Source organism: Miscanthus floridulus, chromosome 5 (genome assembly GCF_019320115.1).
Source record: "Miscanthus floridulus cultivar M001 chromosome 5, ASM1932011v1, whole genome shotgun sequence".
NCBI lineage: Eukaryota > Viridiplantae > Streptophyta > Magnoliopsida > Poales > Poaceae > Miscanthus > Miscanthus floridulus.
This window is the reverse complement of record NC_089584.1, coordinates 97,885,687-97,957,775: the sequence shown is the minus strand read 5'-3', so window position 1 is coordinate 97,957,775 and position 72,089 is coordinate 97,885,687. Positions and strand designations below refer to the sequence as shown.

At 45.4% G+C, this 72,089-nt stretch overlaps 1 protein-coding gene and 2 pseudogenes across 1 annotated transcript; all 3 read right to left on the bottom strand.

Annotated features, from left to right (window-relative positions):
• Window positions 1-22,126: 22,126 nt before the first annotated feature.
• On the bottom strand, window positions 22,127-23,005 carry LOC136452718 (uncharacterized). The gene has a single exon (XM_066453314.1). The coding sequence runs from the start codon at window positions 22,901-22,903 to the stop codon at window positions 22,394-22,396; it is 510 nt and encodes a 169-aa protein (XP_066309411.1). The 5' UTR covers window positions 22,904-23,005; the 3' UTR covers window positions 22,127-22,393.
• A 1,301-nt stretch (window positions 23,006-24,306) lies between these two features.
• On the bottom strand, window positions 24,307-25,995 carry LOC136450298 (uncharacterized; annotated as a pseudogene).
• Window positions 25,996-26,688: 693 nt separating this feature from the next.
• LOC136450297 (glutamate synthase 1 [NADH], chloroplastic-like) lies at window positions 26,689-38,729 on the bottom strand (annotated as a pseudogene).
• Window positions 38,730-72,089: the final 33,360 nt, after the last annotated feature.

Below are 72,089 nucleotides of genomic sequence, written 5' to 3'. Positions count from 1 at the left end.
ATTAAAGCGCTATTTAAGTATGTTCCACTATATAATTTACCAAAGATAGCACTTTAAACTTAAATCGTTTGTTTGCCGCCTTAACCGTAAAGAGTGTATTTAATTTTAATTTGATTTCTGAGCTTCCCAAAAATACTAACTGATATTATTATTCTCCAAGATTTAAAATTGCATGCCCAGCTACGTAACTTGCCTTCAAATCTTTATTTCCACACTATACTCCAGTTATAATTAGTTGTTGTTCCTAGAAATTGTTTTCATGCCAACAATTAACATAACTCATTCTATTCTTTTTGTTATGAGTTTTCATCACTACCTCTTTACGCTAAGTAAACGAACTCACTATATTATTAGATCTATCTCTTAGGCCATAATCTCAGTGCTTAGCGAGCTCGTAACACCAGAGGTGTTACAACAACTCGCTGATTATATCCTGCCAAACCTGTCCAAAACCGAGCTGCTGCAAGATCTCGAGTAGGAATGGTCAAGACACCGAATCAAAGCCTTTGAAATGTCCAATTTGAGTATAATTCTAGGCTATTTTGATGGAGAAACCTTATTATATGCTGCACTAACATGAAGTTATCCTATATAAAAAAACCCCTTAATGAAGACACTTTGGTTGGGAGAGACAATTTGCTGTAGCCTAGGGGCCAGACAATTAGCAAGCATCTTTGCAACTTGTTTGGCAAAGCTATGGACCAAGCTTATGAGCCTGAAATCCCTAGGTTGTTCAGCACCTTCCTTTTTTGGAAGGAGGGTGATATATGCCGAGTTGAGAGTTCCAAAATTTACCATTTTCTTGCTCCATACTGCTGAAATACCCATCATGATATCTTCCTTTATAATAGGCCAGCAAGACTTGTAGAAAAGACACGTGTAACCATCTGGCCCTGGGGCCTTATCTGAAGGTAGCTGCCGAATCATCCTCCAAACCTCATCTTCAGTGAAGGGAAGGTCAAGATCTAATAAGTCCTGTGTAGTAATTCACAAATCAGCCAAATTGATAGTGTGCTCCTGAACTGTACATGTTCCCAGCAAATTTTCATAAAAGTCATCAATGGCTACAGCCTTGTCCTCATGGCTAGTGCAGATCTATTCCCCTTCAACAATTTTACCAATAAAATTCTTCCTTTTTCGGTGCCGGGCATGCATATGAAAGAGCCTTGTGTTAGCATCATCGTCTTTGAGCCAACTGATGCAGTGATGCTTGAGCGTAAATGAACCATTGTGCGCTTGAGAGATGTGAGAGCCAAGCTATGCTACTTCAGATTGTTCTTAAGCCAAACTTCTCCCTAGGAAAGCTGACGATTATCCTGAGCAATCTCAAATTGATGGAGAATTTCCCTTGCAAGGCAAGCTGCAAACTAACCTGGCTAATCGTTTTGTCGCTCCAACTCTATAGGCCCTTGGTAACAGCTTTGAATTTCTTGTTCAGAGATAAAAAAAAAAGAGTACAGTCGTACAGACCAGCAGAGGTTGGCGCCCAGGTTGAAGAGACAACTTCCTGGAAACCATCGAGTTTAGGCCAGAATGATTCGAAGTGAAATCTGGGGCGACCTAGCTTACTGTCCTGGAGGCCAAGCACGAGAGGACAGTGATCAGAATCATCTGAAGCCATACTCTGAAGCAAACAGTTGGAAATTTTTTCCTCCTAGTCAACTGAACATAACACTGTATAGAATTTCATGAAAGTAGGAGAGACTTGCTGGTTTGACCACGTGTATTTGCGACCATGTAGGGGTATTTCTTTAAGAGAGAGATTATTTATGAACCTCCTGAACCGACCCATATTACCCTATTGTAATTATAATTATTCTTGTCATCATCTTTGTAAACTTTTGTATTTTCTTTACGACACTTCTATTCATAAAATCGGTATGTGATACCTCTCTGTTTGCCTCATGCAGTTAATTGTCTTGGGTAAACTCTCAGAATTTAGGAGAGGAGTTCTCTGGCTTTCAAAAAATCTGTCAGTTGATGTTGATGCTCAGATTAATCTTTTTGAGGTAATGCTATATGATTCTTTACAGTGGTACACACAAGATTTCGAGAGTCAAATCAGCTCTGCCTTTTTTCATTGTTTTTTTGGCTATTCAGTGTAACATGGAATTTTCCTTTCCCCTAAGCAATTTTTCTCTGTGTGTAGCTTGCAGAGAGTGAAGCTTATTGGTTGATCATGGACGCTGTAAAAAAAGATTTAGTTGACTCTTTTTTCCTTTGAGATTTTTATGTACCTTTATTTTGTTTTTTATTCAATGTGTTCGAAATATTCACTTGACTTCACTTATCTGGAAGCTAAGTTCATTTGTAGGTTCCAAGGCTCAAGACCTCTTATGACTATGCCATAAAGAAGTTGGGTATTGCAGAGAAAATGGGTTTGATTCCCTCCAGCCCCACACAGGTATGCAAATTTTAACACCAATCATGTCAGATGATTATTGTTCATGATGAAGATTAGACACGCCCATGGGTTCTAACATAATCTGTACAACCTTCTATTTTATGTCAGATTACATAATTAATGTACCTTCTATTTTATATGTTCCCTCCAGCTAATTTTTAAGGCACAACATCTGACTCGATTTAGTGAAAAATTTGCTGATCTATGTTCCATAACCTTTCTTATAAAGGTGCTTAATCGGCTCAACTATGCTTATACACTATCGCATCTCCGGAGCCTGAACTCTCCAATTGGATGCGAAGGTGGACATCCCAGATTTTCTCCCATCTAATACTTCTCCATGAAAGTGATTATAAAATTTTGTTCTAATGTAGCCAATAGGAAAATTGGCAAGACCCCGCCACCTCTTTTCCAGTGACTTTGCTACTTGGTTCACTTCATACTTCAATTTGTGCTCAGTACGATGGTACAGATTTCAAATTCAGTTTAATAGTGCTCTAATGATGATGAAAAAATTGACTACACCAAGGTATATGAACATGAACGCAGCTTCCTATTTTTTCCATGTTACTATCTGGTTTGCATTTCAGCATAATGGTCAATGGCTGGATATGCATCATAGATCCTTAGTTCTCAGCATGGACAAATCCCAACTGCACAGATGTTACACCAATATAAATGCATGCAATATTTATCTGTGCAATACCTATCTGTTATTTCCTATTAATGTGCCATTGCTTGTGTTCTACATTTCCCGTATGCTAAATTGCTAACTACTAACATATTATTTTTCCAAGATTCCAAGGATGTCATTTGATCTTCTAATCATGTCTGGTGAAATTGTAGGTTCAAAGGTGGATACCAAGGATCGCTACATAGCGCAAGGTGCTGCATTTGTCAGATAGGACAATGTCATATCTGTTACATGAATTCCTTTTGTTGAACGGATCCTGTGGTATTCAATGGTCTCACCTGCCGAATTTTATGCCAAAATATTTCATAGATTCTAATGTTGTTTAGTATGTCTGCCTCTCAAGTTCACATAATTGGATTGAAGCTATATGAAACCTCGACAACTTGATAATAGATTATACTTCTACAATTCTGACCTCTTGCTAGAGAGACAAACTTTTAAATTTGCAGTGTGTAGTTACTTAGTTACTGCTCTATTTTCGGAGGTTTGCTTCACCGCTTTCATTTCTAGATATATGAGTTCACATATACAGAACTTGCAATGTTCATTTCACAGCTTGCAGCGCCAGTTGCTATTCCTAAAAAAACCCGGCCATGAGCGATTGCTGCAGTACTCAGTTACTCATAGCTTTCTAGCTTCTCTCTTAATCTGTCTTCAATATATAATAATGAATGGGCATGGTGCATACTTCCTTAATTTCTGCTCTGTTTTCAGAGGTTTCTTTCACTGCTTCCGTTTCTAGATATATGAGTTTGCATACATAGAACTTTTTCTGATATAATAATTGTATACATAGAACTTGCAGTATCATTTTATAGCTTCCAGCTTCAATCATCGTTGCTATAAAAAAACCAGCAGCTTTGTATTCCAACCCGTCAAGTCCCAGGGTTCAGTAACAAGATGGCAACCAAAGCAGCTTCCCCAATTCTCTAGGATGTGCAAAAAAAAAGAGCACCTTCCCAGTTAACTACAACACACTGCATACTACAGACTTGGTTTATAGCTTTTTATTGGTCATGTTATATTGGCAGTTCCATCAGAATTTTCGCTTTCGAAGACATGTACACATATTGGCAAAAAATTCTAAGGGCCCGTTGTCCACTAAATGACCAAACCCTGTGCATTTGTCATTCCTGCTATATGGACATCACAGATTTTATTGAATTTTATTATTTCATATAACTACAAAGATGTGCTAGCATCAAGATTGCATATGCCTGCATAAGACTTTCTCCATGTCTAAAATTTTCCATGTGCCTGCATATGCGCGTGACAATAGAGCGTACTGAGTCTTGTCCGGAAGTAGAATTTAAACCCGTAACGTTCCAAATTAAAATCTTTGCAGGATCCATTAAACAACAGGTTTTAAGATCGACCAACCCCATAGCAGATGGTTAACCCAACGGTTCACCATCATCCCCTTGGCCAAAGACATCAGGCATGGACCAATTGAGTAGAGTAGCCAACACCTGAAGATGAGAATCAGATAGAGGATGCCTGAACAGCTTCGCGTAGTCATCTTGAGCCTGCTGGTTGATACCTTCGCCTTTGCCGTGGATGTCCAGAGCACGCATAGCCTTCTTCTGAGACTTGCAGCTTCGCTTCATACGCCGGGCGAGCCTGCCGAGAAAGGCGGCTGTGGCCTCCGAAAGTGAGGGAGACCCATCCCGGGGCGGAGTCACCAAGGGGACTGTTGACGTCGGAAGTGGTCCGAATCAAACACCAATAGGGCCTTGGACGCCCGGGCCGCTACGGACCAAAGAACGCAGCGAGGATGTCACTCTTTCGTGGTGAAGAACGGAGAGGTTTACAAGCAAACCACCAAAGGATAACCAACGTGCTTACGTGACGAAGAACCGGCTAGTTTTCAGGCAAACTAGCAAAGAAACCATCGAAGCTCTCACCCGGGAGGGACCCCGTCAGGGCAAGGACGTCGTTGGATTGCCCTAGGTCAGTCGGCAAGCCTAGGGCGCCATCCTTGGTCATCGGATCAAAGGATGAACAGCATGGGGGTTGGAGAAGAGGATAAAAGGGTTGGAGTAGAGATAGTAGATTGATTTGTTTGATGATTGGATAGATGGGTACTCAATCGGCCATGATCCTCTCATATATATAAAGGGGGGTGGTCTTATCCCAGTAGGAAACCTCTCCAAGCCTTATTTTCCAAGTTTCCCACGAGTTTGGAACAATTTGGATCAGAATCCAAAAGGCCAGATCCGAACAGGATTTTCTGTCAGGTATGTCGAAAGTCCAGTCGGAAGTCCCGACTTGGGTCGGAACTTTCGACTTTTGTCGGAACTCCCGACGTAGGGATAACCCCAGACACCCAAGCAGATTTCTTCAGGCTTCCCGGAAGTCCCGACACACGTCGGAACTTCCGACAGTCGGAAGTCCCGACTTGGGTCGGAACTCCCGACAACGAGGCATTTTTCTGAGGGCATAACTTCTTCATCCGAACTCCGAATTAGACATTCCATATATGTTTCTTGACCGTCTCGACAAGAGGAACGCAATGGTGAAGTCCGTTTCACATTTTGACAACTTCACAAAATGAACATTTTTTGTTGTCAACATATGCCCCCCTGTTTTTAGGTGAATGATGCATAAACCTGAAAACACTTAATCAAATAAATTAAAACCAAACAGCGACGATTCCCATCTCATCGGCTGCTGAGCGGCTAAAGGCGATGTATACATCGGCCATTTTTTCTAAGGGCGATACATGTATCGGCCATTGTTTGATGAGCACTTAGGCTTCTTGCCAAACACTTGGAAAGTACCTTTTTAAGTACCTCCCGTTGATTGCTCTCGTGAGACGTTCACCTTGCAATGTCTCTAGCACATATGAATTTCTGAATATAACTTTGACCACTTTGTAAGGACCTTCCCAATTCGGTGACCACTTGCCAAACTGATTGCTCTTCGATCCAATTGGTAGTATGGTTTTCCACACCAATTCTCCCACTTGGAAGGATTTGCTCCTGACTTTCTTGTTGTATACTTTGGTAACTCGAGCTTTATCTTTCTTTATTTCCTTGAGAGCTTTTAATCTCACATCAGTCACCTCATCGATATTATCTATCATCAAATCATGATACACAACAGCTAATAAATCATTTTGTTTAGCAAGCCTGTATGCATTCAAAATCACTTCGACAGGCAACACGGCCTCTTGGCCATATACTAACTCAAAAGGAGTAACCTTTGTAGCACCATGCCTTGAAATGCGATGTGCCCATAGAGCCTCAGACAAAACTTCATGCCATCTCCTTGGATTCTCCTTAATTTTCTTTTTGATGAGCTTGATCAAAGTCTTATTACTAGACTCAGCTTGGCCATTGGCTTGAGCATAGTATGGAGATGAATTGAGTAACTTGATCTTATATAATTCGGCAAATTCCCTCACCTCTTTAGACACAAACGATGTCCCTTGATCTATAGTTAATGTTTGAGGGATGCTGAATCTATGAATAATATGCTCAGTAATGAACTTAATTACTTCCTTGTGTGTCATATTCTTCAAAAGAACTCCCTCGGTCCAATTAGTAAAGTAATCTATAGCAACTAACACAAATTGGTGTCCCTTCGAAGATGAGGGATATATTTGGCCAATGAAGTCTAACCCCCAACCACGAAAAGGCCATGGTTTGATGATAGGATGAAGCACAGCAGCAGGCACAAGCTGAATATTTCCAAACTTCTGGCACTCTTCGCAACCTTTATAGTAGCGAAAACAATCGGCCATCATAGTAGGCCAATAGAAACTGGCTCTACACAATAACCACTTCATCTTTGGGGCCAATTGATGCGTACCACAGATGCCTTCATGGACTTCTCTCATAGCCACTCTTGTCTGATCTGATCCCAAGCACTTAAGCAGCAAATCTTCGACGGTTCTTCGATAGAGCTCATCATTATGCAATACATATTTGAAAGCGCTCCGCCGAATACTTTTATCAATTTTGGCACTTGGATCACATAGATATCTCAACAAGGGAGTCCTCCAATCTTCTAAATCGGCCCCAACATCACTGGAAGTTATATCGGGCCGATTTGATAGCTTCTCAAGCGAATTGACCGGGTTGGTCACAGGGGAGTCGACTGAACCAACTGGGCCGGTAGGCTTAGCCGATTTAGAGGTGTCGGCTTGGCCAACTAGGGCAGTCGGCTTAGTCGACTTGGCCACAGCAGAAGAGTAGTCGGCTGAGCCAACTTGGTCAGTTGGCTGAGCCGACTGGTTTGTACCTACATAGAAAAAATTGAAATCTTCATGCATCGGCTGTTCTTGAATATGGAAATTATGTCCACTGACATCATAGCCAGATGCTTGCTGAGCTAACATGTTGGCCTTTTGATTTTCATGCCTCGGAATATGCTGAATTTGAAATTCGGCAAAATAATCAATAACATCAAGGCAAGCATCAAGACAAGCTCTTAGTGATCCTTCTAAACATTAAAATTCACCAGCAACTTGTTGTACTACCAGCAAAGAATCACCATAAGCTTCAACATGTTTTACCCCATGGATTGCAATATGGCCAAGCCGAATAAGAAAACTTCAGATTTGGCTCAAATGTTGATGCAGATATAATTTTAATCGGCTTGATGTCTCCAATAGCACCATTGTGAGAAATAATGATTATGCCAACACCTTGGCCTTATTTGCAAGCCGACTAATCATATTGTCACATCCATGAAGTAAATCAAAATGCATATATCATGCCCTCCGGGCCTTAAGGCCATCAAAGTAAATTATATGGGGGCTTTCTAATAGCACGATGGTCGTAAGCATTCATCGGCTATATTTTTACACTAAGGGCGATATCAAAATATCGGCCATATGAATTCATCCACATAAATATGCATAGCCAAAACAAAATATTTCGGCTCTTGATCATTGGTAAGTAAAATAATTTGGCAACCCCCATAACATAAAGATCCACACCAAGGATCAAAATAAGGAGTTGAGGGATAACCATGCATACCAAGGGATGAATTCCACATATGCAAAGGCAGAGAATACATATGATGCCATGACCAATGATTTTGATGATTTGGTGCAAACCTCCAACTTGGCAATTGTTTCTTGAATCTCCTCTCCTTTATTTTTGTTGCACCACTTGCTTGAACATCATCCTTTTGGGCTTGAATACTTCCTTTAGGAACCCATGCCAAGCCTTTTCCCTTCAGCTTCTCTGCACTAAGCTTCTGTAACTTCTTCTCTTGCCACTTTGGTAAACTGACTGAGCATATCGATTTTATTTCTGTTTTAGAGGCGGCAAATCTTTCTTGATTTTGGGCACTCCCACCTTCTTTTGTTTAGATTTGGCACCTACAATATTAATAGATGATTTCCCCACTTCTTTGCCATCAATAGCCGAATTTTTCAGCAATGTAATCGGCTTTTCAATAGTTGAATTCAGATCTGAACTCTTCTTCTTTTGGCCATCATACTTCACGCGGTAAACTTGCTTTATCGCTTTCTTCTTTGGTTGAGCTCCAGACCGATTTTGAGCAAAACGGTCTTTACAAGATGATGATCTCTCTAAATGTCTAGAAGCTACATACTCTATATATTTGGGCCTCAAATATGGTGGAACATGTGCCTCTTCATCAAACCAGCCCCAAGATGAATAAGGATAAAAATATGTGGGTTGTGGTCCATACGACATGGTAATTGGCTGCTCAAAAGGAGAATATGTTGCTGCTGCGTGAGATCTATCTCCTTGCCAATTCCACTCTTGAGACTTGTGCTTTGGAGGCAATTTTGATAATTGGATTTTCTTTGGCCTATTGGTGACATTTATTTTTGCTATCTTCTCATATTTAGCTAGAAGTTCCTTGAAGCTAAGCTTCGGCCTTCTACTTCTTTGTTTGTCACGGCCTTTACCTCCATTAGCTTTATGAGCATCCTCCTTCTCCCCATCTTGATAGACATGCTCCAAAGGAGGATCCTTAGCCGATTCCCCTTGCTCAACGAGATCAATCGGCTTTTGCTTTGGTTGGAGAGATTTCAACTGCCCCTCAGTGTCTTCTGGAACTGTGATAACTTTGATGTCCTCTAGAATATCTTCTATTCGCAATTTATCAACAACAACCTTGCCTTCACTTGAGGGCTCCACATCTCTCTCTTAGGCCTTCAAGCTTTGAGCTTTGAGTGAATCAGCTAATACAAGCCGATTCAAAACCTTTTTGCCATCAAGACCAATTGAATCCAATTGGTCTATGTGTTGAGCTTCAAAAAATCTCAACCGTCCTTTATCAATGGCCGATTGGATCACTCGACGAAACATATTGCAACTAGAGGTATTATGATTAGAAGAATTGTGCCCTTTGCAATATGTAAGCTCTTCTAAATTTTTAACAGATGGCAAAGCATTGTGATCAATGATTCTAATAAAATTATTCTTGAGCAAGATATCAAAGACATGATCACAAAAAGTAAAGTCAAAGGTGCACTTTGATTTCTTTAGCCGATTCTTTTGTGGAGTCGGCTTTAAAGCTAGGCAAACGAATGGATCGGATTTATTATCAATCCATTCGGCCACACCTTTGCAATTGCTTACAAGAAGCTTTAGCTTTGACAAATTACCACTATCGGCCTTGCCATATGGAACAATGTCTTGGCCGATAGAATCTAAATTTATTTTATCAACAACAAATAAATTGTTATTCTCAATCGGTCTATTACAATAATTAGCAAGGATATCTCTAATAGATGTAGAAATTGAAATAGTATGACCGGATTGGAATTTGAGCAAAATATTTATGTTTTCTACCTTGTTGATCATGTTGGAAAAGTGCACATCCTTGATTTGCATGATGTTGCTCTTCATCTCCAGAGAATGATCAACAATAGATGCTGAATCATCCAAAGATGCATCGACAGCTGCCGAGACTGAGAAAGTCGGCTTAGCCGACTGGAAGCCGGCTAGGCCGACTTGGGCACTAGCAGGGGCAGTCGGCTTGGTCGACTAGGAAGTCAGCCTAGCCGACTCAGGGAAGGCGATAGAGGTAGTCGGCCTAGCTGACTCAGGGCAGGCGGCAATCGGCTCAACTGACTTTGAAGTCAGCTCAGTCGATTCTGAGTAAGCAGACAGGCCTCCTTTGTTGCTTGTAGGGGCTTGATCTCCATCAATGATGTGGTAATTACTAGATAAGTGTACAACCCCTTTAGCTCCTAAAAAATCAAGTCTAGCTGGTTTTTGGCGTTTTCCATGCTTTTCTATAGCAAGACTTGTTTTTTGAGATGTGATTGATTCGAAAAAGATATTGTATTGTTCGGCTTTTGTAGCCGAACCTTTGCTTACATCCGAATCAATTATTTCTTTCATGCCCACTAGCAATCCTCTTTTAGCCGATGACTCAACTGTGATCGGCCTTTTCTCTTTAGTCTTTCCAAAATATTCATAGAATTGCTCCTCTAATTGAGACCATGAACCAATATTACATTGTGGCAAAGATGTAAACCATACAAAAGCAATACCGGTGAGAGATAAAGGAAAATTTCGCACTCTCTTATAGTCTTCTTTACCGGCAAAACCCAGCTGTGAGAGATATATACTAATATGTTCCATAGTGGTTTTATCATCCTCACCACTAAATTCATAAAAATCATGTACCCACCAACCATTAGGAGTTTTCAAGTAATCATAGCATAATGGGTACGGTCTATGATAAGTGGGCATCTTCCATTTAGAGGAACCATATGGATTCCTAGCATGAGCTAAATCTTCATCGATTCGGCTTGATTTGAGAGCAACAAATGAAGCCGAATCATGATTGTTTGCAAGTGCACACATTGCTGAATTTTCATTGATTCGGCTACAATTATTAGCAATATGTGGAGCCGAATCACGAGTTTTTACACCCGAATGCCTTGCTGAAATTTCACTAATTCGGCTATGGTCATGAGCGAAATACAAAGCCGAATTGTGGGCATTGATCTTTGCATAAGGTGCTGAATTTTCATTGATTCGGCTATGGTTACTAGTAACACATGAAGCCGAATCATAAGTATTAGCACTTAAGCACCTTGCTGAATTTTCATTAATTTGGCTCGAGTTGGGAGTAACATATGGAGCCGAATTATGAATAGGAGCATTGGCATATGGTGCTGAATTTTCAAAGCAATTGGCTAAATAATTAGCATTGTTATAGTCAATTCTCTCATTCATCAGCATGTCTTGTGGTGGAACCACATATTGTGAACTTATAGCTGATGAATAACAATTTATGTGTTGTATGTTGCTAGTAGCATCAAAACTCGAAGAATTTACAACATGCATCGGCTCTTGACCATAATATTCATAATTATGATGTGTATGATGAGGGGCATTAACAAAAGTATTAGCCGATGTAACATATCTAGTATCATAACAGCTAGCAACACCAACATGAGAGCGCATAGAACTTGCAAAATAACTATTAGGATCATAAGATGCATTTGCAAGTTATACCTCAGGGTGATTGTAGTAATATTGTGATGCAACACCTTGGTACTTCATGATTTATAACTTGATCGCCTTGCTAAATTTTCCGATAAGCAGCGCAACTTGTTGCAAAATCACAAACGATTGGCCTTTTGGGCCAGATGCAATGGTAATGGCGAGCTCAAGAAGATATATTAACGAGGAGTAAGGCTAGGTCAGAGAGATCGGCTATAAGAGATAGTCGAACCAATCGTCCCCAGCGGAGTCGCCAAAAAGTGTGTTGACGTCGGAAGTGGTCCGAATCAAACACCAATAGGGCCTTGGACGCCCGGGCCGCTATGGACCAAAGAACGCAGCGAGGATGTCACTCTTTCGTGGTGAAGAACGGAGAGGTTTACAAGCAAACCACCAAAGGATAATCAACGTGCTTACGTGACGAAGAACCGGCTAGTTTTCAGGCAAACTAGCAAAGAAACCGTCGAAGCTCTCGCCCGTGAGGAACCCCGTCAGGGCAAGGACGTTGTCGGATTGCCCTAGGTCAGCCGGCAAGCCTAGGGCGCCATCCTTGGTCGTCGGATCAAAGGATGAATAGCATGGGGGTTGGAGAAGATGATAAAAGGGTTGGAGTATAGGTAGTAGATTGATTTGTTTGACGATTGGATAGATGGGTACTCAATCGGTCATGATCCTCTCATATATATAGAGGGGGTGGTCTTATCCCAGTAGGAAACCTCTCCAAGCCTTATTTTCCAAGTTTCCCACGAGTTTGGAACAATTCGGATCGGAATCCAAAAGGCCAGATCCGAACAGGATTTTCTGTCAGGTATGTCGGAAGTCCCGACTTGGGTCGAAACTCCCGACAGTCGGAACTTCCGACTTTTGTCGGAACTCCCGACGTAGGGATAACCCCAGACACCCGAGCAGATTTCTTCAGGCTTCCCGGAAGTTCCGACACACGTCGAAACTTCCGACAGTCGGAAGTCCCGACTTGGGTCGGAACTCCCGACAACGAGGCATCTTTCCGAGGGCATAACTTCTTCATCCCGACTCTGAATTAGACATTCCATATGTTTCGTGACCGTCTCGACAAGAGGAACGCAATGGTGAAGTCCGTTTCACATTTTGACAACTTCACAAAATGAACATTTTTTGTTGTCAACAGGGACTACGACGCCCGGGACAAGGGTGTGGTGCAGAGGGCCGTCCAGACCTGAGCCCATGGGAGCCGGAGGGGCGGAGACGCAGGCGGCTGCGCATCCAAGGGGAGTGAGACAACAGTCAAAGGCGCACCCAATAGGGAGACAAACACCGAGGTTGGAGCTGCAGCAGCAGGTTTTATATTGATATTTTTTTAGATATTTTGATTATGATATTTTGACTAGAGAAGATATCCAACCCCTTGTAGATACGGGTTTGAAGAAAATTGCAGGCTGGAGAGGGAAGCTCCTGTCATTAGCAGCTAGGGCTATGCTCATTAAATCTTGTGTAGCAAGTATTCCAGTATATCTTCTCTCCTTTATCAAGTTTCCAAAATGGGCCATTAAGTTGATTAGCACTCAGATGGCCAATTATCTCTGGAATGACTCAGTGGAAAGGCATAGATACAATTTAGCAAATTGGGAAGTTGTAGCCATGTGTAAAGAGTATGGGGGTTTAGGTATCCCAAATTTAAGGGATCTTAATATTAGCCTTCTAGCTTCTTGGTTGAAAAGGTACAATAGTGATAGGGAGAAGCTCTGGAAAGAGCTTTTAGATTTCAAATATGATACTAAATGTCCAAATGTCCTTTTATCTAGCCCTGTAGGTGCATCAGAATTTTTTAAAGGGTTTATGTGGGCCTCTCAGGCTGCTAGGATGGGTTACAAGTGGAAAGTAGGTAATGGTAGAAAAGTTAGGCTTTGGGAGGATAATTGGCTAGGGTCATCAAGTTTAGCTATCCAATTTTGGCCCATCTACAAATTGTGAATGAGAAGGGTAAAACTATAGCTGATCTTTGGGATGGGGAGTTTTTGAAATGTACCTTTAGAAGGAACATGTCTGAGGACTTATATTAATCCTGGCTAGAGATTGTAGAACTGGTGGACACCATCCATTTACTTGATGAGGAGGATGAGATGATTTGGCAGTTTACTACCTTGGGGGTCTATTCATCCCAGTCTCTTTATAAGATTATTAATTTTAGAGGGATAAAACATGTCCATGTTTCAGCAGTCTGGGGTCTGAAAAAAGCTACAGAGCTGTACAGGGGCTAAAACAGGGAACAGAGCTAAGGGAGATCAAAATTACAAAGCATCTAGCCAAAGACTAACTAGAACTCTATCTGAGTCACTTATACGGTGGGACTGGAGAGCAGCTTCCTCCTTGAAGTTTGATCTGTTGAAGTGAGCTTGAACACCATCAAATACAAATCTGTTTCTGATCTTCCAGAGCTCCCATGCAGCAATAAGGAAGATCTCCATGAAGAAAGGAATACCGGCCAGCTGTCTGCTACAGTCAATCCTTCTGTGGATGTCATCATCATTCACCCAAGCTATCCCAAGCTTGTCCCAGCATTTCTTAGCAAAATGACACTCAAAGAAAAGATGATCAATGGTCTCTTCGACACCATCATCACAAAGCACACAAAAACAATCAGGCTGGACATTAAAATTTCTTCTTGCAAGCATACTCTTCGTATTTAATCTATCCAGCAGAATTAGCCAGGCAAAGAACTTGACTCTGGGAGTCACCTTGGATTTCCAAACCAAACGAAAGGCAGCCGGTGTCTGAACATTGAGGAAGGCCAGCTTGTATAGCTTAGCGGCGGTGTACATGACATTGCCCCAACAGAAGATTCTTTGGTCAGGTTCACCCGTCAGCACAAATTCTTGGATTAACACTCTCAAATCATCAAGCTCTACGGCAGCAGCTTCAGAGATGGGAATGTCAAAAAGTTCATCAAGACTGCTGGCTTCACTTGCTTCTTTTACAGACATGTCAGGGTATTTAGCAAAATGAGCAATGTTAGGCAGTAATTCATCAAGGCATTCACCTGCCCAATTATCCTTCCAAAATAAAACCGAGGACCCATCCCCAAGCTGACAGGTAGTGATGAAACCATAGAGATCCTTCAGTCTGAAGATATCCTTCCACCAGAAGGAGCCGACTTCTCTTTGAATATGAGGCACTCTGTTGCTGTAATGCTTAAACCATACTTGCTGCACCCAAGGGATATCAACTTTGGAATAGAACTTATGAAGTTGCTTTAGAAGCAAAGCATCATTCTGCAAACACTAATTTTTGATACCAATGCCACCTTTGTTTTTTGGCCTCTGGGCTAGAGGCCAGGCAACCAAGTTTCCACCCCTCTTTTTTTCTGAGTTTCCCCTCCATAGACATTGCTTTCTAATCCTGTCCACACTATGAATCACGCCTTTATGGAGCTTGATGGTGCACATAGCATATGTGGCCGTGGGAGTGAGCACAGAATTGATATACTCAACCCTGCCTGAATAAGAAAGGAGGGTTGAGCAAGCAGACAACTTTCTTTCCACTCTATCCAGAAGAGGAGCAAAATCTTCAATCCTCGGATTATCAGTTCGAGAAATTTTACAGTGTTTGGAAAAAAAAATGAGAGACATTCATCCAGCGAGATCTAATGGTAAAAAATAATGTCAAAACCGAACTGTCAAATTCTGCTATTTCTGTTCCTGCTTATATTCATATATGAAATGGCAAATGGGACTGCCTTGGAAATTAATGGGTAATCACCTTATGTAGATATCATTGGCCCTCAAATACTCTGTCGAGCACTTGTCATTAATTTTTGCCAATTATGTTCCAGTTTAATATTCATTTGAAGTGACAAATGCGATGGCCTCTGGAAATTAATGTGGAGTCAGCTTATTGTAGTAGATATCATTAGCTCTCCAATAGTCCAATACTCTGACGAACACTTAGTTGTCTCTTTCTGCCAATTCTGTTCCATTTTGATATTCATTTGAAGTGGCATATGGGATTGGCTTGGAAATTAATGGGCAATCAGCTTATGAGAGGTCCATAGTTCCGTACATGCCAAGTGTAGTGTGCAACAATGATAATGCTCATTCAAACGCACACTATCAGCACACTGTGTCAGTCGTCATGCTTCATTCTGTTTTCTTTAGACCACTTGTAAATCTCTTTGACTTGTATTGTGGTAACATGTCCATATCCTACTTGGCTGTTTGAGCACAATTCACTGGATTCCTGTTCCTTTAGCACAGTTCACTGGAATTCTGTTCCTTCCTTTTTCCATATGAACTCACAGAAGGGTCTGGGTTTTTGTTTGATTTTTTTTCTTGCTTTTATTAAATAATTAAGACAAATAAGGGTCTGGGTTTTTGTTCGATCATTGTTTTCCTTCTCTGTATGAACTCAAAGTATATATCAAAATGCTTTTTGATGTCCTGATCTCAATGATGTTTCTCACATTGCTAACCTCTTCGGTTTTGTTGATGCCTTATAGGTGCTTGGTCTGGAGAAGCTAAAAATAGAGCTGCAATCTCGCGGATTAAAATGTGGTGGAACTTTACAGGAGCGAGCTGCTCGACTCTTCCTTCTGAAGACAACTCCATTGGATAAGTTACCAAAGAAGCTGCTCGCAAAGGCCACTACTGGGGCGAAGTGAGAAGCTGTAGCAACATATAAACAAGTACTAAAGGTGCAATGCTTAAGTTTTTCTTTGGCAATATATGGAAATCTGTTGTGGTGAAGGGCTTCCCTTGGCTTGGCATTGACAATTAATGAGATGTCTGTATGTACGTATATGTAAAGCGTTACTTGGAAGGCCTAAGTTTGGACTAGGATCTGTGATGCCTTAAACTTTTCCTTAAAAAAAGGGGGTGAGGGAAAATGAATGAAGTTTGCCATTCCGTTGCCTGGTATAAACAATTGCACCTGTTGACCCCTAGGATTGGTTAGCAATTCAGATTGTCCATGATTTAGGTAGGATTTTAGAACTGCCTTGAAGAATATAACAAGTGTTCTGTTCTGAAGAGGCATATATGCTTGAGTGCAATGCACACTAAGCTCTTGTATGGTGTCTCATAGAACAGGGCTTAGAAATTAGCAGTGGAGCCACTACAGGCTAACTGAATTACATCTTAAAAATGAAAGAAAAAGATTCACTCGGATTAGCAGTGTTTGGACCACTTTGGATTATTATAATATGGATTGTGAATTATGATCATATATATAGTAATCTAGATTGTGGATTATAACAATCTAATTTGTTTGGAACCTTGGATTTTAGGTGTTGGATTATTGCTTGGACTATAATCTCCTATTAGTAAGCTGGAGGTGGATTATAGATTACTACGATCCGCTGGTTGGATTTTTATAATCTATATCTCATAATTAGAGTGTTTATATTAGTTAGAGATTGTTTTTAGTAGTTACCATAATCCAAGGTGATCCAAACATATCCGACAATGGAAATCTCCAGTTTCGCTCTATTTTCTCAAACTTGTTTGAAAAAGGGTCTTACATTGGATATAAGGGTCACGTTGTCCTCTTAATTTGGTCAAGCTAAGTTTGGACCGATCGATTCACGGAGGCGCTACTTATTTCAGCTGTCGAACATGTCAAGTAGTTAAAGCATGCTCATTTGCTCTGGTATTTTCACAATCATAACAACAACTTTGATTTGTTTGGTTCAAGTAAACCCAATCTGTTTTGTCTTAACTTTGTGTTGGGATCCACATTCATCACTTTCTCTCGAATGGTGGCCTCATGTGCCATGGTTGCTGTCATTTTTTTCGACATTCTTAGTCACACCCTTCAAGATCACCTTGACTTCATTTAACATGTCCAAAAGTTTGATCACTTGATACATCCTATTCCCCTTCTAGCCTCTATCTTTTTGCAACAACATACGCAACATCAAATTAGTTTCATTAACTCCACAAGGAAGTATGTCTTAATAGTGTATCTTTTTTGTGCAAAGTTAGAGAAGTTTGACTTAAGACAACTAAAATCGTCTATATATTTGGTATTATTTTTTATGTGTATTAAACACATAATTTTTATCTTTACAGTAGCTAGATATTGACTGGAGCTGTGACAAACGGATCTAGTGCTACAAATTCTGTTACTATTGCGGCGTGGACGTCAGGAATCTCCACGTTTCACTTTTACTATTTCGCTGTCAGTTGTCACTCTCTGTTCTACCTTGTCTGAAACGGTCTAGGTCCCAAGGATAAGGTCGCGTTGCCCTCTTAATTGATCACGATAAAACTTTTGAACCGGTCAGAATTGTGGTGACGGCCTCATTAGTGGCTTCAACGAGGGACTACTAATTTGAAGTTACTACCAATTATTCTCGCCATACATGAGCTATTTTGAGTGTGTTCGTTGCTCCTGCTCCTGCCGTTCACAGTTCCGAAAACAGGCCGACAAAGTGGATTATCCAAAAAAGAAAAGGACTGGATTACGTGCTGGGAACGGGCGCCCCTACATGTGTAGAGCGCCGGCTAGTAATCACTGCTGTTATTTTTGAACCTCCATCAATTTGGCCGTGGTAATTATTGTAAGCTTACACCATGGATAGACAGGCTCAGGTAACACCGTAATATGTAGCCTGTTTAAGAAAGCTAAAGGTTGTATTGTAGTATTAGAAGCCAAACACAGGTACGATTGAACTTTTGTTGGCTTACGTACATAGAATGCTAATCCCAGAGGTATAGTTATATACGTATGTTCAATCTATTTAAATAAAAAAGAGCTCTTTTACAGTGGTTAGGGTCCTTCTGGGTTCCTAAGCAATTAATTAATGCTAACTAATTTTATGAGTGGAAGGTTAATATGGTAATTGCAGCTCCCCCTCCCCCCGCCACCCCTCCCCTACCCGCACGCCTCGCCCACGCGCACCCGAAGGATGCGAAGCTTCCCTGCCCTCGGCCCTAGCCGCGGCCGCCTCGCCCTCACCATCGCCATCGCGCGGCGCCACCGCCGCCGGCCTGCCCTCGCCACCACCCGTCGCTCCTCCCTCCTCCCCGCCGCCCCTGCCTGACACGAGTGGCCCCTGCAGAGAGTTCCCGCCGCCAACATCCTCTCCTCGCTGCTCATCGGCCTCGTCCTGCACGCGCTGCACAAGGCCGAGGACAACGCCGACGCCGAGGTCAACCGCTGGTACGCGCAGGTGTCACAGCAGCTGTCGCACTAGGTGTCAGATACTTTCTCTCCCTGATTGTCACAGTTACTACTAGTGCTTCATGCTGTGTTCCTATCAGTCGTCATGCTGTTGCCCATTGTGAATTCCCCAAAGTAATGATTGATAAGTAGCTGTGTTTCGAACATGGATGTTTGCTAATAAAGAAGATATAGGTCTTATCTGCTTAGAGCTACACTAAGATTATGTATAGTTAATGGCAAAATGGGTATTCTTTGTTAAGATTCAACTGACCAATTTTTGCTTGGCATTGAGAATTTTCTGATTGACTTGTTGTTTTGGTGGTTACTACAGTCCAATATAATAGTTCTCTCTTGACAGTACTCATTGCAATTTTCTTATTTTATCATTTGAACGCTGTGTGCCTTAGAGTGATCCTGAATCATGATGCGAAAAATGTGACTTGCTGCTGAAAATCTCTTGACAGTTCTCAATGCTGCATATATCTTTTTAGTGAATGCATACATTTTCGTAAATAAGGTTCAAACTTTATTCAGGAGGTTTACAAGATGGCTAGATTCTGACGCATCATTTCTTTGGTGGATTCCTTCTCTCCTGTGATGCAACTTTGGATGCGCAATCCTGATTGTAATACTTTCCAACACTTGTGCCACTGGATCATGATTTTAGTGAGCCCCAACTTCTACAGAACTAGTATTTTGTTGAGACAAATTAATTAAACATATGTTTGTGTCCAATAAATTTGTTCACCATGAATCATTGTTGTTAGTCTTGTTTGAGTTTGCGTTTGCATTTGCATTTGCTTACAGTTACCAGCAGCGAAATGGTTGTCCGATAAGTTTGTTCTTGTGTAAGATAATTGCTTCAGCTACTTTCGGCTGCCGCCGCAGCCTCAAAACTGCAGACTTCTGTAGCACAGCCAGCTGTATTTTTTTATTTACCGAGGGAAGAATGGAAGATCCTTTTCTCAAGATAAGAGGGAAAGTATGTGGAGAATGGTTAGCACCGCCCCTAGTTATTTCTAGAAATCTGAAAACTTTCCTGCACAAAACTTGCTCCACTCAGTACATGAACATCACAACTCAAAATATATAATGCTCTCATTCCCTATCTAGAAGCTCTTTCTAAACCTATGCACTATACAACAGCATAATGGTTGGAACTGCAGATAGCACTGGGTAGCAAAAAAAAATTTCACGTCGCAAATTCTAAATTTTCGCAGCAAGCTGCCATCATGCTCCCAGGAATCAAGAGTCACATTTCTGTATTCACCCTACCTAAATTAGCTCTGCAAGTGCTACTCGGCTACAGCAGCTCCTGAAACCCCGAGACAATATGTGGCCTTCACATCCAAATCACGAACTCGGTCATAGCAGCCGAGCTCAATCCCGAAGAAAAGAAATTCGAAACGGCGTGACGGAGTCGGAGCTCACCTAAATCAAACGGATCAGGGCAGGACCGGACAAATGGAGGCGCCGCCCTTGACCTTGGCCTCCTGCGCCTGGCGGATCTTCTGCATCTTGAGCATCCGCTCCACGACGAGCTCGTACCCGCACTTCTCCTAGGCGTGGCGCTCGGGCTCGCACTTCCAGGGGAGGTAGAACTCGGCGACGCGGCACTTGTTGAGCGGGATGAGAAGGTGCGCGCACTGGTCGCGGTAGGCGAGCGGCACCCGGGCCTCCGCCATCTCCGATGCGGAAAGGGAGTGACTTGCGGTAGGTGTAGTAGGGGAGGTCGTTCAGGTCCTCCTCCACCTTGCCCACGGTGTCGTTGACGGACTGCGCGCAAGTGCGAAGAGCACGGCGTTGGCTGCCTAGAGGGAGGGGCGGACGCGCCCGCGGCGGCGGAGGGAGTGGAGGAGTTGTGCGGCGAGGTGGGGGAGGCGGAGGCGGGAGAAGGTGGAGAGCGCGGCGTCGACGAGCGCACTCGTCGGGAGGCTGGCGAGGAGGTGGCGGTGGAGGTGGCGCAGCGGGTCGAGCGGGATGAAGTCGAGGAGAAGCGGCACGCGGAGCGGGAGCCGGGGACGGCGAGGCCGCCGCCAGCTTCGCCACCTCGGACCTGGATCTCATCTCGTCCACCGCCATCGCCGGATCTACGCCGTGCTGCCATTGGCCGGGGACTGGTGAGGAGCCCTGGCCGCCGCAGCCCTGCCCTCGCCCTCGCCCTCGCCCTCGCAGCCGCCGCCACCTCCCTCGTCCTCGACCTCGCCGTCGCCCATCACCGTAGCACGAGCAAAGCGACTGAGAGAGGGACGGGCCAGTGTCGTTGGACGGAGAATTATACGTGACACACTGTACAACTTCAATAGTCTGTATACTATCCAAAAAAATTATTTTTCTATTATACATTTATCATTCTATCCTCAATTACATAAAAAAATTCGAAAATAGAAATTTTTCTTTTTGTCGGGTGCTTATGCCACCAATTTTAGTATGCACTCGATACGTATGGTTCTACCATTTAGTACGTATTTAGTTACTCCTGATGTCTCTCAAATTGATTCCTCTTGGTTCTTCTGCTTTTTTAGTCATCGGATCCGTCGGATCGGTCCTCGTGAGCCGTCCATTTTCTAGCGACCATTATCAAAATTCCAGCTTCTGCAATCGGCCCACAGAATGAAGGTGGCTTGTGAAAAGCAGAAGCTCGAGTAAACTGACCCTTAGACGCTTGCTAATCAAACATCTCACCTTGACAGCCGTCTTGAGGATGAAATGAAAAGGTACATCAGAGAGGAAGAAAGTTAGTACTTATTCGACAGGATGAAAAAACGGCTGATGCTGATGTTGATATTAATTTATTATGAAAAAAAAAATTATATTATTTTGTTAAAACGGTACGGCCGACGGATGGGCTGATGCAGTGCCCGAATGTGACGCCGTAGATGGATGGGGACGCGTCCGCGTTACCGTTTGTTTTTGTTACCGGGAGCGTGAAAACGGCGGCCCACTTGCGCAGGTCGACTGTTTCTAGCAGTTATCTCATCTACCAGGCGCCGGTGACCACTGGCTCCTGACGTACGTGACAGTAACCGTTGCTAGTCAGCCTGCTTATGCTTAGCTAGAACAGTATTTTTCTCTTACACTAAATTAATCGGTAGTAATAATCCACGATCATATACGATCGTTTCGGTCCAGCTGAACAGGCTGAGTATGTACCACCTGACCGTCCCGTTGCTTTCTGCTCGAGGTAACCCGTGTGAAAGGGTAAGGTCCGAGCAGTGCCGCAGCCAATGCAAATGCTCGCTGCTGATGCATGCATTCGCCGCCGTGGCTGCGTGGCAGGTTTGGCTTCCCGTTCAGAAAAGAGAAAACTAAGAAGCTTGAAGATGAAGCGATAGCGCTGAGGCGATAGAGACGAAGTGCTCATGAACTGAGAAGCTGAGCTGCACTGCTTCTTCTGTCGAGACTAGAAACTCGAACGAAACAAACCATGCTCCCATGTAATCATTTTGGTAGCTAGTGAACCACCAGGTATATATACGAGGATCTCAATATATATACTGAAGAGAACTATATATACAACTGATCAAGCTAGTTGACACCTCTTTCCACAATACTCCTATCCTATATATGTACAGGCATGGCCGCCGGGTGAGCAACGGCAACGCATCATACACTCCTCACCTGAAACGGCCACTGGCTTAGGAAACTTAGCTAGCTAAAAAGTTGCTCACGTCTAATTTAATAGAGAAACTACTAAGCAAACTCCAGCACTCAAAAGCTAGTGGTGTCACAACAGTGTGTGATGCGCTCAAACCTGTTCTCCTTTATCGTCGGGAGCATGGGCCTCCGCGCGTCCCGGCTCGCGCCGCCGCCACCGCAGCTCCCGGCCCGTAGCTCGCCTTTGAGCTCGGCCATCCTGGCCTTGCGCTCCCGCGCGCTCCGCGCTTTCAGCCTCGCCACCAGCGCCTCCGCGTCCTTCCTCCTCATCACGATCTTCACCGTCAACAACACCTTGCCGGCCGCGGCCGGGGCCGCGCCACCCTCCCGCAGAGATCTTCTCTCACGAGGACGCCCCGCACGCGTCGTTTCCTCCTCCTCGGCGTCGTCGTCGTCGTCGTCCCGCCCCTGCTTGCGCGCCGTGGCCACCACGCGGCGGCTCGGCGTGGCAGGAGGCACCACCTCGGTGACGACGTTCTCGGAGCGCTTGCGCCCGGTCCCGGCGTCCCTCCGGCCGGTGCCGGTGGCCTCGCGGGACGCGCGCGGCGGCACGGTGTTGCCCATGTCTGTGCGTGCGTGCGTGCGTGGAGCGGAACTGGCCAAGTGAGTGGTTACTAAGGAGTGACACGACACGAGATGGTGGTGTTTGGAACTCGGATATGGTTCTTCGGCCCTTTAAACGCTGCCGCGCTCGTGCCTTAACTATTTGTAGCGTCACGAAGCGGAGGACTTGTTCAGACAGGGTAAAAGGGACGTGTGCACAGCGCAGCGCGGCACGGATAAGTTTTCTCGTTCTCGTGGGCCTGAACGGAAGCGCGGGAACTAAAGGCCTGTTTGATTGAGACCCTATCAGGCAGGTTCAGGCATCAATCTCAGTCTCGACGTCTACGATAAGTGGCTGTGTAAACCGTCTCTAATGCCTAATAATAATAAGATATATCGCAGCTTTGAACCGGTCTATATAGACTGTGACGACGTCAAAGTGGCTCATCAAGGCACTAACTAATAACTGCAAACTGCCAATGAATCTAGCCACACATATTTGTTATTATTATTTTCGAAACAATGAGATCCAGCACGTCTTTTGGAGCCAAAGTTAGCGCGGCGGATTTGGTTGGTGACTATATCTTGCCATATGTTGCTACATTAAGTTAAGCGAGTTTAAATACCTTTGCCAATTGTTTGGTCATGGGCTTATGGCAACGATTGTGCCAAGGTTCTCAGAAACAACCGTACCCTAAATGCCCAATAATTCACGTACTACAACATAATTAAAGTATGAGTTTGTTTTGGGATGTTTTGAGATGAGATGTTTCTATCCTTGATTTTTATGATCGAATGGTCTTATATTCCATATTCGGTTAAGGAGGATGGTCCATGTTTATTTTTTTTGTTTGGTTGGGGTGATTGAACTAAATGGGATGTGGATTTGACACCATCAATCATTGTTAGCTACAAGAACCACTCCATCCTCTCATCCAACTCGCTTCTTCTCTCAATTTTTTCCCTTCCGTTGCCCACCATCCCGCTCTGTCCAGCCATTGGCGGCTCGGCCAACGTGTTGTCTGTGCCAGTCGTCACCCCCGCCTCCTCCCCACCGCCCGCCTGCGCGGATACGCAGCCTCTACCACGTCGCTCGCACCTACACCGCATAGCCACCTATTAAACTATTACAGTTGTAAAATTTTGAATAAGAAATTAAGCACATAATTTTTTTTAAGAGTTTGTGCTCATGAAGGTGCTACTACACGTTCTTAGATGGTCTCCAACACGACCCAAAATACAAGACTTCATTCATCATTTGGGTAGCGCTATAGGTAAATGGTTCAATACCTATTTTTGGTCTTCTCCAACAACAAGACCTAAAAGACAACCATGCCTGCAAATGGGTCTTCAGGAGAGAGGATACTCAGATTTAGGTTATGCATCTCGTGACACTGAAAAATATCTTCCATATACCTTGGAGGCTATAGGTATTGTGTTGGAGACCTATTTTGGATTTGGGTCCCACAATAGGTCTCCCATTGGACAGCCTTATGCATGCCATGATCATTTGGTACCTAAAAAACAAATAAATACAAGGCTGAGTACAAAATACTTAGCAAGTACATTTAGAACCAGAGAAAGAAATACAACATGTGAATTCATGAACGAGAAAACAGAGCATCTATCAAATAGTAGTTAACGTCTGAAGCGGACAGTACGACCCATTGGCAATGGTAATGAAGCCAGAACCGCCAGATGGCCTGAGCCTGATCGATCGCTGAACTGTCCATGCCCGCGGTGCAGTTCCCGTTCCCGGCTTGGGTGTCGTGAAGGAAAAGGAGCCCTTGCCTGGTGCATGATGCTCTCCGTTCTAATTGGAAATCAAAGTCCAGCCCGATCGTTGTTGTAATGATCCATGAAAACATAGATGTGCTGGTTTGAAGCCACCTCTTTGCAGAGCTCGTGTAGCACATGGCCGGGTGACCAACCAGCCATACTTCCTTAACTGAGACAACAAAAGGACACTAAGCTAACAAGTTAATTACTACTACTACTTCTAAGCAATCTCCGGTTCCCAGACTAGTCGTGTCACTTTCAGTCTCACAGACTCGCACCACTGGGATGTTCATGCTCTCCTTCAAGCTAGTTCTCCTTTATCGGAGCGAGGCTGGGCTTCCACGCGTCCCGGCACGGCGTCGGGCTCGCGCCCCCGACGCCGCAGTCGCCGGCACGGAACTCGCCCTTGAGCTCGGCCATCCTGGCCTTGCGCTCCCGCGCGCTCTGCGCGTTCAGCCTCGCCACCAGCGCCTCCGCGTCCTTCCTCTTCAACACGATCTTCACCGTCACGACCGCGGCGGCGGCCGAGGCCTGCTTGCCGACGGCGGCGGCGTCGTCAGACCCGACGTCGCCTGCCCACGACGAGACTCCCCCCGCAGGAGCACGAGCACGGGCACGGGCACGCGAACGCCCCGGCCCCGGCCCGCGTCGTGTCGTCCTCCTCCTGCTGCCGCTCGAGCTCGACGTCGTCGTCCCGCTGATGCTTGCGCGGCGTGACGGCTAAGCGCCTCGGCGGCGCGGCATCCGGACCCGCCGCCGGCACCTCGGGGACGAAGCTCTTGGGACGCCGCCTCCCCCTGGTCGTCGTCACGGCGGCCGTGCCGGCGGCCTCCTTGCGGCACATGCGCGGCGCCACGGTGTTGCCCATGTCTGTGCGTGCGTGCGAGTGCGTGCAGCGGGACTGACTGGCCAAGTGATTGGTGGTTGTTACGGAGTGAGACGAGGCGGAGGCAAAGGGTGCTGCTGGCGCCTGGCGGTGGTGGACACTGGACAGCAGGACTGGTGGTGAGCTCGGTGCTGGCCCGGCCGGTTAATAAATAGTGCGCGAAGGGGGGGGGAGGACTCGTTCAACCTGGGTAAAAAGGACGTGCGCAACTCGCCGTATAGACCTGGGCGGGCTCCTCGCGGTCCACGGGGACTGAACTCTGAACTGAGGGCTTCTCTTCTTCCGTCGTCGTCTTTTGGAGGGTGGACCTGCGGTTGTGTGGCCGCGGTGAGAGTGCCACGCTGTTGGTCGAAATCAGAGTTACCTGGCCGGAGCGCAGGCTGTGGCTCGAGACCGTGGACGACGGGGCGGAATTCACGCGGTTCGCCTCGATTCGGTTCGAGTCGAGCTTTGACGACGGGTGATGGTGACCAGTGCCGTGGTGCCACTGCCCCGTGCCCGGCCGGGAACGGAAGCGTTGCGTTGGTCAGGATTCCGGGTGGGTGACGTGGTGTTTTGTTGTGCGATAGGTGGGGTGGGGTCCCTATTCTGGAAAAAAGGAGCGTTTTCAGTTTCCTAGAAGCTGGTGCGCGGAGCGTATCGGAAAATCTGTTTGCAACTGAACTGGTCGACCGTGGGGGCCTGGGGGCGACTCCCGTGTGAAGGGATCTGTGCTAGGCTTTGCGTTGACAGGTCGTCGTGAGCTAGTACCACAGGTCCACTGTCGTTGGTTTACTCCGTTCTGTTAAGTCATATTTTTGTTTCGTTCAGGCAAGACTTCAATTGCCTATTTTGTTCAATGGTTATTTTCGGGAAATCTTTTTCATTCAAATATTCAATGGTCCAACCTGTCGTCATTTTTCTGGATTTTCAATCGTCCTGACAGTTTCAGAGCAGCTGGTCAGGCATGGTGGGTTAACTCAATCACGAACCCGCGGGCGTGACGAGCTAAACTATCCAAATCCAAACACCACCAACAAAGGTGTGTTCGTACAAGTCGACCGAGAACGAGACTCGGCCTCATATAGCAATTGACCTTCAGAGACTCGAAAGATGTAAACTATCGGCAAATTTGCAGACTGGTGGCTCAGGTGTGCTTGCATACAAAGAGAAAATAATCGCCATATTACCCAACAAATTTACATCTATTTAATATTTAACAATGGGAAAACTGCACATTATTTGGACTACAAAACCACATGCAGACATGCAAAACATAATAACTGGAGAAGAAAAAGAAACAATAGCCACCAAAACTTTCAACTGTTTATCTATCGTCAAAATATAGAAGGGCTTTCTTTCCTTAATGAGCCCGGATGTATCTGTTTCTTAGACAACTACAAGAACAGTATTTGCTGTGAGGAATCACAGGATATACTGACGAGAACCTAAAACATGCTTCAGTTTATGCTTTTATGCCGCAACCGGCTGAACGAGCCCTGCCCCGGAGGGAGTGATGTCGCCTGCAGCATTCTGATCATACCTTGATAAGTAATTGTCTACCGCTGCAGCAGCCTGCCGCCCCTCCGTGATTGCCCAAACCACCAGTGATTGTCCACGTCTACAGTCCCCGGCTGCAAACACACCATCAACACTGGTCGCAAAGTCTCCAAACTGCGCTTTGAAGTTTGATCTGTTGTCCTTCTCCAAACCCAGTTTCTCAGCGATAGTCTGCAGGAAGAAAAGACTGTTAATTGACAGCATTTTTCATAAATGGTACTTTAGGCACTAGAACAAAGGTAATTGGGCACTAGAACGAATAGCCTTGAGGGAGTACTAACCGCTTCAGGACCCAAGAATCCCATAGCTAGGAGGACTGAGATCAGCCTCAATAATCTCTTCTGATCCTTCGATCTCCTTGAGTTGAAATCTTCCATCTACTTTCTCCCACTTCACACGCACTACCTCAAGGGCCTTCACCTTGCCATTTTCATTGCCAATAAAACGCTTTGTCAAAACTTCATAAGTTCTTGGATCCTTCCCAAACTTGGTAGCAGCTTCTTGATGCCCATAGTCAACACGGAAAATTCTTGGCCACTAAAAGCAAAAGGAGAAATAAGCAAATAAGAACACCCAAGCTGGAAAAGATGCACAAGCAACGATATATTCGTGCACTCAGCAACCTAAGGATAAATACAGTACTCTAAAAAACGTGATAAATAACTGCAAGGGCGAAAGATAGTCACCTGGGGCCATGGGTTGTCAGCAGCTCTACTGCTTGGTGGTTTTGACAGGAGTTCAAGATTTACAAGGTTGGTGCAACCATGCCTAATAGATGTGCCAATGCAATCTGTGCCCGTATCACCTCCACCGATAACCACCACCTTTTTTCCACGGGCGGATATATATTTACCATCCTCCAGGTTGCTGTCGAGTAAACTTTTGGTATTTGCATGGAGAAATTCCATTGCAAAATGAACTCCAGATAGCTCACGTCCAGGGATGGTGAGGTCTCTGTTAAGGATATGCTCATAGGTCAAAATACAGCACAACTATTGAAGTATATGTCACATCATGCTATTTTGTTGCAGTTATTGAATGATATACCATCTGTATCTTACAAACAAATACATGGATATATTTAGGAGCTAGTGTAAATCAAAATTTTATCTGGGTGCCTTTAGTTTGTTGTTACCTTGGTTTTGTTGCTCCACAAGCCAAAATAACTGCATCATTCTCAGACCGTAGACGTTCAATAGAGTACAAAGGATCACTACCAACATTGGCATTCACCACAAATGTGACACCCTCTTCAGCCATTAAATTAACACGGCGCTGGACAATGCCAATCTTGTCTGTCTTCATGTTTGGCACACCATACATCATTAAACCTCCAATTCGGTCTGCACGTTCGAACACAGTTACGAAATGGCCCATTTTATTTAGTTGATCTGCGGCAGCCAAACCAGCTGGTCCACTGCCAACAATGGCCACCTTCCTTCTGTAATAGGAACATTTCATTGTTAATGAGCATAACTGAGATACTACCTTAGTAGTGAAATTAAACTGCAAACGCAGAGAAAAATAAATGAATAATTTAAAAACTTAAAAGTAAATACCCTGTTCTTTGAAGTGGAGGTCGTGGAACCATCCATCCCTCTTCGAAACCTTTGTCTATGATTGCACATTCTATAGTTTTGATAGACACCGGATTCTCAATGATCCCAAGAACACATGACCCCTCACAAGGAGCAGGGCAAACTCGTCCAGTAAATTCAGGGAAGTTGTTTGTCTCAAGTAATCGATCCAATGCTTCACGCCATCTGTTCTGGTGAACTAATTCATTGAATTCTGGGATCTTATTTCCAAGAGGACAACCAGCACCTGAGCTTTCCTGTGAAAGTAAAACAAAAATGTTACAAAAAGAGTTCCAAAATCATATCATCAGTATTCAGTATTAGATAAGAAAAGGACCAATCAAGTTGCATTACAGAAGTATACTGTAGAGAAACAACAACTTCAATTCAGCAACTGAATCTGAATACAGAAAATGTATCCATCTTAACGATGATGGAAAGAGAATTAACATATATGCTCCCTTAAGGTATTGAAGCATTCAAATTTTGTCCTAAATTATAAGGTATTCTAGGTGAATTAACTCCCCAAAGTCTCAATCACATCCGTACCTGCCATTACTGTCTACCATCAAGCTCAAAATATGGTAAGCACAAAGTCTATCTATTGTTAAGGGAGGGGGGTTACATGCGCCATATGCATTACCCCATAATTTGTCCTAAAATTCCCTAGGATTCCTTATATTTTAGGAATGGAGGGAGTATATAAAATAATAAACAGCAAAAATAGAAATGTCACCTGATGACAGAAAGGAGTGCCACAGTCCATGCAACGAGCAGATTGTGTATTTAATAGTGGACCAGGTGTTGATTCAATTGCAACTTCCTTCCAATCTTTAACACGCTCTTTTGGATCTCTGTAAGAAATACTCTCTCGCTCATATGTAATAAAACCTCGATACTTTTTGGCATTGGCAACACGTGTTGGTCGGCTTGCTGACTGATCAGGTTGTACTTTCTGTACATGAAAGTTGATACAAGTAGTCAATGAGAAGCTTCCAAGAATTGGAATTTAATTATTAGCTGTTCTGATGAATAAACATTTGTGCAAGGATTTAATTCTCTATTGAATGAATATGAAATCATAAATAAACTAGAAATGTTTAGGTATGATGAATTAATAGTTTACAATAGCTAAGTAGGAATCCGTGATATGAAAAATGAAACAGAGTTGCCACTTGAAAATGCATCTCACCTTAGTTGTCACAGAAATTCCATTTGCCATCTTAGGCTCCTTTGCATGCTTAGCAACAGCCTTTTCCGCCTTCATGTTTTCTAAAACCCTCTTATAATCCCTTGGATATACTTTTACAAATTTTGGGAGAAGATTATCAAAATCGGAGAGTATGTCTCTAGCCAAAACACTCTCAGTGTTGCGACGATGTTGCTCAATCATCATTTTCAATGTGATGATGTCATCCTCTTCCTCCACATGATATAGGTCAACTAACTCATTGTTGCAGCGAGCACTGAATTTCCCATCAACATCATAAACATAGGCAATGCCTCCACTCATGCCAGCAGCAAAGTTCCGCCCTGTTTTGCCGAGGATAACCACAGTACCTCCAGTCATGTACTCACATCCATGATCTCCAATTCCTTCAACCACTGCTTGAGCACCTGAGTTGCGAACACAAAACCTTTCTGCTGCCATACCATTGAAATATGCCTCTCCCTTGGTAGCACCATATAGAGCCACATTACCAATGACAATATTGTCCTCTGGAATAAAAGAACTGTTCCTTGGTGGGTACACAACAATTTTACCACCAGATAAGCCCTTACCAACATAATCATTGCTGTCTCCTTCCAGTTCAAGAGTGATTCCAGGACAAAGAAAAGCACCAAAACTTTGACCAGCACTTCCAGTAAACTTCACATGAATTGTACCAGCAGGCAATCCATTCATGTGATAACGTTTTGTGACTTCATGACTGAGCATAGTTCCAACTGCTCGGTTCGTGTTCTGGATTGGAGTCTCAATGAAAACACGGACTTGCTTTTCAATAGCAGTTCTTGACAAATCTATTAGTTTGTTATCTAATGCTATGTCTAGGCCGTGGTCTTGCTTCTCAACACAGTACTGAGCAACACCTGGACGAATCTCTGAAGCTGGTTTCAAGATTAGTGAGAGATCAATGTTCTCAAGTTTCTCATTGCTCTTCAATACTTCTGGATCAACCTCAAGCATATCAGAACGTCCAACCATTTCAGTAATGGTGCGGAACCCAAGGTTTGCCATGATTTCTCTTAGCTCCTCAGCAAGCATGAAGAAAAAGTTAATGACATGCTCTGGTTCTCCAGCAAACTTTTCTCGAAGCACTGGGTCTTGAGTAGCTATACCAACAGGACAAGTGTTCATGTGGCATTTTCGCATCATAATACAGCCAAGTGTGATCAGTGGGGCAGTGCTGAAACCAAATTCCTCTGCACCAAGCAAGCAAGCAACAGCAACATCTCTACCAGTCTTCAACTGTCCATCTGTTTGCAGAACAGCTCGACCACGAAGCCCATTTGCTACTAGAGTTTGATGTGTCTCAGCCAACCCAAGTTCCCATGGAAGTCCCGCATTCTTGATACCTGTCCATCTTGAAGCTCCTGTGCCTCCATCATGGCCAGAAATAAGAACATGATCTGCGTGTCCTTTTACAACACCACTAGCAACAACCCCGACACCAGCCTCAGAAACTAGTTTGACACTGATACGGGCTCCAGGATTTGAATTCTGCACAGGCAAGAATATCACTATCATTGAACAGCATTTGCAAGTTGGAGATTCACAAACATACATGCAAGTTCACCAGTAAAGAGTAGCAAGAGTAGCCCTCACAGCAAGTGATCCACGAATATTAAGAGCAATAAGAGGACTTCAGAAGTTGATAAGACAGGGAGTATTAAAAAATAAATTGAGCCAACAGCAACAATCAATGAGCCATGGATCTTGTGATATAGAAAACAGTATTACTCTATTAACAATTTATACCTTAAGATCATGTATAAGCTGTGCAAGATCCTCAATCGAATAAATATCATGATGTGGAGGTGGACTGATCAGTCCTACACCAGCTGTGGAATGTCTTGTGACAGCAATGTCGCCAATAACCTTGTGGCCTGGAAGCTCACCACCTTCACCAGGCTTGGCACCCTATAGAAATTTAAGGTAAAAAAATATAGTAAATCCAAAATGAAATACGGAAGACCCATGTTCTTTCAACAGGATGTAATCATTTTTAATGGTTGCATAGTGCATAATGTTGACAAAGTACCTGAGCCATTTTTATCTGCAGCTCATCTGCATTAGTCAGGTAATAGCTGGAAACTCCAAACCGTCCACTAGCAACTTGCTTGATCGCACTTCGTCTTGGGTTCATTGAGCCATCAGGAAGTGGTTCCATCCGAGAGGGCTGCTCCCCTCCCTCACCTTCACAGATATATTAAAGCAAGTGCATTTGGTCACATAGGTCTTAGACTTGGGGATAAGTATATTTAATATTAAGATCTAGAAGTAGGGGCCTCCCATGCTGTTGTGGTAAAAAAATACTACTCATGTTCCTGAACTACAATATGAGACAACAAATTAAAGGGGTTTATAATCAAAAAGGAACATTGAATGCAGCAAGCTGTAGGAGGAAAAAAATGACTATTCAAGTACTTCTATTAAACCCCAGAAATTTATAGCAGATGTCCTCATCAGTTTTGTACTACCGTTTTAAAATTACAAAAGTTAGGCAAAAAAACTTATCTTGCAATAAATTATAACAAGCAAATCAGCATGACATGTTTTTAAAAGCTAGTATTCAACATCAACAAGATGGAAAGGTTACCAGAAGGCATGGGATAAGTTTATCTAGAAAGAGGAGATATGCAATGAATAATTTTGTTTAATTTGATAGCAACAACTTAACTATAGTTTTAGACACGATTGTTTCTACAATGTTGAGTGCAGAGGACAGGCTCACATAATAAAAGATAGGCAGCATGTCATTCATGTTTCAGGAAAAGAACAGCACATCACTCTTACAAAAACTAGAAAATGGTCCATACATCCTACTTTTATTCAGATGGCTTTTCATGGAGCTAATGTGCCCAAAAAAAATCCTCCACATTTATAACAGAGAAATGCTACATATGGATGAGAACATACCTGTATTAGATTTTCCTCCAAGTTTGTTCATGGCAATAGCAAGGGCAGTATGTGCTTCCAATGAAATAGAACCATAACTCATCGCTCCAGTACAAAAGCGTTTCACTATCTCACTTGCAGGTTCAACCTCATCCAAAGATATCTTGTCAGAAATATCTTTAAATTTCAGCATACCACGTAGATTGCACGCCTTGTTGAGCTCCTGAATTCGTTTCGAATATTCTTTGTATGCTGCCCGGCTGTTGACTCTAGCTGCTTCTTGTAATTTTCCCATTGCAAGTGGGTCGTTGAGATGAATTTCACCATTTTTCCTCCAGTGGTAATCCCCTGGGTTGGGAAGGGCCTTTGCATCTGCACTGCCAGCTGGAGGGGTTCTTGATGGGAAAGCTAACTCATGAAGACGGAGAGCATCTCGTGCAAGCATTTCAAATGTTGCACCCTCAATTCTGCTAGGTGTGCCTTCAAAGCACTTGCCAATCACTTCGGAAGAAAGACCAAGAGCTTCAAAAATCTGCGCACCTTTGTAGGATGCAAGGGTGGATATTCCCATCTTCGCAAGAACTTTCATCATTCCATAGTTAGAAGCATAGAAATACTTCCTCACCAGCTCTTCCTTTGAGTAGGGTTGTCCATCACCATTAGGAGGAATCTTTCCATCCTTCTGCAAGCACCAAATTGCTTCAATAGCCAAATAAGGGCATATAGCATCAGCACCAAATCCAACCAGGGTGCAGAAATGGTGCACTTCACGAGGTTCAGCTGACTCAACCAACAATCCTATGCGTGTCCTCTCAAGATTTGCAACAAGGTGCTGATGCACTGCTCCCACTGCTAAGAGAGAACTGGCAGCAACACGGTCTGAGGAAAATCCTGCATAACAATTTCAGGCAAATAAATAAAGTCAGATCTCCATGGCATGAAACTTTGATGGACTGTCATAGGAATTGAATTGTGTAATGTAGGAGCTAATCTCAAGCTAAACGAAAAGGAATAAGCAAGTTAAGGCACATTGTGCAAATGAAAAGAGCAACAAATAGTATGCTTGAAGATGTTTGTAAGCTACAACAAATTTGTAGAATTCATTTAACTCATCTGTGGGGAAGTTTAATTAACTGTTGGGTGATCGGTACAATCATATATAAGATATAGAACAAAAATAGACTACTGTAAATAAATTTCTAACCTCTATCTGAGAGAACCAAAATAGTGTAGCCCTTGCGTATGGCTTCACGAGCTTCCGCACAAATTCTGTCCAAAGTTTCTTCCAAGCCCTTCCTTCCAGACTTTTTTGGATAAGTTATGTCGAGCACTTTGCTTCGCCAACCTCGATAATTCATCTTTTTAATAGCCTCCATTTCATCAATAGAAACTAAGGGACCTTTAAGTGCAAGACGGTTGCATTGTTTTTCAGTTGTTTCCAACAAGTCACCTTCTGGGCCAATCATACACTCCATAGATGTAACAATCTTCTCTCTAATAGGATCAATCGGAGGGTTTGTAACTTGTGCAAACATCTGCTTGAAGTACTCAAAAGTCAATTTCTCCCTGTTTGACATCACCGCAAGTGGTGTATCATTTCCCATGGAACCAAGAGCTTCCACTCCATCCTTAGCCATTGGCAGTAGCAACATGTCCAGGGCTTCCACCGTGTACCTGGTGTGCATCAGTTAACTATCAGCAAAACTTGAAACGCCAACAGGTACATCAGTTAACTATGAGCAAAACTTTCTTGCTTACCCAAAGGCCTTAAGTGGGGTCAAAATCCCATTGATACCAACATCATCCTTGTTCTCATTCTTCTGCTGCACCAAATTGTAAGAGTCATAACTGCTAAATTACTTAGGTTTTGCCCAAGTTGTCACTAGTAATGTTGGTGCTTGGTGAAGGACTTACTGGAAGTGAGCTAGAAATGCTTGGAGCAACTCTATCGGTTTCTGTCACTGATTCTACAATATCCTTGAGGTATATCTTTTGTCTCTTAAGCCATTCCCCATACGGGTGAGCTTTAGAGTATTGTGTTTTCAGAGCTTCATCATCCACTACAGTGTGATTCTCAAAATCAACCAATAGCATCATTCCAGGGTTCAGCCTGCCTTTTCTCAGCACATCTTCAGGAGGAACATCAACAACACCGACCTCACTACCCATGATCACACGCCCACTGTGTGTTACATAAAACCGACCAGGCCTCAAACCGTTACGGTCCAGGGTAGCTCCAAGGTAACGGCCATCAGTAACTGTAGGTGAAAGACAAGTTAGGATTGAGTAGATCGAGTAACCAGTCAGAAGAATGATCAGACAAGGAAAGTGGAATAGAATATATTTACAAGATATTAGAGCAGGTCCATCCCAAGGCTCCATAAGTGCTGACAGGAACTCATAGAGTGCTTTCTTCTCAGGATCCATGTTTTCATCATTCTGCCATGCCTCAGGGATCATCATCATCACAGCTTCTGGCAGGCTTCGCCCACCTCGGACAAGAAGCTCAAGAACATTATCGAATGCACCTACAGTTAACATTTTTTCCACGTAATAAGTTTCCGAAAGATAGATATGTATTTTTCATTTGCCAGGTGTAACTGCGCATCACACAACACAGAAATATTATGCGCTCATACCAGAATCAGAAGAGGTAGCATCAACAATTGGCAGAATTCTTGAGAGCTGCTCCTTTGATAATCCAAGCTTCTCAGCCTCTAAGAGACCCTCACGTGCTGTCATCCTGTTATAAATCCAGATTACTTAAAGACAAGCTAAGGGACATAAAATCCAAACGGCATATAAGAATATGGAGATGACTGTGTTCACACCAAACTATGAAACTATTGTTACAGCAGATGTAAAAAAGTTTAGCGAGATTACCAATTTTTGTTTCCTCTAAGGGTATTGATCTCTCCATTATGACCTAAAACACGCATTGGTTGCGCACGGTCCCAGCTGGGAAAGGTGTTTGTGGAGAACCTTGAGTGAACCTGTTTTAATATATGGATTTTAGAAATCATTTTACAGCCATAGTTTGCAGCTTTAAGATGCTGAATAGAACATCAGAATGAAGCACTAGCACTACCAAAAAGAAAGCGTCAGTTGCACAGAATTTCATGCAAAATAGTTGGGAGCCCTAAGCTACCTCAAACCAAACACATTTCCTTCCCACCACCTAATCGGAGGTCACATCCTGATGAGTCGGGCATAGCAGTCGGCCATAGCAGAACTGCAGCTGGACTCTGCAACATGGTTATCGGGTATCAACTAATAGAGATTTCTAATACTTCACTTTAAGGCATCAAGAACCAGGACTGAAATAGCATATGAGTAGAGCAGTGATGGTAAGACAGTTCAAAGTTTGATGCCTGCATGGAAGCGTATCTTCTTACAACAGCCTTGCTATAGGTTGCCATCTGCCGAGACTATGATCATGACAAATTTTGTGTAAGAGTGTCAAAGTTTTGTATTTACCAGAGCCATATAACTCATGAAGTTTTCATGACCTAGGTCTGCATAGTAGTACCCCTTAAGCTGGCACGGTTTAAGCTGGCCCTTGTAAACAATAGTCCTGTAATATAAAGAAATACATGTTCAAATAAGAATTATTCATACAAACATAAGGCAACCAAAATGTCATTTGGCTACATATTTACAATTGTTAAGAGCAAATGGAAGGCAATATTTTGTTGTCCCCCTATAGAAATTCAAAATTCTTGCCAAAATTCCATTCCAAAAACTGTGCTTAGTAGGGACTCCCTGATCCGTTTCAGCCATGAAACCTAATGAAATCAAAGCATAAACAAAAAAATTTCAAGTGAGAAAAGGGAAGCACCTTGAAGACAGAGAGCACATGTAGAAATCCCTCTCTCCTCCACGCTTAATGTTCAGAGCAGCTCGGACGGAGATGATTGAGAGTCTCCTAAGGATATATAGCTACGACAATTCATGAAAAAATGTTAAAGCCAAATCCATCACATGTGCTGATGTGCAATTACATCTAATGGTATGAAATTACCTGTTGCTCAAACTCAGCCTCTGATCTTGAACTCTTGGTAACGAAAACCTGCTCAATGACTGGCTCAGTCTCGAGTGCAGATTCACCCAGGTCTGAGTTGTCAGTCGGAACCGGACGCCACCCAAGTACTACATGTCCCAGTGATTCCGCGACCTGCAAGGACAAGATCATTAATCAGAGAAATGAAAACAAGGCAAATCCTGCATTGCTCATAGGCTATCAAATTTATTAACAGTGTTACACCAACCTTCTTAAACTCAGCTTTGCCCTTCTCACGACGCTTTTCATCGGTTGGCATAAAAAACATTCCAACAGCATACTCGCCTGGTGGCGGTAGCTCAAACCCAGCATCCTTTGCGACCTGCAGGAACACCAAAGCAAAAGCGTTGAATTAACTGTCGAAAAGAACAGTTTCGCTTTCTTCTATTTCTTTTTGTTGCAAAGAAACTCACCTCTTTGAAGAAGTCATGTGGTAGAGCGACCATGATGCCGGCACCATCTCCGGTGTTCTTCTCGCAGCCGCAGGCACCACGGTGCGCCATTCTCTCAAGCATCTCAATAGCATCATTAACCTGGGGTAAATAAAAAGGAGAGGAAAATTGGCATCCCGAACGTGGTAAATCAAAATAGTGTAACTACAATACATGTGGCATCGCCTCTTTGAAGGAATCGATGAAACTCACAGTCTCGCGTTTGTAATCGCCAGAAAGCTCAGCGACAAACCCAACGCCGCACGCGTCGCGCTCGAACGAGGGATTGTAGAGCCCAATGCTGCTGTTCGGGAGCTTCGAGAGCGGCCTCACCACCTCGGCGTCGCGTGCCGCCGCGCGGGGCGCCCGCGGAGCGACGCGCTCCTCGGTGCGCTGCACGCCGCCGAGGGAACCCGCTGCCCTCGAGGGAAACGCCACCGTAGGCTTGCCAGCCCGAACGGTACGGCGCCGCCACGGAGCGGCCGCGCCGGGCCCGACGACCTGCGCCCATCGGCGCCGACTTCAACGCTGTCCCTTGCGCCGTCGACATGGCTCAGCAGCAAGCCTCACTACCTGCCATGCAACAATCAAACGACGACGAGCATCAGATGGTGTTCGCTTAGCGAGCGATTCATCGATCTAGTATGCCATGCGGGCAAAAAAAAATAGGAGCCAGAAATCCGGGAAAAAACGTATTAAAAAAAGCACCGGAAAAACTAGCAGAAAGCTCAAAGCTGTCCCCTTCCCTACGCCCACATGTCAACACCATAAACATCCAGAAAAGATCGTGCGCCCCACTCTGCAGTGTAACAGGGCACTCCCAAAAAGAATTTACGAAACAAACGCCTCAGCGGCGGAAACACACGCAGGGATGAACAGATCTACTAACCCCCCGCACGGCGGCGCAGATTCCTCTGCCGCCGCCGCGACACGGCAGATTCACGAAGGAGCGCACGGACGGACGGACGCAGAATCAAACATCAACGTATCGAAATAAATTAAAACAACGAGACGGCCGCGCATGCCACCAACCACGCACGCACGCTACAGCCGAACCAAACCGCCAAGTTGCAATCCCGTCGGCTTTTTTTAGCGTCTCGCGGGTCCTGGCAAGCAGGGGTGCAGGGAGCGGATACCTCTCTCTCTCCGTCTAGCCTGACGGAACCGGTGGCTGCGGGCTCACGACCGCGTTGTGGCTCCGACCTTTTCTCCGCCGCTACCTTCGCGACTCCACGCCCGGGGATCGGTGTGTCTTAGATTTTGGCTGTACACCCCACGCTCGTCCCCGGCGGCGGCGCGGCGGGGAGGGGATCGGTGTCGTGGGTTGGTGGGAGCGGGACGCCGCCTCCGTCGTGGGGTGCCCTTCCTCCCGAGCGTCGCTCGCCTTCCTTGACCTCTCCTCCGGGTTAGTATAGGGCGTTGGGGAGCATTCGGCGCCCCTGCATTTATAGAGGGAGGGAGGGTGGTGGTGGTGAGCTCGCCCTCGCCGCGCCTGCCTGCCAACCTACCAGCCCCGGTCTCCTCGTCTCGCGTCGCGTAACCACGCGCGCAACCCACTGCCTATATTTTCGCCCCTGTTATTCTCACAAATTTTGTACTACCCTAATCTCAAAAAAAAAATGTACTACCCTTTTTGTTTTTCTTTATTTATTTGTTATTTTATTTATGTGTGTTTTTTTGTTGCTGGTGTTAGGTGATGGTATCTCTGCCATATTTCGTATGGGTCCTCGCCAGAATCAGAATTCATGGTAGTCGGCCCGGCCCGTTGTACCCTTGCCTATATGGTGCTTTTGATGTATAAAAAAAGGAAATGTGTTAGTAAATCATATTCTCACCCTGGTTCGCTTATTGGTTTCAGTCAGGACTTATCAGCCAACCAACAGTATTTTTCTCTCACAATAAACCAGCACCAGCCGGGCTTATCAGCCCAGAAACCAACCAGCGAACAGGCTCTCTGTATGTAAACATATATGGCATTTATTTGAGATATCTCTTTTGAGGAACATATCCAATGCATGCTTGCAGAGCACGCCACCGCCTAAGGTGCGGCACCAATTTTGGCCACCACACTCAAAGTCAACTGCGAAAAGCTATTGCTGCCGTAGTTATTTCACTATCAAACACATAACTTTTTCTGTGGGCGCCGTCTAACCCTTCAGCATGGTATCCTATGGCGAGGAACCTAACACGCCCTTACTTTGACATAATCAGACATACAATTTAATAACTTATTTAATGAATGATCTTCTTGCTGAGCGAATTGTTTTGCCAATCATATTTATATATCCAACTAATTTATTTGCCTATCATTTGGTTGCTAGAACTCATACAAATGAATCATACATGAAATAGCCACTTCAGGAAAATGGAATCTCAATGCCAGTGTGTAAGATGTGTATATATCCATGCAAATGGTTAGATTTTTTTTTAGTTTTGAGTAAAGTTCAAGCTCTCTTCATTTCACGACTTTTCTCCTCTAAACCCTAGATACATTATGTATGCCATTACCATTCCCCCCACTTGCGGTCCCTTTTGATTTGGGAAAACATATCGCCTCTCTCACAATGAACACGAGAACAAAAAGGAGGCATTTTAGAAGAAAAAAAAGTTGGAGGAAGAGCGATAAGAGGATCTCAAACTTATCACCTTTTAGCTAGCACTATTGAGGAAAGGAGGATACAACAACGCTTTTTACCTTAAGTGCACAAACCTTGTGTGAATGTGACGTGGACGGCATGCATTCTCTAATTATATGCATTTTACCTTATAAGACTATCTCCAACGACATCACCTAAAATAAAAGACCCATTACATGTTTGGGTAGCGCTACAGGCAAAGGATTCAATACTTATTTTTTTTTTGTCTTCTCCAGCAACATGACCCAAAAGAAAACCCTTTATGCAAAATGAGTCTTCATGAGAGAGAATACTCATATTTGGGTCGTGCCTCTGTTGTAATCAAAACGGGTCTCGTATATAGTTATTCTGTTGGAGGCTGATACAATCACATCAACGACCCATTTTAGGTTTTGGTCTCCGGTGAACCATCAGAGACGGTCTATATACAGGACGGGAGCAGCAATTCGCCAATTCCTTATCTCCAAAGGGATGCTTTCGAAAGAATCTTTTTGACCAGAAATATAAAATCAGAAGACGGTTACAATTTTGCACTCTTCTGTTTGCATTAGCAGCAGTGCGGGCCCACGGCCAGATCAGACGCGACGGGGACTTGTGCTGTCCACAGCCGCCGCCGCGTACCCCCACAGCCGCCGGTTGTACGTGGGGCCCGAGATCCGACGGCTGCGATCCGGCCCCCGCGGCTCCGCGCCGCGGCCGCTGCCGCCTGCGGCCTGCCGCCGTCGATGCGGAGAGCCACAGCCGCTTTGGAGATCACCACGCGGCCACGCCCCTTGTTTGTCGCCCTTATCTTGTGTATTATTTACCATTATCTCTACAGTGGATGGATTTGGATTAATTAAACGCCCGTGTAAAAATTCGGAACCTTGTTTTTATCCGACGCTGGTGGCCTACTCCGTCCCTGTGATCCTGTCCCAAGCGCAGAGCCAGAGGGGAGTGACAGCCTGCACGGTTCGCTTCTCTTATAATCCATACTTTTTAGTTTATTTTTTTCATATTTTTTTCTCATAACAAATCGATCGAAACAGTATTTTGACTTATTTTTTCAGCGAAGGGAATAAAGCCAAAAGCGGGCGAGGGGCCTGTGCGGGGCCCACGTGTCGGGCAAGGTAGGTGCCTTCTGGGGAGAGCTTCTTCTGCACGTGTTCTTCCTCGCTGTGGTGAGCCCTGTAGATCCCAGATACCTGACCAAAAATACTAAGCTCACATGGGAGCTCCAAAGCCTCAAAATTGTGTGGTTCTCCAGCTGAGCTACCTCCAATTGTGCTTTTGCATCATCATAATTACACTTAGCATAGTACATAGTGAACTCGGTCCTGAATAATGCTCCAGAACTTCTGTTTAGTTCTGGTTAAAGTTGCCATAGTCAATTTATGTATTATGATTTGCTGAACATTATAAATTTTCCAAGGTTAGGTGCGCTGATTTTTTTTAAAAAATCACAATTTTACCCAACAAGAATGCATTCAAGTCGTGTAATTCAGAATTTCTTTGGAAAAAGGATTATAGTAGACATTAAACATAATTAAACAAAAAATATTGTGCTTGTGAGTTACACTCTTCATTCCAAATGTGGATAGTTTAGGATTTTATCTAGTCAAGACTTTTAACTTGAACCATCAATATATAAAAGCTATATAGATGTACAACATAAGGTGGATGTTAACATTGTAATGAAAACTAATTTAATACTCCCACCATCCAAATTGTAATGTCGCCCTGGTTTTTTTTAATATATAGCTTTTGTTACGCTGTCTTATATATATATATATTATGTCTAGATATACAGTACAAAATATGTTCTAAAAAATCAACACAACTTAAATTTGAAATTGAGGAATTAATACATAATTCCACTATTCAAAAGGGTGCATTTTACAATAAATTTCATGTAAAAACTTGACATATTGGAGCTTATATCCGTATCTAAACGCCCTATGTTTAGAATAAAAGGAGTAGGATAATCAAAGTTGGTTGTCTTTTTCTTTGTTATTAATTTTGCGTGTCATTTTTACTTAAAAGAAAACAATATCGACTCTCATAAGCGTGTGTGGGGTTGACCATTGATGTGTCAAGTTTGCTAAAGCATGGTATAATCAATGTATGTTGTGCTCTGTTCATGAGAAAACTGTTATAACTAATACTCATATCACTACCAGTGCTCTTGTTTAGTCAAGTGGCACATTCTTATAAAAAAAAGTGGCAGCACATCACCTCTGTGCAATCCCGGGGTTCAACTTGCTATATGTTTTACCTATTCTTATTTGCATGGTTTTTAAACTCGAAAGAGAAGTCAACCCAACTATCTCACCAGTGAATATTATTTTCAAATTGATGGAACATATAATAGCATGCCCATACCTGTCACTAAGGGTAAAAAGTAAACGAGCAGATCCAGCAATGGGTTAACATGCTATAAATGGTATCGCCTTTCTATTCCTTCTCCTTTTTCTGAAAACAATGTACTTTGTTGTACTCCAATGCTTGTTGGAGTACTATATCATCTGATCTATCAGACTATCAGCCAATGCTTGTTTGAGCTAACGGCCATGCAGTTTTTGGGAACTTTAAATATATATCCAAAGATGGACCATTATCATCTAATCTACCAGCCAATGCTTGTTTGAGCTAACAGCTATGTAGTTCCTGAGAACTTTAAATACAGTATATCCAGAGACGGATCATTATTGGGTGTGTTTGGTTTAAAGAATAAGGTGATTACATCTTCTTCTCACTCCTTATTTTTTATTTGACTTGTGAAATGGAATGAGTTTGATCTATCATCACCTCATTCCTTACAAACTAATAATTAATATATGCATGAGGAATGAGTTGATTCCACCAAAATTCATAGGATGAACTCATGACGATGCATCACTTCATAAAGCATGGGGTGGCTTCCACAAATCAAACACACACAAATATATGAATTTGACCATGACAGCAGGACATTCAGCTCATGGTTGCTCGTGGTTATACCTAGACTACTCGTGGTTTGAAGATTTATTCAGCGCTCATGTCATGTATTTTAATTTGTTTGAGAATCAAATTCTATGTTGTGCCTAAACACGTGCTACTCTAACTCATATGGGTATGATAGGCTTAGAGATTTATTAATGATCATATCATGTGTTTAAATTCATTTTAGGATCAAACTCCATGATCGTAGCGGTGCATAGTGGCGGGCCATGAAAATACTTCGTATTTTAATTCATTTTGGAAATATGTGCCCTTGTATTTTTTAATAGATTGCAAATAGTAATTACAGTTAGTAGGAGATGACATAGATACTGTGCATACGAAGAGATTGAAACTTAGTGGAGGGTGATGTAACATTTTGCGGGAGATGGCGTGAAAAGCTTGCATGTTGAGATACAAAGCTAGTTGGATTTTCTTGTATAACATATATAGATATAGATACATATACAGATATAGATACATACATATATATATATATATATATATATATATATATTAAAAATAGATACGTATACATATACATATATAGATATAGATATAGACACAGATACCTATATAGATATAGATTAGAAATAGATATAACTATAGGTTTAGATAAAGATATAGATATGAGTTATGAATCGCTAAACTAAAAAATTGTACTATCAAACATGAGTACGAAAGTGTATACACGATTACAGCTATACTTTCAAGTTGACGCATAAGTAGTATTTTCGCTACAAGGTTGGCTACTAATAATGTTATATATGCTATAACTTTTTTCCAAGTTATACCTTGAATACATGTTGATTTTGAGTGTTTGAGAGTGATATTTAGTATTCCCTTTGTCCTAAAATACAAAGTGATTTTGAACGGTCTAGGAGAGGCCATCTCGGAGACCCACTTGCGCATGGGGAAGATCCGAGAGCTATCCACGGAGTTACTTGACCGGAAGCTTGACCCTTGCGATAGCTTCCTTACGAGAGGCTCCAATGAGGACTAGGGGGAAGTGAGGAGCTTCTTAATACCTTAGTAAAAATATCAAAGTCATCGACGAGAGTTATCACTTTTTAGCTTCTGCATTTATACTATGCACTTAGGTTTGTGTGCTTTATTTTCTTAACTTAGTTTGATAGTCTAGTGATAGGATTAGAACCTAGGTTGCATAGAAATTCCTCTCATAAGTACACACGCTTAGCTAATACTAGAACAATTCCCGCGCGTTGTTGCAGGATTTTTAGAGACATTTTTTTATGAATGAAAAAGTATTAGAGAACTGAAAAACAATGCACATATATTGTATCTTATAGGGGAAATATTAAATGATTATCAGGTGGTTTGTACTTTGTAAAACAGAATTACTATTAGAACCCTCCACAATTTACAATAAGCAAGCAAGATAAAATATTTTATGCATCTTCCGTACATTAGCAATTAACTTAACTGATAAAAAATAATTTATTGTGTGGAGTCGTAAACTGTCCGTGATTGATAAATACTATTGCATGGCCCCTTGGTTCCTTGATGGTTTTACATCAATTATTTCTGTCTCTTCGTTCCTTCAAGATATTTGGTGGGAGTGCAATTTATAATTGACCTTAGTGGTTTGGTGGGGCCTTGAGATGATGTGGCTTCACAGAATTACAAAGAAATATTGTAGTTTGGTTTTACTTTATAAGAGATATAGATTACGCTTTTATTAGTAGCCTATAGGCTTAGCTAGCCAAATCAAGTATGTTTGAGCACTTGGCATGCTATAATAATGTTTCTTAATAGGTGAAACTCAGTGTCAGGCCCTCAATTTGAGAGTCCAAGTGCACTTGTATTTGCGTCAGGATCAAGCACAAATACGCACAAAAATAACAGAATTGGCACACAGATTTAATATAAAATACCGAGCTTTATTGATATAAAAAGTATGGTCTTACAATAGTCAAGGTTCAAATGGCAAAGCCACAGGCATTACATAACTAGCGAGGTTCTACTGCCATGGAGCATCAATTTATTACAACAGGGTGCTAGATACTACAGTGGAAACTACAGCGTAGCGATACTTTAATCCACAGGCAAGCTTTAGTGCGGTCGAAACCATATGTCCTAGTGACTCCTTCTAGCAAATCCGTAAATCTTCACGTGGCTCCTAGTCCTCGTGGTCCGCCTCCTCGTCGATGTTGTAGTCCTCCTCAGGGTCGATATCTGTGAGTCGTCAACGGGTGAGTATATAAAGTACTCATCAAGCCCTAATCCTTGGGGTATGGCGAAGTGGATGGTGAAGGCTTATTTGGTGGTGGCGGATTTATGACGGCGGAGGTGGAAATGGTAAGGTGGTATAGTATAAAATTAAGGTGAGTTTGGGCCCTGGGAGAGCATTATCCTTCTCGCCAGTTCCCGGATTTATTATTACTAGTCAATTCAACATGTTAATCCAGTTTCATTACACATAACAATAAACTAATCATAAGAGACCTCATCCTAGCGATTGTCCATTCCAAAGACGTGGCAATCTAATAGATTCAATACGCTCTATAGAGGGTGTACACTTTTTCCCACACGATAGGCACAATTCCCAACCATGATCAGTGGTGGAAATAGGTCTAACGAGATCCTGTACCCGAAAGACTCGACCTTAGATTTTCATATAATTCTACCACGGCTTCTCAGGGACCGGAAACGACTTGGATGATTACTCATCATCCAATAGATAACGACTTAGATGATCACATAACATCCAATAGATATAAATATATATATATATAGATGCTTGCACAGCGGCACAACGACAATTTTACATGGAAGACCACATAGCATCCATGCCGACCGGACCATGGAAGATCACCCAACATCTGTGTCGTCTCCTGATAGTCTGTTGCCACGCTGGCCTCCTAGTAGAATTTATACTTCTATCTAACGGGGTGTGAGATCCAGTCTACCCATATAGACATGTGGCTGTACGAAATATTAGGCTAGGCAAGATGGCCTATGAACCGGTCCTTATGCAACCGAGGCGAGTATCTCCCAACAGGAACCCTCACTAGGCAATCCTGCCAAGGTAGTTTATACCACATAAACTACCCCTCACTCGCCCCCAGTCTAAAACGGGTTTGCTAAATACACATTCACATAGTTTAGTTCTTAAGTTCGTCCTTAGATTAATGGTCTATAGAATATTATAAAAGAGTTATATCATGTCACAAATGCTCATATTATAAATACATCACAAGAGCTCATATCATATCACAGTTTCAATATATCACATAGCTCATATCAAGTCACATTATTCATCCTCATGAATATTTATATATAATAATACGGATTATATAAATTAGATTTATTAGTTATTTATTAGGTAAAGTGGAAAGTAGTGGGTTCATGATGGAAAAGGTGAAACATGGTGGTGGGAGAAGGGGAGTTAGGACTTGCCTTTGTTGTGCTCTCCTTCCGCTTCAACGTAGTCTGGGTCCTCGTTTTCCTGATACTCGCCCTCCTCTATCGGTCGTTGCTAATCAATAAGACTACCGCTAGCGCAAAAGCAAACATAGAACCATATGGTGGTACTAGGTAAAATAAATAGAGCTTGATTTTAGAATAATTTTGATGGTGGTTTTACAGAAAACGGAATTAGAACGGAGGAGATATGATTTTTAGAAGTTAAAAATAGGGTTTTGGGGATTTATGGAATTTTGGAGATATTTGGATGAATGCAAAAGTCGTGGTAAAGTGTGGGTAGGTTCTAGGGTGCCTCTAGTATTTATAGGAATTTTCTGGGAATCTTTCTATGTAAGGAAAGTGGTTTTCCATCACTCTGTGTACATTGCCCGTGCGACCTTAGCAAATATCTGTGTGTTGTACACTGTGTACATGAACTAGTGTGTCTGACAAGGTGGGTCAGGGCGTCGGTGACACGTGTCACCGACGTGTGAGCCATCCTTGGCCTCCCTCCTCAAACGGACGGGACACCATTTCGGACCCGGGCCGCGTGATAGAGGAAGAAGGGGGGACGGAGGGCGACGACGTTCGGACAGTGGTCACCGGCGCGGCGGTGGAAGGTAGGGGAGGGGCGCGAGCTCACCGAAATTGGCCTCGTCGGAGACATGCTTGCTCGAGGCTCGATGCGGATTAGCCGCTGGAGCTCCAGAGGCTATCCCGCGACGATTGGTGGCTCCAGAGGCTATCGGAGGAGGTGGGCCGCGCCCACGGGCCAAGAGGGAAGAGGGGAAGGAATGAGCCTGTGATGGTTATTTATGAAATGCTTTCCTTTTCTTTTCCCATAATTCCATTCAAAGTTATTTGAATACTTTTCAAACTGAATTGAAAAATAACTCCTCAAGGAATTGTACCACCATAAGTTCAACAAGCAAAACACAACACATGACATGTGCAACTTGGTGAATTCTATTCTTGTCAAAATAATCCTACGCGGTTAATTAATTAATTTATAGAGAAAAATTAAAAGTTCAATTTTTAGTGATTTTCAAAACTTGGCAAATTTTCAGGGTGTTACAAACCTACCCCTTAAAAAGGATCTCAGTCCTCGATATTCGAACTGATCCTCGAATAGGTATGGAAATTCCTTTTTAGATCGTCCTCTCTTTTCCCATGTGGCTTCTGCCTCAGTGTGGTTGCTCCGCTGCACTCGACAAAATCTCACGGCTGTCCTTCTTGCTTGCCAAGTGGCGATATCCAAAATTTTGATCGGTCTCTCTTGGTATTGCAAGTCGAGCTGTAGGTGCATTACTTCCATGGGTGTTTGCTCTTCAGGTACTCTTAAGCATTGTTTTAGTTGTGATTACATGGAATACATTGTGTATGTGTAACATTTCTAGGGGCAATTCTAGACGGTAGGCTACTGTTCCAATTCTTTCCAAAATTTTGTACGGTCCAATATATCGCGGCGCTAATTTTCCTCTGACCTGAAACCTTCGAGTGCCTCTAATCGGGGATACCTTTAAGTAGACAAAATCTTCTAGCTAAAATTCCAATGGTCTTCGTCATGTATCCGCATAACTCTTATGTCTACTTTGTGTGGCCTTTAAATTTTCTCAAACTTTAGCTACTTGTTCTTCAACATCTTTGATCATATCTGGTCCAAATAAAGTTCGTTCTCCAACTCGGTGTCCGACACTTCCTTCCGTGTAATGCTTCAAATGGGGCCATTTTTAGACTAGCCTGGTAGCTATTACTCCCTCCGTTCCTTAATATAAGCCATATAGATTTCTAAAGAAAATTCCAAAATATAGGTACGTATCAGCTCTCACGCCAATTAGTTTGGAAACCTTCCCACCGTACATAGCACATGCCCCAGCCAATCCTTTAGATTTAGTAAGCAGTCTGATTGGGAGAGAGAAGATGGTCTGATTTTCCTTTTTTCCCCGGTCTCACATCCTTCCCCAAGCCATGCATTAATATTGGTGCTAAAAACTATATGGCTTATATTAAGGAACGGAGGGAGTATTGTAGAAAAAATAAGCCAAGGACAAACTCTTTTTCCAATCTTTTCCATATGTGAGCACGCAGGCTTGTAACATATCTTCTAGTATCTAATTTACTCGTTATGTCTGTCCATCTATTTGTGGGTGGTATGCTAAACTGTTGTCCAGGCAGGTGCCTAAAGCGGTATGCAGACTTTTCCAAAATCTTACGGTAAATTACGTGCCTCGATCCGACACAATCTAGTTTGGGACACCATGTAGTCGAAGAATATTATCAATATATAATTTTTGCCAGCTTATCCCCTCGATATTTGGCCTTCACTGGGATGAAGTAAGCCACTTTAGTTAATCTGTCCACTATGACTCATATCGAATCATTTCCATTTTGCATTTTGGGCAGCCCTACTATAAAATCCATACTGATCTTGTCCCATTTCCATGTCGGAATATGTAGTGGTTGAAGTAGTCCTGCCGGTCATTGGTGTTCTGTTTTTACCCATCGACAAGTATCACAGAACGCCACATAGTATGCGATATTGAAAGGTCCATGTTTGGTTTTAGAAATTGAGTGACAACCTAGGTAGACTAATATATGTTTAGGTGAAATACACAGGCGACAGGTACATGTGTGTGAGCAACTCATGCCATGATGGTGAAGATGGCTTAGATTTGCTGCAAGGCTCACACATGTGATGAAGGAGCTCATTTCATATGAGACATGACATTGAGTCATATGACTAAGGTGGAGAAGATCAAGACAAGACTTGGCTTGATAGACCAGTTGCAAGCGTGAAGGGCAAGTTGGAGGCTTTTGAGCGATGGACCGCGTGGCGGTGAAGCTTGAGCAAGACTTGGCACTGATGGACGAAGGCAACAGTGAAAAGCAATTGAGGTCAAGATCGATGAACCAAAAAGGTCACGTGATGATATAAAGAGGATCATATCATTTGGTGATTGGTTGATGCATAGTGTTGCATCGACATCATAGGAGATGGAATGGAATGTGCAAGGCTCACACATGTGTTGCACCGTATACGTGAGCTAGTGTGTCTAACAAGTGGGGTCAGGGCATCGGTGACACATGTCCCTGACGTGTGGGCCATCCTTGGCCTCCCAGCTCAAACGGACAGGACACTAGTTTTGGACCTAGGGCCCGCGTGATAGAGGAAGAAGGGGGAACGGAGGGCGACGACGTTCGAACAGTTGATCACCTGGTGCCACTGGCGGAAGGCAGGGGAGGGGCGTGAGCTAACCAAAATTGGCCTTCAGCCGGCGACTGTGCTTGCTCAAGGCTCGACTGCGGATTAGCCATCGGAAGCTCCAAAGGCTATCCCGCGATGATTGGTGGCTTCCTCGGTGACGGACAAGTGCTTGCGGTGGTAGTAGGTGGCTCGCCGTGGTGAGTGCGGTTGTGCAGGTGACGTGCTTGCCCTCGCACTAAGCATGTGAGTGTATGCTGGTGCATGTGGTGTGGTTACGGGTGCGCGGAAGGCGAATACGTGCTCGGCCATTCCTTTTCGGCGGCGGCGGCGGCGCTGGCGCTGAGCCACAGCTCGTCGGCGGGCGCTTCACGGCGGCAGGTCACAGCAGAGAGGAGGGTGCTAGGAGTAACGGAAGAGGTAGAGGAAAGGTCTAGGTGCTCACCTGCTTCCCAACCTGGTCGGAGTTGCGCTATAGAGGGATGAATTGGAGCTCGGACTCCACGGCGGCGGCGACACCCAATTTTGGGGAAAATGGGATGAAGCTAGGGATGAGAGAGGAAGGGAGGAGATAAGGGGGATATGGCTCGTTCCAGCTCTAGGCGGAGCTCGGAGTTGTGGCTGCGACGGTGGAAGCTCACCGGCCGGGCCTTTTATAGGCCGGTGAGGCCGGTGGCGGCGGCGAGATCTTTTCGCTCTCTGGGATATTTTCTTTCTCCACGCATGTGCTAAAGCTCGAGGGGAAAGGCTCTGGACACCGTGGTGATTCTCCATGCCCTTGCGCGGCCAGAGCATGAAAGGTCTTATCAATGGCGCCGGCGGGATTCTCGTGCCGGACGCTCGGTTGGCGTTGACAAGCTGTGGAGCACAGGGAAGGAGAAAAGGAGGTGACGATGGGACGACTTGGAGGTGTGGACAGCTGGCTCCCTGTATGTTCGTCTTCCTCAGCGCTAGGACGGGCCATGGCGGGGCCGGTATGGCGAGCGCGGACGTGACGCGAGATTTTTGTTGGAGAGGACGAAGCTGACCATCGGGTCCCACCCGTCAGTGAGGAGAGAGAAAGGGGGAGGGGAGAGGCTACCATTGCGCCTTGCTGGGCCGAGGGTAGGGCGCCGGCTCACGCGGGGAAGAGGAGAAGGGGAGGGGAGGAGGTGGGCTGTGCCCGCGGGCCAGAAGGGAAGAGGGGAAGGAATGAGCCCGAGATGGTTATTTATGAAATGCTTTCCTTTTCTTTTCGCAGGATTCCATTCAAAGCTATTTGAATGCTTTTCAAACTGAATTAAAAAATAACTCCTCACGGAATTGTACCATCATAAGTTCAACAAGCAAAACACAACACATGACATGTGCAACTTGGTGAATTATATTCATGTCAAAATAATCCTACGCGTTTAATTAATTGATTTATAGAGAAAAATTAAAAGTTTAAATTTTTAGTGATTTTTAAAACTTGACAAAATTTCAGGGTGTTACACTCGGAACAAGTTTGGTATGGCTCCAGGGACTGCTTCTTCGATGAAGCCGAAGTCAAAGTGGCAAATGCAGCTCTGCATTCATACGAATTAGGGCTTGTTTGGTTCGCCTAGTAGCTACTAAATTTAGTAGCTTTTAGTCACTTTAATAACTTTTTAACCAAACACTATGACTAAAAGCTACTAAAAGAGCTTTAGTCATCTATAGTAACTCTAGAGTTACTAAAAATGACTAAACCATTTAGTAGCTATTAAAATTTAGTAGCTCGAACCAAACACCCTCTAGAATGGTTCATGCTCCTCTATTCATCACCAGAAGTGCTCCTCCTCGCACAAATGTTTGGTGCAGCTCCTTCGGCTCCTGTGCGAAAGCTATGGGTGGAGCCGTAGCCAGTGCGCACCAAACAGGATCTCAACGTGACAATATTTAAGTTGTTACCTCTATTTCTTTTAGTGGAATCTAGTGTTGGGATTATTACATCCCTAGAAATATCTAATATCTAACCTCGATAACGGCTACATTTATGGTTCCAAAAATCCATCAGGTTAAGCATGTGCCGATGCGTGCACTGGGTGGGTCGTGGGTTTTGAAATGATGACGATTAGGGCTCAGTTTTTGCAACAAGGTGATAACAAACCAACTTTTGCGGAACGTTTTACAGTGAAATTTACACAAGGATGAATTGCTATCGATGCTTTAAATTTGGTCCCGGAAAAGACTACCCTACCTGTACTGTACTGTACACCTGCCAACTGCCATGCATACAACTCTCAGCGGTCACCATCTTTGTTTCCTCCTTTTATTTGTCCGATTGCCCCGTCCCGGACTCCTAACTCAACGGGTCAAGTATTGCTTTGGCTCTTGAGTACAAGCAAGAGACGGTGCTGATTGGGGCCGTGGTCAAGGGGTCCCGTGGCATTTGACAAGCTGCCATTCAAGCGATGAACACGTTCGAGCCATGGACCCCATGCAATGGTCAGGCGGGGGTCCCCACGGTGGCACGGTCAACATGGCAGCACTGGGCATTGCCGTGATGCCATCTGCGAGTGCTCCCCCTGGCTCATGGCCATGGGCAGGCAGTTGGGCACGGATACATGGACACTTGGTGCATTCCATCAACCACCATCATCCATGACCATGAACGTAATGGGGGAAAGAATGGCTGCGCCTGCCGCGCTGTCTGCAGCATGATTGTAAATGTCCATGCAGCCCGGGACACGACGGTCTAGCCCGAAGCATGACATTTTAGTCCGACATGAGCACGGCACGCCCCGGTGAGCAGCGGGCCCGGCCCGATACACAGGGCCGCTGCCCAAGCACGGCGGGCGGCACGGCATGGCCCGGTCCACAAGGGTCGGCCCGGTGGCGGCCCATCCTGCTAACATCCCAGTATCCCACCACTAGGCTAACGGTGCCCGCTAACCCTAACTCCTCCTCCCCTCTGACCCTCTCTCTCTCGCCCATCCAGCGTAGGGCCACAGGCACGCAGTCCCCTCCCAGCAGTGCCGCACTCTCACCCTCTCGGTCGCGGGTCGCCCCACTCTCCTCGGCTCCTCCCCTTCTCACCTCGCAAACGCACAGTCGCAGGCTCGCAGCTCGCGCTTTCCTTTCGTGGCCTCGCCTCTTCCCCGCGCGCGGCGACGTCTCCCTCGTGTGCGGTAGTCTTCCTCCCACGTGGCGTCCCTGGCCAGATTCGAGCAGCGACAGCCGGATTCAAGCGCGCCGGCAACCGCCTCCTGGCCCTCCTCCATGCCTCCCCGTGAAGCCCCACCTCCAGGGCGAGTGCGCCGGCGGGCGGATCTGCCTCGGGGTCAAGCGCGCCGACGGCGGCGGCCATCTCCCGTGGCTGCCTCCTGCTCTACCCTTCCCTCTGTGGGCCTCGGGCTGGCTCGACACGCTGGATGGGCCGTGCTTCTCGGACCGGCTCGGCCCGAAAAACGGCCCAGCAGGCCGTGTCTGGGCCGTTGGCTAGGCACGACGCCCTCCTCGACACGGCCCGCGTAGCACGGCGTGCCATGCCAGCTCGGCTCCCTTTGGGTCATGCTTGGCACGGGCCCGTGCCAGGCCGGACCGGGCCGGCCCGTTGGCCATCTATAGGCGTGATGTGGCCTGTGGGTGGAGCTGGGCAGCAGCTGGCTGCTGGTGCTGGTCACGGAAGCGAAGCGATTTCTACAGTGCGATCGGGCGGTGCGCTCACATGTGACGCCCGCGGCCCGCCTGGCTTGTCTGACACCCTCTCCCCACTCTCTCTCTTGGAGTCTGTTCTCTCACTAGGCCTTGTCCTGTAGCCCGCAGCGTCGGGTGCTGCACGTTCACTCGTTTCAGATGAACAGCAGAAGAGGCGGCTCTCTTGTGACTTGTGACAATTGCTGGTACTACTAGTACGTGGGGTTAGCAAATAACCCTTGGAAAGACGTGATGCATCCTATGAAAATAAACAGGTTCGAAAAAACACTATACTACGGCCATGTTTGGATCAAGAGCTAAAGGTTAACCATTCCCTTTTAGCCACCTTTTAACATTTTAGGATCCAAACAGAAGGGCTAAAATGAGGGGCTAATCTTTAGCCCTATATTAGCCCATTAGCCCTTGCAAGCTAAGCTAAAGGGTGCTAAAAATGTTAACATGTGACTTTAATCTCTTTCTCTCTCCTCTCTCTTTTAACTTTTAGTCATGTATCTAAACAACCCAAGGAGCTAAACTTTAGCCCTTTCAATTCAAGGGCTAATCTTTAGCTCTGGGCTAAACTTTAGCCAAGGAATCCAAAAAAGGCCTACTACTACTAATATGAGTGCCCACTTGCTTTATTTGTTGCCAATTCCCATGCTTATTTCTAAAATTTCACCGTTTCCAAGGCAAATATGCCGCTAACTTTCACATGGCATCATCGTGTGCTGAGCTGCTGAACAGCAGATTTACTCGATGTGATGCAAAACTTTCCAATTTACATGAGCTCCATATATAGTACTAGTACTACGAGTAGATGGTTAAGAGAATATGATGCTTCATAAAAAGTAAGAGATTCAAATATAGAGTGGGCACTACCACAAATAGGCAACTACTGTCGAACTACCACCATCGATTGCTTTAGAACCGGCACTAATAATACAACCCTTTGACGGAATGGGCCCAACCCAACTTTGAATTCCCAAAGTTCAAAAAAAAAAACTTTGAATTCCCAGACGTGTCCCGGGGACCAATCATTTGCACCTGTGCAAGTTGGCAGGGAAGAGGCGAAGACGAACTTGCCCCTACGGATGGTAGACGGGGAGAGGCTACCTGCTTATATAAGCATGCGTGATTATCACAATATCTTTGTGGATATTAATTTCGCAATATATACGCGCAGAGAAATAGAATTCTTTTCGAGGGGACAAATACAATACAGGTGGTGGTGCAGCTCGCTGCTTGCCAGGCGACGAGATTCTCTACCTGTCACGTCCCGTGATGTGCACGTGAGATGCCCATGAGCCCTTTGGCGTCGGCGCGTCGCCTTTGCTACGCGGCCAAATGGGATCAAGCGACACATGTTGAGTGGAGCATTTCCTCAAAATATATAAGCACAGACACTAGGCCCTCTCATCCATTAGCCGATGAACCCAAATAGGTAAATACCCACTCTTCATATGTAGGCCTCGTTTAGATTGGGGTTAGGAATCAGTATTTGGCACTGTAGCACTTTCGTTTGTATTTGACAATTATTGTCCAATCATGGTCTAACTAGGCTCAAAAGATTCGTCTCGTAATTTACAATCAAACTGTGTAATTAGTTATTTTTTTATCTACATTTAATACTCCATGCATATGTCTAAAGATTTGATGTGATGGAGAGAGAGTGAAAAAACTTGCAATCTAAACAAGGCCGTAGTTAATCTGCCACAAAAAGAATACAATTCTAGCATATCCACGCAAACCGTCTTAAATTGACCAAAATTATCAAAACAATATCAATATCTATAATACCAAGTAGATATTGTTAGATTTTTATGAAATTCGTTTTTAATACACCTATGTGGTATCATAAATATTGATACTATGTTTAATAAGCTTAATCAAATTGTTAGATAATTTGACTAATGACAGAGCTATTATTGGAAAGAAAATACCATGTACACCACTGCAATGCATCCTTTTCCACTCTCTATGTATGTAGTAAACGTACTACCTTTGTCGAAAAATTGATCCAATTTTAGGTTTGGATCAAGTCAAACCATTCTTAAATTTGACTACGTTTGTAATAATTACAACTTTAAATAGGTACGCTATTGAAATATAGTTTATGGTGAATCATTTAACTAAATTATTTGGTAACATAAATATTTTTTTTGTATTTGGTTAAACTAAAGATAGATTGATTTGGTATCATAAATATCTTCTACTTTATAGTATTTTTGTATACTATGAAATATGGTAACTATTTTTTACAATTACAACTTTTTTGGGAGGAGTATTTATTATCTTCACATAGCGAAAGAGCCATAAACTTTGAGATAGATTGGCAAGTATTTTTTTACATAGTATCTACTTCTTCGTCCTAAAATAAATACACATCTCATTTACCGAGAAGTCAATTTTTATAAAATTTGACCAAACATATAAATAATATTCTCGTCGTCCCAAAACAGTGGACGTTTTGGGGTTGTGCACGGATACTAATGTTGTAGCTAAAAGGCCAAAGTATCCCTATGAAAAGAAGAGAGAGAGATAGAGACAAAGATATATCGGGAAACAAGAAAGTTGTATTGGGAAAAGAGAAATATGCACTGAAAAGCGAGAAAGTTAAGTATTTTGAGACAAATTTGAATGATATAACGTCAACTACTCCGTGACAGAGGGAGTACACTATTATTTATAATAAATTATAAGTATCATTACATTAAGCATTAAATATACTTTCATGATAAACTTATTTGGAGATACAAATTGTCGGTGCGAAAAGTGACCAACACGTAAATATTTATAGTTTTGCCATAAGTTGTGATTGGATGTGCCCTAGCACTCAATGATACAGGAGTTATACTGGTTCAGACAACGTGTCCCTACGTTCAGTTTGAGTCGGTCGGTGACTTTATTCCCGAGCCCAGGTGCTCGAAGTTTATGTGGGGTTACAAACGAGAGGGAGTAAGATGGGGGTATCAGAGGTCCGGTCGGACTCCGGACCGAAGGGCTGAGAGTAACGGGAGCTCTGACGAGCGCTAAGTGTTCGAACGTCTGTTGTTCGTTTGAATCATCTATGTCAATCGATCCCCTCTTTTTGGAGAGAGCGCATCCCCTTTATAGATAAAGGGGACGGCTTTATAAGAGAGAGTGTGAGAGAAAGAGTGTGTGCGTGCTACCTAGTCTTGTTGCCCACGTCATCGGGTACAAGGCGGTTTGTCGGCGCCCACAATACTGTTGATGGCTGGATGCATGTGGTTGGTTCCACCGTGTTCTCTGGTATGGCAAATGTCGGTGTCGGCACCTTCCATACTGTAGGTCAAATGTCGGCGCCCACAACACTGTTGGTGTTCTGACATGTCTGGAAGGTTATAAAGTACCCTTTTGATATGACCTGACAATATTGTCCTGCAGGTGTGCAGGGTATGGTCCTTGATATTGCGGTTAACTAGAGCGCCCTGCCTTACTTGCTCTATCTGTTTCCTGGGTCTTCACCGAGCGGGCGTCCCCGGTCGGTCGTTCCCTAGTCGGCTCCGGCCTCCCGGTCGGAGAAGAGCTGTAAGCATAGGTTCGATGTACTCCCGGTCGGAGAAGCGAGTCGGAGTCGGAGGCGAGCGTCATCCCTTCTCGGCCAAGCCTTCCGGTCAGAGAGGTGGGTTGGAGTCAGAGGCGAGCGCCGGTCCTCCTTGGCCAGGCCTTCTAGTCAGAGAGGCGGGCCGGATTCAGAGGCGAGCGTCAGTCCTCCTTGGCCAGGCCTTCCAGTCGGAGAGGCGGGCCAGAGTCAGAGGCGAGCGTCGATCCTTCTTGACCAGGCCTTTCGGTCAGAGAGATGGGCTGGAGTTGAAAAGCGATGGAAGCAAGCGTCATTTCTCCTTAGCCAGGCCTTTTGGTCGGAGTGGCGGGCCAGAGCTGGAAAGCGACAGAAGCGAGCACAGTTCCTCCATGGCCAGGTCTTTCGGTTGGAGAGGCGGGCTAGAGTCGGAAGCGAGCGCCGTTCTTCTTTGGCCAGGCCTTCTGGTCGGAGATTGGATCGCCCTTCTGGCCTATCGTTAGGTTTTTAGGCCGGCCCAAGAGTTGCACATCGTTCGCAACGTTGTCTGCTGGGCCGAGCTTTTGCTGGGAAGCAAGTCCATGAGGGACCCTGGGTTTATGAACCCGATAGGAGCCCCTGAGCCTCCAGGCGATTCGAGTAGAATTGTTTGGGGGGATTTTTCATCTTGACGGTAGGTGCGCTCGAGCGCACCCGTGGGTATAGCCCCCAAGCCCCCGGGCGATTCAGGTAGAATTGTCTAGGGGGTTTTCGTTTTTGCCACCGGGAGAATTTTTGTTTTGATAGCGGGTGCGCGCGAGCGCACCCGTGGGTATAGCCCGTGAGCCTACGTCCGACTGATGAGTCGGTTGGAGGATGATCATCTTGGTACTCTTTCCTAGGGCCATAGACTATCATGCGTGGTCAGTTGATTTCTAAAGTCGGTGTCGGGTGACCTGAGCCCCTAAGCCTCGTTGGGCTCGGTAGGGGTTGGTCTAGTTCCGTGCGTTATCCTATCCATGGTTTCCATAACTGGAGGGGCTGAGCTAACGTCGTATGCCTCGATGGCTCGAGTGACGCACTCGGTGAGCTCGCTAAAGGGTACGTTCGAGTGGAATATGGGTTCGTTATTCGTGATAGGGTCGGCATAGCCCTCATGTGGCATTCCATAGCTCCTTAACTCACGTCCACAGTGAGGTAGGCACCAGGGTGGAGCCACCGGCCATCCCGCCATCGCAGGAGCTGGCGGTGATCCGGTCGTTAGCTAGGCCTTCTAGCGGGTTGGGGGCAACCACCGACCTGGTGTGGCCCTACCCCGGTGACCTGAGGAAGGTGTAGTTCATCCTTTGGGATGAGGAGGAGGTGCATCTCTAGGACGTACTTGGGGGAGAGGACTCACCATGGAGTCTGATCTCTCCCAAACTAGGGTGAAGCTCGAGGAGGCCTTAGAGCGGGTCAAGGTCGTCCATTAGGCGGTTACGGTTGACCTGCCCCGCATCATAGAGGTATGTTTTCTACGTTTGTCCTTGACTCCTTGGTCTCTCGCTGGTGTCTTTAGCGCGTTGGCTTCTTGCTTTGCAGGGCTTGGAGGAGATGTCAAGCCGCAAGTCCCATTTTCTTTAGGAGCAGCATGCTCGGATGGAGCGGGAGGCCACGGCGTCGCGGTGGGTCTCCGAGCTCGAGCGCCAGCTGGAGTGTACCCACCGTGAGTCTCAAGACTAGGCGACCGAGGCAACGGAGGCATGGGGCGGCGAAACTGCTTGTGATGGAGTGGGTGACCATCGCTGAGCGGGGACTTGACGCGGCCAAGGTCCGCCAGGCGAAGACCAAGGTGGTGCTCTAGAAGTCCTTGGAGGCCCTAAAGTAATAGCGGAAGGCCCGGTCGGAGGTCGACCAGGAAGTACTTGTGCTCTGGGGGCAGGTGATGGGGACGGAGGAGTCGAACACTCGGTTGCGCAAGCAGGTGACTCGGTAGGAGGAGGGACTCTCCATCCTCGAGAACACCCGCCTTGGTATGTACCTATTCCACCGTTGATGTCTTGGCTTTTTTTCTTTAGCTTGCTTCTAAGTTTGTCATCCTTCTTCCAGAGCTGGGCGGAAGGGTTGGTTTCTGGAGCAGGACTTAGAGACGACCAAGGCAATGATCGGTCGAAGCGCGGAGGCGCTGGCCAAGTCCCTTGAAGAGCAACGTGCTCTCAAGGGGAAGCTTTACTAGATCCGCAATGTCGCCCAGGTGGTCGTCTCGGAGGTGTTCAGGTCAGCGCTGAGCACCAGCACGCCCGCCATCCGACTAGCGGATGTCCCGGACGAAGTTTGGGCACTTATCTCCGATGGGATGTTCTACAGGACCTCAGGGGTGCTGACTTCAGTGCCGATGCACCACCCTGACTTGGACTTCGCCGCCATCTACAGTGGGTACACCAAGGGCTAGAGCCTAGACGCCATCCATGTGCTCGGGGAGAGCTTGCTGCAATGCACACAGATGGTGGTAGAGCAAGTCTCCACGCAATGGGTGATGGAGGCTCATCGTGAGAACACGACTGAAGGCACACTCCAGGAGGACATCTCCCAGCCTACAGATGGAGTGGAGCCCAAGTTAGAAGTGAACGTCGCCCCACCTCCGACCAAGCCAAACGTCGTCCCGTAAGAGACCGAGCAGCCCTCGTCTTCGTTGGTCGAGCCATCAGCCAATGCCACTGGGCGGCCATAGTAGAAATTAGAGTAGAAGTACTTAGCATATGAAAAGGATAAGTTCATGGGGAAGCCCCCATGTGAACAGTTGTATTGATGAATACATCAATTTTCATTTTGTGATCAATCACTTAGTTCGGGGAAGTTTGTCCCATCCGTTCCTTATTTTTACCCTAGCATAGATTTGTTTTTTATTCTTTCTTTTTTGCACCTGCCCGTTTGAACCATAGGCTGCAAACCTTAAGAACTCGAGCATGGCCCACGAGGCTCAACTGCTAATAATCATAGGTCATGGCAGGGTGTGATCAGTCGGAATGTTTAAAGCAAAGTTACGTAAGATAATTAAAGGAACGGACTACCCTTTTGTTCGGTTAAAATGGTATTTACTATATGATAGTAAAAAAAGGTGGTATTGCACCTCTGTGGAGCCCCCGAGCGACCAAGCCGAAAGTGTTTGGGCTGGGGTGCTTTGTAGGAGTGAACTTTGAATGAAAGAAAGCGGTAAGACCAAATTTTAGGGGAAGAAATGACGTAACTGTTTGATGTTCCAAGTGTTGGTGAGAACATCGCTATTGTCGTCCTTTAGTCGATAGGCACCCGGTCGGATCACCTCGGTCACCATATAGGGTCCTTCCCAATGCGGAGAGAGTTTGCGTTTCTCCTTGGTTGATTGGGTCCTTCGAAGCACAAGGTCTCCGACCTCGAGGATCCTTCCTCTAATTTTCCTCTCATGGTACCTATGAAGAGTATGCTAGTAGCGAGTAGAGTGGATGATGGTCATCTTGTGGGCCTCCTCAAGCAGGTCGACTGCGTCTTGCTGAGCCTCCGCTACTCGGTCGCGGTCGAAGGCCTTCACTCTTAGGGCATTGTGGTCGAGGTCGGAGGGCAGCACTACTTCAGCTTTGTAGGCCAGGATGAAGGGTGTGAACCTATGGATTGGTTTGGGGTCATTCTTAGGCTCTATAGGATTGCTCGGACCTCTGCAACCCATTGCCCGATGTACTTGTTGAGTCGGTCGAAGATGTGCGGCTTAAGTCCTTAGAGGTCCATGCCATTGGCTCATTCGACCTGACTGTTTGTACGTGGATGTCCGGTCGTGGCCTAGTCGATCCTGATGATGTATCCATCACAGAAGTCCAGGAACTTCTTCCCGGTGAAGTTAGTTCTGTGGTCAGTGATGATACAGTTAGGAACGTTGAACCGGTAGATGATGTCGAGGAAGAATTTGATCGCCTCTTCCGAGCGAATGTTGGTGATGGGCTTGGCCTCTATCCACTTGGCGAATTTGTTGACCGCTATGGGTAGGTGACTGAAGCTGCCTGGGCTCTTTTTGAGGGGTCCTACCATGTCGAGGCCCTAGACCATGAACGACTAGGTGATGGGGATGGTTTGAAGCTCCTATGTCGGCAAGTGCATTTGCCGAGTGTAGAACTGGCATCCCTCGCACCTATGGATGACCTCCTCTGCATCTCGTAGTGCGGTGGGCCAGTAAAAACCTTGGCGAAAGGCTTTTCCAACCAGCAACCTCATGGTCATGTGATGTCCGCAGATTCTGGCATGGACCTTGAGGAGGAGTTGCTTGCCTTGGTCGGTAGGGACGCACTTGATGAGTACTCCTGACGGATTTTGTTTGTAAAGTTCATTGCTGAACATGACGAACGTCTTAGTGCGTCGAGCGATCCTTCGCGCTTCAGTCCTTTCAGGTGGGAGAACCTCCTCGAGGAGGTAGGCGAGTAGCGGCGCTCGCCAGTTGGTTTGATCGAGTGCCACTACGGTGACGTCCTCGGGCAATGTTGTCACGAAGGCACTGGGGTCAGAGCCCCCAAGCGTCGGGTCAGTGTCGGGGTGTCTAGATCAGACCTTCTAGGATGCAGGCAGACGGTTCATGAAGGTCGTCGATGAAGACCCCGTCCAGAGATGGAACCCGTCTGGTAGTCTATTTTGGGAGAAAATCGGTGACATCATTGTCCTTTTGGGGACATGGTGTAGCTCAATCCTCTAGAATTTGTCATCGAGCTTGCGCACCTCCTGGAAGTATGCTGTCATGAGGGGGCTTTTGCGAGAGGACTCCTTCATGACCTGGTCGATGACCAGGTCTGAGTCGCCATGAACGTAGAGTCACGTAGCGCCGAGCTCGATGGCGATGCGTAGTCTGTTGATGAGGGCCTCATATTCCGCGACGTTGTTTGAGGCCAAAAAGTCGAGGCAGATTGCATAGCGGAGCCTACTCCCATCTGGGGAGGTGAGAACCACCCTAGCCCCTGAGTCGGGTACCATTATGGACCCATCGAAGTACATCATCTAGTACTCATGGGTGACGTCTGGGGTTGGGAGCTGGACCTCTGACCATTCGGCAACAAAGTCCGTGAGAGCCTTAGACTTGATAGCGGTACAAGGGATATACCTAATGTCATGGCCCATTAGCTCAAGTGCCCACTTGGAGATTCGTCCTGTGGCATTGCGGTTGCGGATGATGTCTTCGAGCGGGTATGAAGTGACGACCGAGACTTTGTGGTCGGTGAAGTAGTGCAGGAGCTTCTGGGTCGCCATCAACACGGTGTATAGGAGTTTTTGCACCTAGGGGGTACCGAACCTTGGGGTCGGTGAGTACCTCCCCGATGAAGTCTATGGGTCGTTGGGCCTTAAGGTGGCGTCCTAGCTCCTCCCTTTCGATGACTAGGGCGATGCTCACCATGTGGTTGCTTGCCACGATATAGAGGTGGAGGGGTTCTCCCCGTTCAGGAGCGATGAGGATTGGGGCTGACATCAATGATGCTTTGAGGCTCTCCAAAGCCTGATGTGCTTCCTCAGTCCAGACAAAAGTGTCCGTCTTTTTGAGAAGCTTATAGAGAGGCATCCCTCGTTCATCTAGCTAGGAGATGAATTGGCTCAGGGCGGCCAAGGAGCCGATGAGTCTCTGTATGCCCTTGATGTTGAGTATGGGGCCCATGTTGGAGATGGTCGTGATTTTTTGGGGGTTGGCCTCGATGCTGTGTTCGAACACGATGTATCCAAGCAGCTTCCCCTTCACAACCCCGAAAACACATTTTTCGGGATTCAATTTGATGTTGAACCTTTTGAGGTTCATGAATATTGTGGCCAAGTTTGCGATCAGGTCACAAGCTTGAACCGTTTTGGCCACTATGTCATCAACATAGACGATGATTGTTGGTTTTGGCCGCTTGACTTGGTCAGTCTGATCGAGCAGGTCAATTTGATTGGTGAAGCATTGCTGCATGCACCGTTGATAGGTGGCGCCAGTGTTCTTCAGGCCAAAAGGCATGGTTACGTAATAGTACGAACCATACAGAGTGATAAACGAAGTCGTGAGCTGGTTAGATTCTTTCGTTGTGATCTGGTGACAGCCTGAGTAGGCATCCAGAAAGGAGAGGATTTCGCATCCCGAGGTGGAGTCGACTATCTTGTCTATGTGTGGTAAAGAAAAATGGTCCTTCGGACACGCCTTGTTAAGGCCAGTATAATCAACGCACATTCTCCATTTTCCGGTCTTCTTTTTAACAAGAATAGGATTAGCGAGCCAGTCAGAGTGGTATACCTCTTTGATGAATCTGACTGCTAGGAGTTTGGCGACCTCCTTGCCTATGGCCCTGCGCCTCTCGTTGTCGAAGCAACACAGGCGTTGCTTGGCGGGCTTCGAGCCCAAGACAAGGTGTAGTGCGTGCTCAGCGACCTACCATGGTATGCCTAGCATGTCAGAAGGTTTCCATGCGAAGACATCATGATTGGCGCATAGAAAGTTGGCGAGCTCGCATTCCTATTTGACCGAGAGCTAGGTCTTGATCCACACCATCTTGGTTGGGTCAGTGGGGTCGATCCCCACTATCTTAGTTGCCTCGAGTGGGCAGAAAGCAGTCAAGGAGGTTGGCTTGTTGCAGTCTAGGACTACTGGGGTCGACAACTCCCCGAGCTGTGGGAGCTCGGATGAGTTGATGATGGTAATGGCGAGCTCATAATGCTCGTGGTCACACGTGTAGGCGTGCGAAAGGTGCTACCCACAGTGATGATGTCGTTTGGCCCCGGCATCTTCAACTTTAGGTAGGTGTAGTTCAGGACCGCCATGAACTTGGTATAGCATGGCCACCCCAAGATGGCATGGGAAGACCCCAAGAAGTCCACCACCTCGAAGGTAAGCACCTCCTGAAAGCTCTGGTTTGGTTTTAGTTAATTGATAAAACCCTAAGTGCTAACCTAGTTTATTAAGATGATTATGAGATAGGTAGCACTACTCCAAGTGATGAAGCAGTGGCGAAGATCATGACAATGGTGATGGCATGGTGATGGTCAAATGCTTAAACTTGGAAAAGAAGAAAGAGAAAAACAAAAGGCTCAAGGCAAAGGTATAAAATGTAGGAGCCATTTTGTTTTAGTGATCAAGACACTTAGTGAGTGTGATCACATTTAGGATAGATAGCCGTGCTATTAAGAGGAGTGAAACTCGTATCGAAATGCGGTTATCAAAGTGCCACTAGATGCTCTAACTCATTGCATATGCATTTAGGATCTAGTGGAGTGCTAACATCCTTGAAAATGTTTGTGAAAATACGCTAACACGTGTGCACAAGGTGATACACTTGGTGGTTGGCACATTTGATCAAGGGTGGTGAAGTTTAGGTGCAAGGGTAAGAAACTCCACCAGCGGAGTGTCCACCCGTAGAGCGCAGACAGTCCGACGGTGCCACCAGCGCCCTAGACAGAAAAGTTGGAGGCCACTGCAAGTGACCGGACATTGGCCTCGGCTGGACCGGTGCGTCCGGTCAGTGGTAGCAGAGGGTGCGCGCATCGGTCTATTGACCGGACTCTGGGTTACTCAGCGATCGGACGCTGATAGGCTGTGTCCGGTCAAACTGACAGGTCTGCACAGTACCTAGGGTATTGCACCGAACGCTGGTCTGTGTCCGGTCAAGGTGGACCGGACGCGTCCGGTCAAAAAAATACGCCTCGGGGAGCTTACTGGAAATGACCGAACGCTGGGGCTTGAGCATCCGGTTAGTTTTGCCGGAGCGTCCGGTCAGCTTCGTAGCCGTTGAAATCTGACGAACAATGTTTGAAGCTAGTGGCACGTGGCGTCCATTGGGTGACCGGACGCTGAGGGCCAGCGTCCGGTCAAGTCTGACCGGAGCGTCTGGTCAGCCCGCAGTGTGCCCAGTGAAGGGGTACAACGGCTCTATTTCGTAGGGGCTTCTATTTAAGCCCCAAGGCCAGCTCAAGCTCACTCTCTTGCACATTTTCATTGATATAGCAACCTTGTGAGCTTAGCCAAAGTCCTCCTACTCATCTACATCATTGATTCATCATCTTTGTGAGATTGGGAGAGAATCCAAGTGCATTGCTTGAGTGATTGCATCTAGAGGCACTTGGTACTCATGTTGCGATGTGGATTTCGCTTGTTACTCTTGGTGGTTGCCACCACCTAGATGGCTCGGTGCAGCGGTGGAGGATCGGCACGAGTTGGTGATTGTTCGTGGCCGTCTCCGGTGATTGTGAGGGGAGTTGTACCTTCCCCGGCGGAGTGCCGAAAGGTAACACTAGTAAATTGCTCATGTCATTGAGTTACCTCACTTGTGGGTCGGTTCTTGCGGTGTCCTATCGTGTGGATGAGGTTTGTGAAACACCTCTTAGCCACTGAACCACCAAGTGTAGGTCGACACAACGGGGACGTAGTGTGTTGGCAAGCACATGAACCTTGGGAGAAAATCAATTGTCTATTGTCTTTGGCATTCTCCCGGTGATTGGCTATATATTCATCTTATGATTGGTTCATCCCCTACATGTCGATATAATCACCCTACTCACTCATTTACATTCTTGTAAACTAGTTGATACAAGCTCTTTAGTGTAATTAGAATTGAGAGCTTGCTTTATTATTTACATTCATCTAGTTGAGCTCTTTAGAGTAGCAAGGTTGAGAGCTCTTAGTGAGTAATTACATAGCAAGTTTGTGTGCCTAAATAATCATTGCAACTAGAATTGTTGGATAGGTGGCTTGCAACCCTTGTAGAGCTAGAGCAAGTTTGTATTACACTATTTGTCATACTAATCAAATTGCTCTAGTTGATTTGTAGATTTTTAAATAGGCTATTCACCCCCCCTCTAGCCATATTAGGACCTTTCACCTCTGAGCACAAGTTGGCTCGGTTGCCAAATGTGACGGGCAGGTCGATCTGCCCAAGCAGGTACGCCTACATCCCTGGGATCATGCCATGAAAGGGAGAGCTCACTGAGCAGAGCTCTGACCGGGGATGCACATGGCATCGAGGGTGTCGACGTAGAGGATGTTGAGGCCGCTGCCTCCGTCCATCAGCACCTTGGTGAGGCGCTTCTTGTGGATGATGGGGTCGACGACGAGCGGGTAGCGACCTGGTCTAGCGACGTGGGAAGGATGGTCCCTCTGATAAAAAGTGATCAAAGATTCTGACCAGTGAAGGAAGGTGGGGACGGCCGTCTCGGCGATGCATGCCTCTCTGTAGCGCACTTTGTGCTGGCGCTTGGAGTAGTTGGTATCGGATCTCCCAAAGATCATGATGCATTCCTCAGGGTCAGGAAAGCTGTCCCCATCCTTGCTCGTCATGCCTCCTTTCTTGGCTACTGCCTCCTTGCCCTTTCCTTCTTTTGACCCACTGGCCTATCGCAGGAAGTGCCTGAGGAGCTCATAGTCTTTGTAGAGGTGCTTGATGGGGTAAGTGTGGTGGTGCATAGGCTCTCTATGAGCTGTTCAAAGTGGTTAGGCAGGACCTACTAGGGCTGCTTGCCCATGCGATCAGCTACGGTGACCAACGCGGAGTTGGTCAGTCGGCGTCGATCCTTCTTGTTCTTTTTGCCCCTCTATGAGGAGGGGCCCTCATCTTGGTCCTCGCGCTTGGCCTTGCCCTTGTCCTGACCTCCATTGAAGATGGCTCCGACCACCCCCTCGCCATAGGCATGGTTCGTGGCGACATTGAGCAGGTCGTGGGTGGTACGGGGCTTCAAGCAGCCAAGCTTGTGGATCAGGGACTCATAGGTCGTCCTGGAGAGGAATGCGCTGATGACGTCCGCATCGATGACATTAGGAAGGGAGTTGCATCGTTTCGAGAACCTACGGACGTAATCCTGTAGGGACTCATTGGGCTCCTGGAGGCAGCTCTTGAGGTTCCAGGAGTTCTAGGGCACACATACGTCCCCTGGAAATTCCCGACGAAGATCCTCTTGAGGTCCGCCCAGTCACAGATGCTGTCATGTGGGAGGAATTCGAGCCATGCTCAAACATGTTCCCCATGCAGATGGGGAGGTACTAAATGATTAAGTGGTCATCATCCACTCCTCTGGCTTGGCAGTCGAGCCGAAAGTTTTTGAGCCATGCTCAAACCTTATAGAGCTAGAGCAAGTTTGCATTACACTATTTGTCATACTAATCAAATTGCTCTAGTTGATTTGTAGATTTTTAAATAGGCTATTCACCCCCCTCTAGCCATATTAGGACCTTTTAAGTGGTATCAGAGCCGTGGTCACCGTTTTATTGAAGGCTTAACAACCTCGGTGTTAAATTATGGCTCAAGTTGTGTTCAACCATGTGGGGGGCAAACCACCTGTCGGTGTTTTGGACCGGGGGGTCCTCAACCAACTAGTGAATTTATTCTACGTGTTCTCGATTCCGGATGGTGATGCAAAGAGACACAAGGTTTATACTAGTTCGGGCAATTTGTGCCCTACGTCCAGTCTGAGAGATTTGATCTTGTATTCCTTGCACCGAAGTGCTTGTAGTAGGGGGTTACAAGCTAGGTGAGAGAGGGAGCTAGTCCCAGGTCTCGGCGGGGAGTGATGTGCGCTACTTGAGATGTTGCTCTCAGGCGACAGGGAAGTGTGCGTGTTATAGGGTGTCATTCTTCGTGAGTGCCTATCCTCTTCTCTAGAAATGGCCCAAGTCCTTTCCTTTTATAGTTTGAAGGGAGGACAAGGGTAGTACATGTGCTAACTATACGGCGTCGTGCAAACATAGGTAGCATGTCTGAGCCCTGTAGCCCATTCCTGTGGTGGTGTGGTCGTCGGAGTGGTCCGTCCTTAGAGCGCTGGGGCGATGTGCTGGTCACATCCGATCCTGTGTGTCATGGGAGCTCTAGGGCTGCCTCGGAGCGGGTGTGGCGGTCAGCGTGTGGGTCGCTGTGGATTGACTATGCGCGAGGCTGAGGCTCGGTAGGTGTCGAGGCCGAACCACGGTGGGGGGTCTCGGTAGACGTGAATCTCGAGATAGCCGAGACCCTGGTGTAGAGTGCCGAGGCCCGAGGGGAGCGGTTGATCTGGTATACTGGTTCGGAGGCGATGATGACCCAGGCCAGGCTTCCCACGCCATGTTGTTTTTGGGGCAGGGATCGCGGGGCATAGTGTAGTGCGGGCGCTGATCGTGGGCACAGCGCCAGAATACAGTGGTCAGTAATCCCTGCCGTGCCCCGTTTCAGCCGGTATGGCACTGATGCGACCCTTTGTCCCGTCGGCCACTCCGCGGTGTCGAGCCATTGTCCGGCTGAGATTGCGGGAGTGGTTGACGCATTAATGGGATGTGACATGTTGTCGAGAAGACCGGTCGAGGTGGGGGCGATGGGTTATTGACAAGCCGGCCTCGAGCGATACGGAGAATAGCTATCTCATTCGAGGTTGTACGCACGGGGCCTCGGGCGAGACGAAGATTGGGCTCCTTGCCGAGGCCTCTCATGAGAGGCCTCGCACGAGGCGGAGATTGCGTCAGGGCGCCGAGACCTCTCGTGCGAGGCCTGAGGCGAGGCGGAGAGCCTGGTGGGCTCGGACGGGGCCGGTGATGAACCCATGGCTTACCTTCTGGCTTTGTTGTTGATGGGATTTGAGTGACTCTTTTGGTGTACGCTCAGGGTACCCCGTTCTATGGTACCCGACAGTAGCCCCCGAGCCTCACGGGGAGTGCGTGCACTCTCCCTAAGGGTTTGTCGAGACTCGGCTTGCAGCCACTCCTGTAGGGATTGTGTTTTGCTTCTTGAGGTTTCAGTGGGTGCGTGCGAACGCACCCACCGGGTGTAGCTCCCGGCACCCTGGAGGAGTGGAGTCACTCCTCCAGGGGCTTTTTTTGTTGTAGAACCGACCAATTTATAAGAGTACAAGTATAATGGCAGCCCGCAAGCGGTCGCACTGTCATACTTGAACCCATATAAACCCGGTAGTCCGTCGAGTACCACGACGGGTCTCGATAAACAATTTACAACAACCAAGATCATAGATGATTCAACATACATGCCACATATTATATAAAGTTCACAAATACATTTTGTCATCAGAGTACGAATAAAAGTTATTACAAACCGAGTTTGATAGATAAAGCGGAAGCAATTAAGTTCGAAAATAAAGTTTCCAACATAGTTTGATACAGTGCCAAATAGGATCACGGTCCACAAAAGCAAAGATAGGGATTAATAAAGAAGCCTGCCCAAGGCTTACTCCTCATCCACGGTGGGATAGAAGCAACTCTTGCAATAACCATGATACACAGTGCCATCTACAACAATGGGAAATAAAACCCTGAGTACGAGAAGGTACTCAGCTAGACTTACCCGTCATAAACCAGAAATAAAATGACTCCAAGAATTATGCAAGGCTGTATAAGTGGAGATAGCTTGACAATATTTTGCATAAAGGCAATTGACTTAGTTGTACAATTAGGATTCCTTTATCAATTAATTATAACTATCCATCTCTAGATTACCAACTATCATGTGCCAAACATGTGGTATATCAATTTAAAAGCATACAATAGTAACCATAGCAGGTATTGTAATTCCATATTCATCCGAACCATCATGTTCCATAACACAGTTACTACGATGTTGGGACTAGCCAAGTTTCTCACTATCCGGGAGAGACAGTGATTCGAATCGATTTCAACTAGCTGGGAATTTATTCCTAACACAAACCCAGGCATACCGCGCGAAGGCAGCCTTAGGTCACCTTTGGTACAACTCAAGTCCACATTTCGCGGGTCTGTACCGCACCGCACAATCTGGGACACCAGATGCCAGGACGTTCAGGCCTAGCCTGCCCTTGGGCTCAGTCTGATCGTCCCCCCGAAGGAGCGCACAACAGAACAGGTCTCGGCCTGAGTTGAATTACTCGGCTTCACGGTCGGAACGAGTTATCCGGCCAGCTAAGTGAGAGGCATGCGTTCAATCTTGTCAGAAGCGCCAACAATAGTACGGTCCTTAATCAACACAGACGGGGATAGATCCACACCCAAGACCTCCATATCTTGTTGCTTCTCTATCGACATCCCACCCAGTCTCAATTTTCTTTTACCCCATGGTTCTGTTCCACGATAGCAAATATAGCCAACCGTGCTCCGGTATCCACCTATATCTCGCAGGTGATAGGACATCACCCGACTTCTACCGGTCTAAGCATGGCTAAGCATATATTCGATCCTGGACCTATACCGGTTAAAGGTGTAATATCTGGACAAGGAATGTATATGCATCAAGTGGTTCCATTCAACTCTTATAACCTAATGCATCAATCATAAGTACTTAAGTAATTATTTATAAAATACTAGGAGACTTAGAATGCTCTGGGGCTTGCCTCGCAGAAAGGAAGTGGGGCGGTGGTCAGGACACTCCGGAAGCTCTTCAGGATTCTACTCCACGCCTTTAGGAGCTGCTACTTGAGGATTCTCCTGCTGGTCCCATTCCTCTACTTCGTCGAATTCCAGCAACGTTATTTCTTCCTCTAATCCTAGATGCATGAATATGGCATAAGATACCGTGAATGCATATATGTTAACAAGTGCATCATATTCTACTGAGTAGGTGCATATCTCTTCTTGATTATGTAACTAATTACTTCAACAATGCATCTACTACTTCACAAATAGCAGCTACTTATTTTACTCATAACTGGAGTTCTAATTATCCAAACACAGTGATCCTTGACTTTCTGGAAAGCTTATAAAATTACCCACAACTTTGTTATTAACCATTTTTACAGAAAACATCATTTTTAACATGCAACTTATCAAACTCCAGAATCCATCTGGAAACTATTCAAATTCGCATTACAATGTAACGATTACTTCTACTTCATGTAATCATTCAAAGTTTGACAACACAAAGTCTACCAATAGTTTAAGCATACAAAATACATCCAAGAAAATATAATGGTGAAGCCCAAACTATTTCTTTATATGCCTTTATTATTTTACTCGGATACATAGGTTAAATAATAAATATATATCAAATGTGCATCAAAAATTCTTAAAAATTTACAGTGCCTTACTAATGCTACCAAAAGACTACTGTAAAAGTTTCATGCTGTTTTATTCACTAAAACACCCTATACAAAAAAGACAAAGCATAAATGCTTAAAATAGCATAAATAGAAAACCCTGGAGAAAAGTGTCAAGCAACAGATTTCCTATTTTTTTAGCATCCTTATGGTACTATGATTACCCCCAACAAATTTCATGAATTTTGGATTCATAAATAATTTATAAAAATTCATACAAGGATTAACTATTTATAAAAGAAAAATCTATAACTATAATTCTACACATGCACTGATCCTCAAATTTTTACCAGATCCCACACATGACAAGAATAGCTTACCACAAAAATTTCATAATTTTTGGAGCACAGGAACTCTAGATATAAAATAAACAAATTTGCATGCATTCAAAAACATATTTCAAACTTCCATTTAAATCTTCCAAAATTTCTACTGTAAGTGTCAAGATCATATTTTTTTTAAATACTACACTTCCTAAGGAACACTACCAAATTTATTGCACAATTTTTGTAGCTACCAAACTGGAGATCTAAAAATCACAAAACACATGAAATCTGAATTCAAAATGAACTAGCTTTCAATACTGCTGTCGCAGACCGGTGGGACCCGCTGACAGAGGACCCCACACGTCATTGAGACAAGAACAGAGTAGGCGGCGCTACTCTACTGGCGTGGCCAGAGCTCGCCGACGGCGAACTTGCCGGCGGTGACATCTTCACTACGTGATCTACTCAACCTCGCGCACACGTTGCACTACTTGGTGGGACCTCTCGTCGGAGGTAGCGACTACGGTGGCGCCAATGGCGGGGCGGAGGTGCGGATCGACGGTGTTACGCCGGCGGAAGCCACGACGACTCGACCTAGAGCTTGGACGAGCATAACTGAGCTACGGTGAACCTATCTAGCGCTCTATCGTGGCCTGCAGTGGTCGGGTTGGGTCTGACCACGGCGACGGGGTGGCGGCGGAGCTCCGGTGAGGCTGTGTGCAGGGCTGGAGCTTACCGAGCACCGGTAGCGGGCACGGGTGGATGCGGTGAGCTGCTGGGGTGGCGGTGGAGGGCTGCGGTGGTGATGGAGGAGCTAGGCGCGAGTTGGCGCCTTCAACGGTGATGGCGGGCTCTCGGCGCCGAGGCTGCTGCTGCTGCGGGCGAGTGGACGGCGAAGGAGGAGCCGGGAATGAGAAAATGAGGGTGCGGACAGGAGCGGGCGGTAGCTGGGGTGGTAATGCCGTGCTCAGGCGCATCGTGGCCTGCGTGGTCAGGGCAACGGCGACGTGCGGCCATCGCGACTTCCACGCGGTGGCCATGTCCTGGCGACGGTCGACCACTGAACCAGCCGGTTCATTTTGTCAGTGACGCGATGCAGTGCCTGACGACGTGTTTTGACGGCGAATTATCTGCTAAACCGAAGCTCCAAAGTGCAAACGATCTACACGACTTGTGTAGTCCTATGTA

What these genes read in the sequence shown, in the direction of transcription:
- LOC136452718 (XM_066453314.1), bottom strand. Translation starts at nt 22,903, where the DNA reads ATGGGCAACACCGTGCCGCCGCGCGCGTCCCGCGAGGCCACCGGCACC.